Here is a 70,730-nt window from a genome sequence, read left to right on the forward strand (position 1 = left end):
CTCGGGAGCATTTCTGCTAGGGAGGGGAACCGTCTCAGACTGTCCACATATCCTGCTACGCGGGGACATAGCCCTTATCTCTGTGGAACTTGGGGCCAGTTGTGGGAAGGGACCTCAGGCCTGTCCCTTTACCAGAGCTGGCACTCATGTTTTATGGGATTCAGGGGATGTCTGCTGAGTTCTGTGGAATGGGAGACCAGCTTCTAGTTCTTGGCGTTAGATCAAGCTGCCACGTAAATCTTAATGTCCTGGATGTTGACCACAATGAATGCATCCAGAATAACCAAGGAGGCTACGATGCTGGCCTGGGATGCTGCTCCAGAGTGCCTCATAAAGACCATCTCATGGTATTTATAGGAGTCAGATACTGGTCTCTGTTCGGACAGAAGTCAGACTTGGGAACCAAGAACTGGTGTCCTGTGTTGAATGAGCAGGAGACACATATGTCCAGGGTCCTGTGGGTCTCCTCCCAGCAACAAGTAGTTGTACCTTCCATGTACCTATAGCCTGCCACTGCTGGGAAGGGCTCAGGAAAGACCCATGGTTGCAGTGATGGCCTTGTTCTTCATGGTCCTTTCAGGTTCCCTTATCAGAATTCCTCTACCAGGCTCTGTTCCCCTGGAGGACTGAGGGTCAGTTACCCTGCACACATTCAATTTGTGTATGGGCCACCAGGCAGAGTGGCCAACCTACTCACACACTCTCTGGACACCAGTGCCCCAAGGTGCTGGCCTCTGACCCCCAGTAACCTGCTCTTCACCTCTTGGTGGTCTCTAAGTTACATTCCAGACCCTCCAGCAAACTAACGCCCAAGCAAACCTCATTCCTAATTAAATCCTCTTTTTTGTTGATTTGCTTTTGCTGCTTTTTTTTTTTTTTTTTTTAGTACTCACATTTTTCCAAGGACGACTTGTTGAAAATGAACTGAAACCAGACCAATGAGATTATAGGCTCCCACTGAGAGCTCCCAGTGGGAATCCTGCCCTGCCAGCTCCTGTGGTCCCCTCCCTATCTAAGCAGCGGGAAAGTGATGGTGGCCCTCAGGCTTGCTGAGTTTGGGAGGCGCTGGACATAAGGTTCTCTGTGAGAATGTACCTGGGCCAGTGAGATGGAGCAGCGTCTGGTTGCCATGGCAATGCTGCCAGCATTCCCATCTTTTACAGAAGTGGGTCACACGCTTGCCTCCTCCACAGTTTTGAACTTCTGTAAAATAATGATGATGATATCCAAGTGCATGCTGGCCTGCTGCTGTGAACTCTTCCTCTTGGCCACTTTCTGAGCGACGTGTCGCCGTAATGAGCCACTGGCCTGAGGAAGGATGGTTTGTCAACTCAGGGTGCCAATTTATCTCCGTATTCCAAAGTCAGCCACAGTCTGCGATGAAAGATGAAATGGCTGCATATGTAGACACGGGAAGTCCTCTCGTAAGTCTGACTTTTTCTGCCTCATTAGCACATGCGATGAGTAAGGCCTACAGGCCTTGCCATGGTGAGACTCAGTCCAGGTCACTGAGGACCCATGTATGTCTAGGACCCAGACTGGTGAAGACACTACTCACACTCTACGATGGAACAACGGAGCGTTTATGAGTCCTGAGATGCCGAGATGTAGCACAGTCTTTGTAAGTGAGGAGATTACTCCCACTTTCCTGCGAATTTGGAGATGTCAGAAAACCAGCAGGGATACCACAGTTTGCTGGAGTCTGGGGCGGGGTAGAGTGGGGACACAGAAGACTTATCTCAGCCTCCAATGCAGGGGAGCCCAGCTGGTCTGCTCAGGGTGGGGCACCCGAGGAGGGAAGGACAGAGGCAGCACAGAACCCCTGCAACTAACATATAAACACCATTTCCCAGCCTACCTTGCAGTAGGGTAGGCAGGTGACTGGTATTGACCAGTGGGATTACCATGGATGTCATACCTGCCCGTGGGAACCATACCCCAAACCCAGCCAGTCAGTAGCCTATATCTCTTTTTTGTCCTAGCCTGTGTCCTGCTGCTTGGAACTGTCATGTAATGGCTGGAGCTCCTGGCCACGAGACGACAGAATGAATGGGTGCTGCGAGCTTTGAGCCTGGAAGCTGAGATGCCAGACCATGCCTGGCTTGCCCACAGAGCACTCTCTCATGGAGAGTCTCTGAGATATAACGTGGCATCTGAGAGCTGAGGCGAGAACAGCTGGGTGTCTGGAGAGGAGGCCTGAGCAAAGGCTTGGTGCTTCCAGCTGGGTATGGCTGGGATGGGGAAGAGAGTGGGGAGGGAGAGAAGTGGGGTGGTGGGTCTGTCACCTGTGCGCACTGACACCCCGCTTTTCGTTGAGCACCCATCTGCAGGCCACGTTGGGTTTTGCTTCTGCCTGCCATGTTCTCACAAGTCCAGGGATGACCCTCCCAGAACTGGCAAAGAGCCCAGTCTAGAATGGTTTGATGGGTCGCACCTGCAGCCTAGCATACACGAGACCCATTCCAGCTAGCCTGAGGAGACAGCGGGGGACAGGGAGTATTATGAGAGGGGGCCATCTTCCTGCCAAACCGAGGTCCAGTTCAGACCCTCATAGCTTCACATTAAAAGTTAGTGTGTCCCCATAGGCTCTCTGAGGTGATGGGAGGCACTCTCAGCCAAGACCATACTGTGTGAGGCTGGCTGTGGCAGGACAGCATCCAGGCACAGAGAGTCTGTGATACCTTGGCCCCCTCCTCCCACACCTCTGACTGAGGTGCCTCATCCTCAGGAGTGTGTGTGTGTGGGGGGCAGCCCAGGCCCGGAAAGAAAATAGTAAACAGAGAACCACAGAAGAAGGGGAGAGATGAAGAGAGGGTATAGGAGTCAAGCCTCCTGTACACTCGTGCCAAGGAGTCTGGAAGGATTCAGCCTCCTCTGAGCCTCCAGGGGTCAGGGTTCTGTGCTGACAAGAGAACAGAGAACCAGCCTGGCACGCAAGCCCAGGAGAGAAGACTGCAGTGCCGCCCCCAACTGTGTTTCTTGTCTGAATGTGACCCACATGCCCCAGACTTGGGCTTCTTGGGGGCTGGGATGAGCCTGGGCCACCCTTATGCCCATCCTATGAAGCTTGGTTCCAGAACAGGTGTTATAAGGCAGTGCGTTCAAATTCAAAGGCTGCAGCCTGTTCGGATGGGGCTCGGACCTTAGCTTTCCTCGCCTTCCTGCCCCAGATCCTTGAATTCAGTTCCTTCATTGGCAAGGCCACTCCACAGCTTCCAGGTTCTAAGGGAAGGAGTCTGGGATGGTGCTGGGAGCCCTGGAGGAGGAAGGCTATCAAACTGAGTCACAGACGGCAGGGCAAACCACCTCTTGGCTTCTGCCACTTCCCGGGTCGCTGCAGGGGGCCTCCTGGACCTCTGGAGTGTGAAGGGTGTCCTGTGGTCCCTAGACTCCCCGAGATAGCTCTGTGGACCAGGTTCTGTTCACGAGCTCCTCTGACTCACAGTCTCTGTGAGCCCTGAGAGAGCATCAGAGAGTTTTTTTCCACTGCCGCCTCCTGCAGAGGCCTCTCCCTCTTGGTAACTTAATTAGCTCCCTGTTTCCCAAACAGGGGAAGCGTGACTCAGCACTATTGCACCATCTATATTTGTCACTTGCCCCCACCCCAGGTGTCTTGCAGCCCAATCTTTGGGGAAATTAGATCATTAGGTTGGGAAGGGTTTTGAAGGTGGCTATAGCTTTGCCCAGGCTGCATCCAGGATGCCCTATGTGGCTCCCCATGTGGCCTGTCACAGATGACCTGAGGCCCCTCCCTCACCTATCCCTCCTCCTGCTTCCAATGGGAACCTCTGACCACACAGTTGGTGAAAGTTTAAAAAACAAAAACAAAAACAAAAAACAAACAAGCAAGCACAAGGTCACTGTCATCCTATCGATTTCCCTTAGGCACCAGAGTGAATGGTCCCACAGAGCTGCTTGCTCTAAGCTGAGTGTCAAGGGCAAACATCCTTCTTTCCTCCCAAGAGCAAAGAACAAGAGGGGCCCTACGGTCCTACCCCACATCTCAGATGGCCTGGATCTGAGCACTGACTCCTGTGCACTTCCTTCATTTCTTCCCTTCTTCTATGGTTCTCTGTTTACCATGTTCTTCCCTTTGCCCGGCCTGGACTGCCCCCCACACACACACACTTGAGGCTGTGGAAGGCACACTAAGTGCCTGTCTGCACTCCAGCTGTGTCTCGTTGAGCTCCTGGATTCATCAGGGAAGCAAAATGCTGCAGAACAGCAGGTGGTGTCCGGGTGACCAGGCACCAGGTTGTTAGAGGGCCAGACCTTTCTCTGAGAAGTCCTTGGCAGCAAGAATGCACATGCTCTCCCTTCATCTGGAGGGGAATGTGGCTCCGTTGAGACCAAGCTACTACTCCTTGGGAGGAACCCAACGCAGGTGTCTGAGCTGGAGTGTGTGTGTGTGTGTGTATGTGCGCGCGTGTGCGAATTCCTTGTCTCTGGACACAACCCATTTTATTCTTCAGCCTTGCTCTCCCTGGGAGGGATGGGGGTGTAGGTGCAGATGCTGCACCCAGGTGGGGACCTCTCCTCTGCTGCAGTTGACAGGGCCCCTATAGCCTGCTAGAAATATTCCTAATGTGAGTTCTCTGCCGACGCAAAAATCCCAATCAAACCTAATCAAAACAAGCCAAATTAAAAAATATCCAGGTTTAATGGGGAACCGGCAAGCCGCAAACGCGACCATGGGGGTGGAGTAGGAGGGGTGGGATGGACCACAAAGGGACTTTCCGGTGAGAAGTTTAAATAGTGGTCAAGATTTTGGCAGGCTGCCTTGACCTTCCTCCAGAGAGGGGTCAAGGTTTGGCGGGCACAGGGTTGGGGCCTCCAAAGACGGAGGTCAGAGACCGGGACTTGCATAGTACTGTGGCTCATGTGGGACACTTCATCCTGAAGCCAGAAGCCATCCCTGCCTCTAGGCTAGCTCAGGGCCCTCTTGCCTTTCTTTAAATCCCTCCAACCTAAAGGTCAGCACTCATCCCTCCTCCTCCCCTCTCTCTTCTTTCTCTACTCCTGTTCACCTGTAAGTCTGATCCTCTACTCTTGGCATGACTATATTAATTCAGGAGGTGGCTCAGATGACCCCATCACAATTCCAAAGTAGTAAGTGATTCATACCATCCAAGGCCCCCTCACAAGGAAGGCCCCCTGCTCGTAGTAGATTCCGGGGCAGCAGCATGGTGCTGTTCCGACCTGGCCTCTCACCATCCCTCCAGCCTTCTCCTTGATTAATTTCCTTCATGCATGGTGATGCCGCCAAACTTCACACACAACCATCACAGTGAGCCAATTCTCAGATGTCCTCTTGGCTGAACTGTGAATTCTGAAGATTAGGGACCGTGCGTGTCTCACCAGGTTTTTGCCTGGTGCATCACCCCAGCCATACTCTGGCCGAAGAACAGCTCCAAGGACCTTTGAATACCCTTACCTGGCTGGAGCTCTGGGTGGTTTATTTCTGCGCACCTGAACCAGGAGGTTGCCGTGCGGTGCTATCATCGCCGGCTGGGAAGTGTAATTATAGATGCAGGATAAATGACATGCTAACATGGACGATTACCTGCTGCCCCTCCTGCTGCCGTTAGCCACCAAATGACATGGCCAGATGCTCCTAGATGGGCTACTGAGGCAGTGATGGAGGACATACTAGCCTGGGTCCCATAAGAGGTCGGGGCTACTCAAGCCTGCTTGCCTCTCGCCAGAAGCAGCACTCCTAGCCTCCCTTCTGGTAGCTCCTGCTTGATTCAGAGTTGAGGCAGCTTCGAGTCCACTCTCTAGTCCACTCCCTAGACAGCAGCCTGCAGCGGTTCAGCTGCTGCCCACGACCCCTCAGTCCACTCAGAGCCTCCCACCCTTGGGTGAAAGAGTATTTGTTCCCTGGAAGTCCCTGAGCTGAAATGGAAGGCCATGGGGCCAGTCGGCCATGGGTGAGGATGTAGCTGCCCCACAATGGCCCACACACTGGCTTGTGTTCAAAGCACGATTTTCACTCCCTGGACAGGCATGAGGTGACTGCCGTTGCCATAGTTGATGGAGACACACACAGTTGATATCCATTCATAAAGGGATTAGAGAGGGCCTGCTGAAGATCGTGTGTTTGATCATATATGGTGAGCTCTCTGCTAGGTCCAATGTCACATACATCCATTCCTAGCAGCCCTGCAAACCTCAGGGGAGCCTCTCCATTTGGGTATTAGAGACTGCAGCTCAGAGAGGGTGAGTCATCTGCCTAAGGTCACTCAGCCTTGCAGATGGTTGGTCACTCCTCAGTCCAAACTACCATTTCCTGGTATAGTCTTGGAGTTTCAACAGCTCCCCACGAAAACTCGAAGAGGTGAGCTTTTTTTTTTTTTTTTTGCTTTTTGTTTTTAAACTGAGGGTAGCAGGGATGGAGCTTCCTCATTCCTGCCTCCAGGAAACCATGTCTGCCAGTTTCCCTTGAACTCAGGCTGGACTCACGCAATCTGCTGTGTCAGTGCGACACGTGAGGAGTCACCCTTTTCTAGGAAGATCCAGGAGGAACAGCCTGGATCCCTGCATATCACATGGAGCAGAGCGGAGGTGCCAAGAACAGAAGACCTGGGTCATTAACCTCTGACATTTACTATCGAGAATCACAGCCCGGCAGTGGTGGCTCACGCCTTTAATCTCAGCACTCGAGAGGCAGGTGGATCTCTGTGAGTTCGAGACCAGCCTGGTCTAGAAAGCAAGTTCCAGGATAGGCTCCAAAGCTACACAGAGGAACCCTATCTCGATAAACAAAAACAAACAAACAAAAAAATCAGAAAAATGCAGCTTGCCAGTCAATGGGGGTGGGTAGGCTCTTTCTAAAACAGTAAGTGATTCTTGGCTCAGCACAGGTGATCCCTGGGGATGACAGAATCCAGAGACTGGGGATCTATCTGCTCTATAGCTAGAGGGAACCCATGTCAGGCCCTGATGTTGCCCTGGAGATGAATGTGCCCCCAAAACCCGAGGGCTAGGGGGACATAATACCATCCTCTCCGGTCTTTGCTTCTTAGGAGACCCCATCTCTTCTCCTTGGCATCTCGTGTTTGTCCTCACTGCCCAGCAACCTGGGGACATTTAGGTCGGTTCCCTCTCGATTTTGAAGTCAAGCGTTTTCTATCCAGTATAGAGAAGGCATCTTCTCTGAACTCATTGCTCTGATTTATAAAGTCAGCGAATTCCACGAAGCTCACGGTGGCCAGTGTTTTATGTTGCCCTTTTATATGCACAATCCATTTTACGACTTGTTTAAGAAAGAGACAGGAAAATGCATGCCTTTCCTGTGTAGAAAATCGACAGGCCCAGCGTCTCCAATCAATAAAATCACATTCTGCTGACTTTGAGCAGGAAGCTGGAATGTCGTTGCAGGGGGCGTGCTCCAGCTGTGGGTGGGGGTGGCCTGAGGGCTCTCCGCATTGATGCTGACTTACGGGGCGGGGGTGGGGGGGGGAGGCAGAAATGATCAACTCCGCCAGTGTTGCTCTCCTGGGTAAGCTGCAACCTTGTAGGTTGCTCGGTTGGGTAGAGGCTGTGGAGTCACACAGATTTACATACATAGAGTTTGTGGTTGAAGCGGGGAGGGGCTATGACACGACAGCCAATCCTGTCCTTGGTGCAGCTCCTGTGACTTTTCTCAGCAAGCTACTGAAAGGGCTGACTCTTGAATACCAGCAGGGATGGGAAGCTCACTCCTGTTGCAATCCCCGCCCCCTTTTGGACACTGAGATGAAGACACCCCTTATATAGGCCCTTCTGTCCTTGGTGGGTTCATGTCTCAAAGCTGAGCGGCCAGTGTGCCTTTGACCTCATTTGGAAGTGGGGGCTGACACTGACCCAGATCGAGGGTAGAGAGTACCCCTCCCTGACCCAGATCGAGGGTAGAGAGTACCCCTCCAGGAAGCGCTCCAAGCCGCGGCTATCTGTCCAGACTGCTCTTGTCTCTGGCTCTCACAACTTCCTGCAGTCTGTATTTCTCTCGCTTTCTCGTCATGTGATGCCCCAAGGATAGTTTTGTGTGAGCACACTGGGTGGTATAGGCATGCATGTGTGTGTGTGTGTGTAAACATCAAATTCCTTTTTCACAGAGTCTGTGTACCTTGATTATGTGGCTTTGGAAACACAGCATGGTGTGGCTAGACTCTGAGTCCTGAGGACACTAGGCTGGACAGGTATGTCTAAGATGCAGCTCTGATTTGGACTCTGAGGACTTGAGCTAATCCTAACCAGCCCAGTACAGAGGATAGAATGAAGCAAGGGGGAGGGAGGGCCCAGGTCTGGCTGGGTCTCCTGTCTCCCTACCCTTCCTAGCAGATCATACACCTCAACAAGAGGAGTAACTTCCGTCTACAACTTGGTCCCAGAACTGGGGTCACCACTGGCCATCAGCGATGTGATTTAGGCTTTGTCTCCTTGTCTCTGGCCGAGGCAGCTCCTCTTTTCTTTCACTTTCATGGTTACTGAGCCCAGGATTAGAACTGCTGCACCCCATGCAGCTCAGAGAACCAGCTGTCTGTGACTTGGCCTACAGCCTCGAAGTCAATCAAGGGTCATGAAATTCCTGCCCCCTGAAATTGCTCCTGTCCCTGAACTTATCATCCTTCTGTGTTCTGCTGTGGAGATCCTCACAGTCTTCCTTCCCAGTGTCCTGCCCCTTCCTGCTCCCAGATCTGGCTTCCCCACTTCCCTGGCTTTCTGTGGCTCCTCCTCTCTCCACATTGTCAGACCCCCGCCCCACTGCAGAGTTCCAGCTCCTTTGAGGTTGCTTCCCTCAACCTACATCTCCTTCACGTGTGGGGCTGAGATCCCACTGTGGCCTCCAGCCCCTCAAGCTTCCTCTAAGTCCTCCTTAGGCTCCTTCCTTGCCGCTCCACAAAGCCTTTGGATTTCCTTTCAAGGTTTTGGGCTGCATTTATTCCGACCTCAGCCTATGTTTGACCCACATTCTCACCTTATGCCATATGCACTTCTCACTGTCTGCCTTCCTGTTGATCTCCATAGCTTACCCTGGATCCACTATCTTAGCTCTAGTTGGCTGCCTGGACGTTGTAACTTGTTATCTGAGAAAACTCCAGTGCTCCTGGACATGTCCCCTCCTTCCTGTCCCTCATCTGGGATTGACCTTCACTTATGGTTCAGCTGTGGCTCAGAGCATCCACTCTCTGCATATACCGTCCCTTGGGTCCCAGGCACAGCATCCTTAGGGAGACTGAGGCTGCCTTTCCTCTCTGTATCTTTGGCTGTTGTTGACCCATTCCCCTTTCTTATCGCCACATTCTTTACCACTTCTTTGGACTCAACCTCTGTACTATCGACTGAGTGAATATTTTGGGGGCCTCAGTTCTCCTGGAGTCGTGGGATCCAGCAGGTTTCGGGGAGATAGATACAGGCAACAGTTATGCTGGAAAAGCTCCCAGAGCACTGTGCAGTGAGGCTGCATGGAGACACCCAGATTATGCGTATTGTTTTTGAGACAACCAGTTGCATCTAATCAAATAACTCACAGCTACTTTGTCTCCAGAATCAGCCTCACGAGCCTGCTCCAGTTGGGATCTGTCTGCTGTCTCTCGGTGTCTGCACACGTCGCCTCAGTTCCTCATTCCATTTTGCCTGCTCTGAATAATTCACACATACCAAATTGCTTCTAGCTCCTGCTGCTGAAGCCTGGCGAGAGAGCCTCCCGGGGTGGCTTGGGGCTGAGAGCTGGCTTTCTTTTGCCTTCTTTGACCAGGAGCTTTGGACCATTTGAAGCCAGAGCAAAAGGCAAAAGGTTTAGGAGCCTTGGCCGGGCTTCCGTGCTTTTTTTTCTGTTCCCAAAGGCAGAGAACCCATCCTTGTCTGGGGGCACGTGCAAACCATCTTGGCATCTTAGGAGGGTAAGGCCGGAGGATTTGCGATTTGGGGTCAGCTTGGGTTACATATGAGTTCAAAGTCAACCTGAACAACTTAGGGAGGCCCAGTCTTGAGCTAAGTAGAAATAAGCTAGGGATGTGGCCTGTGGTACAGCATGCAGAGGCCCCAGCAGCCCCTGGTGTATATGTGGGCCTTGCAGGAGATGGCAAGACCTAGAACCTCACTATCTGCTGCCATTATCCCTAGCTCCCTTCAAACTCAGCACACAGCTCTAGAAATGACAGCTAAACTGTAATGAATAAGGGAAGACTCTGGAAGCCGAGCATGAACTCCCGCTGGATTTCAGTCTTCCCAGTGGGAAGCTGCATTCCTGTTCTTTCCTGGTACCTAGTGCCACCCATCCTCCCTTTGCCCTCATGCAGTCTTCCTCTTTATCAGAGTTTTCACTCTTCACGGTTTCAGTTTCTTGTGGTCATCTTGGGCCCCATGATATTAAAAGGATCCTTCCAGAGCTTATCCACTCCTCAACTTTCTATTGGTCATTCTGATAAGCGTGTGGGGCGGGCGGGGGCCCAGTATGTCCCGCTCGGTGTGAACAATCCTGTGTTTAGGGCACAATTCTCTGCTTCCAGAGTGACTGCCAATGTATGGTGGTACCGACCTCACTTCATTATGTCCCGAAAGCAATCAGGTGGTGAAGGACAGGTGCCAGACATCCACCCAGGAAGGACAGACTAATTCAGGTGAGTGGGAAAAACACGGTCTTTGTGGGTGTCCTTCTCACCTGTAGCTTCCGTCCTCACTGTGGGTGAGACTGTATGGAGCCCCTCCTTCAGGCCAGGTGTACAATGGGCCCCTGGGTGCACTGAGGACCAGGAGGGAATTTCTGACTCCTGTGGGGTCCACATCAACATCTGTAGGGGTGGTGGACACATCTACCCACCAACAGGTGTCTGGGTGGGAAGTTGATGGGCAGTGGTCTCTGCTCCTGAAGACTGGGTGTTCCTGTGAAGTCCGGAAGTGAGGGATCTGATGGCTGTGTTTTCCCTTCTCATCCCTAGCCCTCTGACTCCACAGCAATGCCCTGGCTTTGTCAGAGATGCAGATTCATCAGTCCAGCAGGGTAAGGCCCTGTCCACATGGAGACTTAGTCTTCTAATGCGATGAAAGGGGGAAGGGTTATTGATGGACAAGATACTGAGTGCCAGAGGCTCAGTCTAGTACAAAGCACTGGGATTCTCAGGAAAGGGCCAGCAGCTGACCAGGCCATTCTAACCAAACCCTCTACATTAGACGTTAGAATCTACCTGTGAGTTGGACCTCTGCCATCTCCACCTTGTTTCTGAGACCCCCAAAGGCATCCTGGGATAGCTCCTGAGTTATCACTTGCCAAAGGGTTGACCTAAGTACTCCTTAGGAGGGTCTCGGAGTGAGACCTTGCAAATCTCATTGAACAGAGCGAAACCTGGCACTCACGCAGGTCAGCGTGCAGCTGGGGTTCTGTCTGTGCATGGACCCTGCATGCGCCTGACACCCAAGTCAGTGCCCAGACCCGCATCCATACTATGTTCTTTTCTGCTTCCTTCACTGAAAGCGGTTCTTGGAGACTACAGTGGTGAGGTTCTAGAAGGGGGAGTGGTGTAGGAGTGTGAGAAGGGAGGGTAATGTTTCAGAATACCACCATTAGGCAAACTGGATCCTGTGTTTATAGGACTGATAAGGACCGGAAGAGGCTGCCTAGGTATCTCTCATTACATTACAGCGTTTATAGCAGCAAGCAGGCTGGGGATCAGCTGCTGGCTTCATAGCCAAGACCTGGAGACCTGGGAATGCTCTGGAACTGCTTCTCTCTCCCTCCCCAGGGAAGTCAGGGACAGTGGATTAGGGGGTGGCCCCAGCCTCCCAGAGCTGGTGCAGATGGGCGCCTTCCCAGAGGGAAGGGGTGCCGAGGAGGGGTGTCTGTACAGCAGCCCAGCTGCAGTAAGAAGAAGGTCAGTGTGAGCCGCAGGAGCCTTTAATTGAATCTCTCTCTCCTGGTCCTTCCTGAGGTAGCTCCTCCGTGTGACCCGAAGCAGCAGCCGCTGTTTGTCTTCTTTATTATGGCTTTGCCACAGCCAATTTAACAGGGATAGCGCCAGACTGGGCGAGACAAACAGCCCGGAGCTGATAGCAGACCCATCCGGCTAATTATAGGGGTGGCTTCAGGGCAGGAGGCAGTGGGAGAGGAGGTACCAGTGCCTGTCAGAGGCGTTGGACTGTACGTGTGAGGGGTCCTGCTGAACTGAACGGGTCTTAGGTGTTGCAAGCATCCTTAAGGCAGCAAGCTAAGGAAGGCCTCTGCTGGGGGTGAGGGGTAGGGTCCTCCAGGAACCACACAAAATTCAGTCCGCTGAAAAGGAAACAACCTGCAACTCATGCGAGACCTCGTTCTTGGCGACCTTATTTTCCAGGCCTTGGCGGGATGAAAGAGATCAATATGGATGGCCATTTGCTTCTCCAGTCTGCTGGGCTCTTCTGGTCCCTGTGGGCCTCACTCAGAGGAGGAAAACAGGCCTGGGGTGCGGCTGGGGAAGCAGCCTTAGTCCTTCAGGACTCCCCAAGACAGCCAATTAGAAGGCAGTTGCTGTGTGACAAAGCAGCTGGTGTCTCCAGCTTGAGCCCAAGGCTGGTGTCGGGGGACTTGGGTCCCTCCTTGAGTTTGTTCCAAACTGGTTGTTCTAACCAGAACAGGCGTTAACTGGTCTCTCTGGGCCTCTGTGTCTCTACCTGTGCAGTGGGGACAACAATGCCTCAGCAACAGAGCCAAGCACGCATGTGTTTGGGAGAGGGCACCTTCCCTGGACTAAAAAGTTAGTTTCCCAGGATGCAGGTTCTGCTGGCCATGGTGGGGTAACCATGATACATGTCTTAGTGAGAGTGAGCAGGCTCTCTGAGGACTCAACCACGATGCCTGGTGCTTCTGCCTGGTGGAGGTATCACAACTCTGTGACTGACTGTGCTAAGGAGGATGGCTACTGGCAGGGCTCTTGAGCTCCCTCAGGGTCCCCTCCCATGAGGCCAATATTGACAGCCCAGGTGTTGGATGGTGTAGGGTCAGCAGGCTGGCCAACACTTGGGTGACTTTTCCCAGCATGACACCACTTCCCCTAGCCATAACCACAGGATCAGGTTAGAGGGGGAATTTCTTGAAGCTCTGAACAAGTGGAGGGTGGCAGAGGGACCCCTTGGAAGGAGACATGTGCCTTGAGGCAGGAGGGAGGGGGTACCTACTCTGCTGCTGGGAGAGTACGGGCCTGGAGGAAGTAAAGTCAAGTTGGATGGCTCATCTCTTATGATGAATGGGTTCTGCTCCTGGCAGAGGAGAGAGAGAGAGAGAGAGAGAGAGAGAGAGAGAGAGAGAGAGAGAGAGAGAGAGAGAGGGAGAGAGAGAGAGAGAGAGAGAAAGGAGAGGTATAAAAAGGCCGCCCTCCCTGCCAAGGCAGAGGAGACAGGTGATGACCAACTCGATTCTCCATGTTCTTTGGCCAGGACCTTGACTCCTTCCAAGGTCCCTCTCAGTGCCAAGCTACAGTGACTCATAGACTCTGGGGGCTAGAGGACAAACCAGGATCCTTTTTGCACGAAGGTTCTCGCACGTTCTACTGCCTGCGGTGTGATGAGTAAGCAGCCGTGACTCACCTGCAGAGGGCTCCTGTGTCTGGGGCCCAGGGGCTGGTTGGTGGCTGTCCCTGCCACCTGTCAGCCTGGCCCTGCCTTCTGCTTTACTACCTCATACCCATTTCTCGAGGAGGAGGTGATGCAGCCACACACAGGTGAGGGAGTGCCTGAAAGTCGCGTAGAAGAGAACTCAGCTCGTCTCTGAAACCCTGTGAAGTCTCAGGAAATTGGCACCAGGCTTAAGACAAAGGTCTGTCTCAGAGAGATCTAGTATCTCAAAATCACCAGCTCTTTACAGACTCAACAAGATTAACGAAGGGAGATTTCCTGCTTGTATTTGTTAATAAGGTATCAGAACCAAGCTGGACATGGTGCTGCATGCCTTTAATCCCAGCACTGAGGAGATAATGGCAGAAAAAGCTCTGTGAGTTCAAGGCCAGCCTGATCTATATAGTGAGTTCTAGGACAGCTAGTACTGGGTCAAGGCAGTGATGTCATGGTCTCAGGGCATGACAGGGAAAGCTGCTCACCTGTAGAAGCCAGGAAGAAGAGGACAGAGGAAGGGAGGGAGGGAGGGAGGGAGGGAGGGAGAGAGAGAGAGAGAGAGAGAGAGAGAGAGAGAGAGAGAGAGCGCACAAGGACAAGATATATCCTTCAAAGGCATACCACAGTCACGTTTCTTTCTCCAGCTAGGTCCTGGATCCCAGGTTCCTGTTCAATATGGAGTCCCCTGAAGAAATGAATATTCTCATGATCTAGTCACCTTCTAATAGCACAACCAGCTGGGGGCCAGACCTTCCACATCTGAGTCTTTTGGGGGAACACTTCACATTCAAACAATAGCAGGTTCATTGGGGGAAAAAATCAGCCTGTTTAATAGTAATATGATAATAATTGGGACAAATGAGCAGCCTTTGGATGGCAGTAAGGGTGGCGCCCACGCCATTGTGGAATCCCTAAAGCACAGCACAGGAGCCTGCATGACCCCGTAGATTCCTGGGCCCAGGCCTTATGACCTGGGAGTAGGGAAAACAGGGCACAGTACCTGCAACTCAGAGGCTCAGAGCACTAAAGAGCTGATAGAACCGAGTTGCAGTAGATAAATCTGCAACCAGACCCGGGAGGATGCACTGTCAGGCGATTCTTGCACGAGCATTCTGAAGACGTAAATTCAGATCCTCCCAGAGCCAACGTGAAAGCCATGCAAAGTGGCATGCACCTGTCACCTCAGCATTGGGGACAGAGAGAGATTCTGGGATTTGAAGCCCAGCCAAACTGAATTCATGAGATCCTGTCTCAAAAATGTGTGGGACTAGTGAGGCGGCTCAGATGCCTGCCAAGCCTGATGACATGAGTTTGATCCCACAGAGTGGAAAGAGAGAATAGATTGCAGAAAGCTGTCTGGCTTCTGCCTGCAGGCTACGGCATGTGTGCACACATGCGTACACACACACACACACACACACACACACACTGAGTAAAAATTCGACTTAAAAAGGTGAAGAACGACTTAGACACTTGATGTTGGCCTCTGGCCTCACATATGCTTCTACACACAGGTGTACATGCGTACACAAATATGTACACACACAGAATACATACAGTACACACACACATGCAGGGAAAGTATCACATACGTAAAAAATCTTCAGAACAAGAATTGAGCGGGGGAAAAAAAACCAACAAGTATAAGACTTGCAACTTTGCAGTAAACAGAACCAGGCACCTGACGGCCTATTTAATTCTCACTTCTACCCTAACTGAGTGCCTCGTGTGTCCCTGTCCAAGGCTAGTGCCAGCACCAAGCTTCCCACGACCACTTACATGACCCCCAGATGGGTCACAGAAGCCAGTGGCCGCCTTCTGCAGGTTAGGGCTCGGGCATGGCTGGGGAGAAGAGTTCCTGCACACCAGACTCTGTGACTTCTGCAGGAACCAGGCCTGGGGACTCCAGCAGGGTGGGAGGGGAGCCACAGGGTACTTGATGTCGGCGACCAGACACAGGCTTGTCACAAAACAGTACCCCTGTAGAAACTGGGGAAACCCTGTGCCCAGCTGTGAACAGAACCCTGGGCTTCATGCTCTGATCTCTGAGCATCTCGAACTGCAGGATTTTGATCCCAGGCCAAACTTTTAATAAAGAAAATTCATCCACAGATGCTCTGCTATTGGCCGATATATCCAGTTATTGGAATCTGGGAGATTTAGTGTCAGGGGATGCTTTATTTGCTCTCTGGATGGAGCCATTTTTCTTACGTATTTAATCTCCTAGCAGAATATTTCCCTAGGAAGTACACTGTCTGAGACAGCAAATCCATGTGGCCCTGTCACATCCTTATTTTGTCTTCTGGTGACTCACAGGATGGGCATTTGCTCACTTATGATTCTTATTTTTACTATGTCATTAAGAAGAAATTATACAGAAATCAGCCCACAATCACCACTGTCATCGCAGAGCCGTGGGCTGATGATGTGTGTACAGGACTCCGTCAAAACGGGGAGGGGGCAGAGGCCTCACAGCTTGAATGGCGGCTTTATTGGAACTTGGGTCTTTTAGATGAATAAGCAGCTACTCTGCCTCATGGGGGTGGGGTTCTGCATGCTGTCGTACCCCGAGATAATTTGTAAGCAAGAAAGTACGAAAAATGTCTCCCACCCCCGAAAGTTCTAACTGAAGGCTCCCCCTGTGTCCCTGTGGCCCTGAGAGCTGACTAGCTCAGGAAGCCTGGCAGTTAATGGGGCTGTAATTAAGGATTAGCTTTCCCCAGACCTCTCTTCTCTCCCCTTCTTCCTCCTTGTCACCTCTTGGTGGAGCCTGCGAATTCCCAGGCAGAAGAGAAAGCAAGAGAAGAGAAGATTTCTTCTTCTTTTTTTGGTTTGCATTTGGAGACTTACCTATTTTGGATACCTAAATCACTTCTCCCAGATCCTAGAATATGTTGGTTGAGATTAGTTAAGGAAGTCTGAGAGCCTGTTGGGAGGAGATGCTCCAGCAAGTGGGGGAAAGGGGATGTCTCTAAGGTGTGTGTGTGGTGGGGGGAGGGGCTCTGAGTCCAGAGAGTAGATGGCCAGCCCCACTCCCACTCAGGGAGCAAGCTAGGACCCCATGTCTGGGGTCTGGTGAACACAGTGAGAGAGGGTCAAAGACGGTCCTGTCTCTTACAGGAAACTAAGTTTGCTCAACCTACAGGTTGAACTTGGTTACGTTTGGCCGAGGACAGCTATGAATGTGGCCAAATCAAAATCATACTTTATACTTAAAGTATTAAGAGTTTTTTTTATAACTTTTTTTGTAATTGAACTTTGTAGATAACATCATATCAAAATTTCAAAGATTGGATCGGTCACCTGTATCAACAGCCCACTTAATCACTAAGGAAGGAGCCTGAGTCCAGGTTGTAGTACCCGGAGGAGCAGTGGCTGAGAACACCATGTCAGCCCGGTCAGTCAAGATTCAGCACCCTCTGGAGGCCTCCCAGATCCCTTTCCACCATGATCCTGTTCCTCTAACTTCTGTCAAGTGCCAGGTAATAAGAATGCCTAGTATGACTAAGCTGGACACCATGCCCAAAACGTCCATAGCAACTTTCTTCCTAGGTGCTTGCCATGAAGTTCTGCCAACTTCCAGTGCGCACCAAGATCATTGTCTGTCCGTAGACATCCCTGGACTCTCAATTCCACGGCACAGCTGAACATCAGGGGCATCAGTTTGTCCAGGGTACCATCGATATCTTGCTTGGGGACCAACCAGGCTTCACGGACATACATGGGGACGTGGGAGACTAGTTTGCACACTGATTGGTGAATGAGCACCCTGAACCATGTCGTCACTGTCCACCCTGAGTGGGGTGACAGGTGTCCAACTGTGGAGGTGAGGTGAGAGGAGATAGCAATCACACCCCAACCCACACAGAACACAGGACAGCAGCCATCTTGTCAGGTGGAAGGCCAGGCGCATAACCATGTGCAGAGAGAGCTCCTCTCAAACCATCACTTCCCTGGCTGGCATTAAATTCCAGGGCATCCTACAAAGGCTCTCGGCCTGGGCTGTGATTTGTCCTGCAGGAACCTCAGGACTTCCTTAGACACATGGGTCCATCTGGGTGTCCTAGGACATTATCTGCATGTTGAGCCCCTGGGAGTTGCCATGATATGCACACCTAGGGGGCCCAGGGAGGACTAGGCACCCCTACATAGATCCGTGACAACCCTTGGGAAAAGGCTGGGCCGGAAGTGAGGTAGGTTCACCTTCACTGACTTAGCATCAGTGGGGTCTCAGCTGGTGACGACCAATGGCACTGGGGCTGTCTGGCACGGGTGCCTGCTCCAGGAGAGAACAGTAACTGAGGGGTGGGAGCCCCTGGGGCAGCTAAGGTGGGGGAAACTCCAAGCTCTTTCTGGCTTTGGGGATTGGGAGGCCGGGGTCCAGACTAGAAGGTCGCTGCAAAGATCTCTCATCACACAATAAGCAAAGCGAGGCTGTCTCCTAATATCTTTATTGTTCCTCAGATAACTGAATAGTACAAAGTTGCCCTCTTTTACTTATTTTTTCTTAAAAAATGACTTTTCCACACATGGCTACCCTTGGGGAGTTCCTTCCTATTGGAAACTGGAGTTTCCCAAGATGCGTCCTTCCCATCCAAGGTTACATGATTCAGATAACTTGACAAGAAGAGAAGAATTCCACTGGGTTATTATCAACATGAACTTGACTATGTCTCCTATAAGGGCAAACACTGATTTTTTTTTTCTTTTTAGAAACAGAAACCATCCACTTATCAATCCAAACTACGGCATCGCATGACAACATTCATTGCATAAATTGAGCACACGGAGTTACCACCTTGGGGGATAACAGACGGACACCTCACGACCTAGCTACAGGGTACGCAAGTTCAACAACGTGGGTACGGCAACTTCACTCTATGAACACCCACCATCGCTTCGGGAAAGCACTAGACACAGGTCCAGGAGCTACCGGGAGTCTCAGCACAGTTAATCTAAGAGACAACAACACAGTCAAGAAAAAGGCAGCTGCGATACGTGTGGGCTGAAGCAGCCTACACTGAGCGCCGCGGGGGGCCGGGGGAGGGGCTCCGGGAGGGGGGGAATGGCCATCACATCATCGCGCTGATCACGACCTAAGGAAATGTCCATGCAATCCTAACAGTGGGTTGTTCTTGGGTGAGAGGGGCCAACAGTCATCGCCTTGCTTCTTTGAGTTATTTGACCAGAGAGGGATGGGGAGGGATGGGGACAGCCAGGGAGCCTTGGGCTGCAGTTCCATCCGCATCCATGGTGGTTCTTCGGAAATCTGTGGCCCACCTGCCTGAATAGGAGGAACACAGAGGCGACACCATCCCTCGGCGTCAGAATCACGCTGATTTCTCAGAATCAGGGCTGTGAGTATTCTTGGAATCATTTTGGCAGCTATTTTATGGAAATGTCCCCTGGGAGAGGACTTGGACCCTGGGCTTCTGGGAAAGCAGGAGCTACAACTCATCAGAGCGGATGACGTGGAAGAGGGTGACATTGTAGAGGGTCTGATGGCCGTTGTTCCAGGCATACAGGGCGCGGTCCTTAGGGTTGTAGTCCAGCATGGAGATGTGGGAATATTTGTTCTGGAAGGGGATGTCAATGTACTCGTAGGTCGACGCATTGGTCTGGTAAGCGTAGTGGACCTTGGTGCCCCCTGAGTAGCCGTTGGTGACGTAGAGGGTCCCGCAGATGATGAAGGCCTCGCCGGCGCTGCGCTTGGGGTAGCTGGTGTTCCACGTCTGCAGGATCTGCAGCGAGACCGGATCCAGCTTGCTGATGACAATGTTGCCGGCATTCTGGTTCGTGGCATAGACGGCCCAGAGCCCATTCTCGTCCACCATGAGGTCGATGTCTGAGTGGCCACCCCAGGCGTAGTGGTACATGTTGTTGTAGCCAGCGTAGTCCAGGCTGCGTGTCTTCAGGATCGTCTCTGTCTTCAGGTCAAACCTGATGATGATGTGACTCTGGAATTTGTTGAAATAGATGGAACCGTTGTAGACCACCTGGCCCGTGCCTGACCAGGGGTGTGGGAGACGGTGCGAGGTAAAATTGTCTGTGTTCATGAAGTCCACCATGGACTTGTACTCACGGACAAAGCGGTTGTTGTGATAACCATCCATGTACCAAACCTGTGAGGAGAGCAGACTTCGTTAGTGTCCCACAGCAGAAGGGTGTGGGAACTTAAAATGGAAGAACCTGGAAGAGCCATCAAGACTGTAGAGCCTTCTGTCCTGCCTTCAAGAACACTGGATTCCTGCCCGGTCCCCACTCAGGCCTGTTTTCTAAACTCCCAGGAAGGGTAAGACACAGTGGAGGAACACGAGTGGGGACAGGCAGTCAGGCACTCCGGAGTCTCACACATAAACAGTCCATCGCCAGTCTATGCAATATACACCAGTGGTTGGTATGGGAAACCCCACCAGGACCCCAGATGGAGCCCTCTCTGGTGCCGTGTTACAGGACAATGATCACACTGTTTGCTCACTATTGGATCCTGGCCAAGGGCTTGGGAATGTCATCAAAGCAGGGACACAGTGCTGGACTCAGCCTTGTAAAGGGTACAGCCGCTAAGTAGATGCTCACACACTGGGGAGCTCTCTCTGCAATGACAACTGGCTCTCAAGGTTACGGGGAAGGAGCATCTCCCAGCGTAAGGATGGGACACTGTGAGTGAGTCCTCTCCACCAGGCTGTTACTGAATTATAGTCTGAGTCATCCTCTATGCTGGGCAGGGGTGTGTGTGTGTGTGTGTGTGTGTGTGTGTGTGTGTGCAGCGAAAGATAACTGGGGCTTTGGTTTGCTGTGGGGGGTAATAGCTCATTCCCTAATCTGGGGGAAACACTTTTCAGACCGGAACACGGGGCTCATAGCCGTGGAAATCAACCAAGTGAAAAAATGGCTGAGTTTGAAGGGTTCCAAAGGAAGTGGTTTCCTATGAATTTCCGATGACTCTGCACGCCAATTGACCCTAGAACCATCTATACTGGGAACAAAAACTTTTAGTCATTTGAAGCAATTTTGTAGCAAATGAGAAGGGGGCGGGGCTAAGAGAGGCGACCTGGCAGCGTTATCTGCCAGGCAGTAAGACAGCTGCTTTATCCACGGATAGCTGGGAAAGCTGAGCAGGGATTAGGGCTGCGGCAGCTCTCAGGCATGGCGGGACATTTTTGTTAACAAAACAAAACAACCTCCCCCCCAACACCAACAACTGTGTTCCTGAGACATCCGTTCAGATGCTCAGAAGCAGATGTGCCTTTTGTTTTTAATGAGATTAAAGACAACGACGGCAACCACGGAGTCTCGTTTGAGGCTGCTATTATCCCATCTCTCTCAGACCATCCCTCAATGATAAGGGTCACGGATTAGAATGGAGGGGAGTACTGGAGTGTCAGGACATGTCCAAAGAGCCTCTTGGTCTATGGGGGAGAGCTCCCACCCACTGTGCCCTCACCGGGCTGCCTCGTGGGATAGGGAGTTCTCTATTTCTTCGCAGTTTCTGCTTGAAGCACCTTCTGCAAGCCCTCTCTTTCTCCCTCTGGAGCAAGCCCCTTCTTGGTGCTTTGGAGTGGGCCTTCCATGGTGGGGAGCTAGGGATGGGTTTCTGTGTTTCTTGGGTCCAGTGTGTAGCAAGATGACACCAATGTCTAAGGATCTCTAAATGGTCTTGTCTCCCACACACTGGCAAATCAGACACAAGGGCCACCATTTTCTGACAACAGAGATTAGGAGGTATCAGGGGAGTGGACTCCAGAGGCTGAATATTCAACCACACGCTAGGAAGGTTGCTTGGGATATGGTTTTTTCCAACTAGACTCAAGGATGCTCAGCTGAAGGTGCAGGGCAGAGTATAGGGTGTCAGGATGTCTGCACAATTGCATGACTTTATTTGGAGAACACGAGTGTAATCATGCACTATTAACCCTTATATAAGCCCCTATAGCAGCGGAGCTGCCTTTAAGGCAAGACAGACGCTTCGTAAGTAGAGGGGACCAGTGGGAAAAAAGTCACCCCACCTTCACTCTTCTGGACCTGATGTCTGTCCCACAATAGCTAACCCCTGACAATTTTGACATAACTGACCAGACCACCTGCAAAAGAGAAACACACACTCCTATTTCTAAGTAACTTCACAAGCCAGACTGTAAATCAGCTCGTGAACCATGCCTCAAGTCCAGTCCCACCGTGACCTATGTGTGAGCAAGGATTCCTCTGATCCATGTTTTATCTTTCGTTGCTCTTATCCAGCTGCCTAGTGGATCTCTGAAAACTCTGCTCTCCAGGGAGTGAACTCGGTGGGTCAGAAAAAAAGTAATATGATGGCATATCCTAATGTCCAAACTTACAGATTTAGTAGTTTCCAAGTCCCCAAATCTGTAGCCATTGCCCAGGTGTCCTGGGATGTCCTTCTAACATCCGGGATTGATTCTGAGTGCATCTTATCTTTCTGCTTTGTCAGTTAGCCTGCTGACTTTGCATCTGTCTCACCCACTCTGCCATTCTCTCCTGGGGAGGATGTCCAGGGCCTGGGCTGCCGATGCAGAGGTCCCCGAGGCTTTGTAGAGCTCCCTGAACCATCTAGTGCATAACCAAGTTGTATCCCTGCTGCTAGCTTCATTTTCAGATGAGAAAACTGAGGCCGGGGAGGTTTGCTTAACTGTACTAGGTTTAGTTGCTTTCCAGGGAGGAGGGCAGCCAGGGTAGGGCTGCCAGGGCCTCTGGCCAGCACCTTACAATGCAGCCGAGGTGTTAGGTGATGCTATTTAAGGGCCTTTCTTAGTAACAAGACTTTAGTTAGCTCTTCTCTCTGGCTTGGTGAGCATTTGACAAATGTCCTCCTGAAACTGCTAACATCAAGGAATTCAGCCTTGGAAAAGATGTTCTAAAGGGAGCTGTTAGTGAAGGGGAGGAGAGAGCCTCGGTGGGAGGCTAGGAGGAAGTGGCAGGATGCCAGCCGCCCCAGGAATGTCCCAGTAAGTACGCCCACTGAGGAAGGATTAGAAGGGATGTCTAAGCTGCCAGCAGACAGAGCTGCAGGCACCAGCATATCTGCATAATCTAAAGCCTTCTGGATAATTCCACCCTCTGTTCTAAGGATCATCTGCTGGCTTTGATGCTGCTTAGATGAAGGGAAAGGTCCTTGAAGCACAGAGCTAAGCCAGGGTTTGAGTAAAACGCCACCTCTCTGAACATGAACCTCCTGGGGGTGCTGGGAGCATGAAACAAGTCCCCTCTCTGATGTCTTGTGTAAGTTAGACTGGACTTCTGAGGTGGGGGACCAGTACTGGAGAAGAAAGAGGGGTGGGTGGGACATGGCTCTGTCAGGGTGTCCCAGTCCAAGAAGACTGTGAGCCTTGGAATCCAGAATGGGAATCTTTGGAACTGCAGGGGTCTGGAGGTGTGGTAGTGTGGTAGTGTGGTAGGGACTTACGTAGTCTGCACAAGATGGGAACTACAGCCAGCTCCTACCAAGCCCTTCTGCTTCTAACCCTGGTGAAAAGGGCCTAGCCTCTGATGGGGACCGAGAGTCTGTGGCAAGCAAACAGGAGGCTCACTGCCGAGGGAGGTTTCTTAGCACAGCGCCTGTAGACAGCTGGCGCTTGATAGACAGAGAGAGGAAGGCCCGTGCAAAGGTATCCCAAGCTAATTTTGTTCTAACAGCTTACACAGAGGCAGTGGAGACAGAGCTAGCTCAATGCAGCCCCTCAGCACACACTAACGAGGGGCTCTGCAGCTTCCTGAGGCCTCCTCACAGGCCTGACACAATTCTTCCCTCTGCTTCACCCTGGCATTCTCACAGAACCCTCCATAGGGACCTGCTCTGAAGCCAAAAAGCCAACATCAATTTCTCTCTCTGTGTATATGTGTGTGTGTGTGTGTGTGTGTGTGTGTGTGAGCGTGCACGCGCCTACGCGTGTGGCGAGTTATTGGTCTCCTGCGAGTATGTGATCAAAAGTGAATAGGAGATTGGAAGAGAGCAAAACAAAACAAACACTGCTGGTGTTGATCAATGGTAGGACGAGGCGACATGTCACTTTAGCAGGCTGAATACATGGGCCACTGTGGAGAGCACGTGGTTCTGAATGGCTGGAGACTAAAGTGCCCAGAGCAGCACCCAATACATTATGTCTGCTCCCAGCCAGCGTCCTGCCCCTTCCCTGCTGAGGTCCCTCCTCCTTCTAGTCACGATGTCGATGTCTGCTACCAGAATCTCCCCTCCTGGAAAGCAGTCATCAAACAGAAAACAGATATGTAATTGCTACAAGCAACCATGGGTATCCCGACAGTTTTGTGAACCTCTGTCCTTGCTATGCCTTGCATTCCGGAGGCCGAGGCACACATATGTGTGATGTCAGATGGCTCCAGACTCAGGCTCCTCTCTTTGGCTAGTCAGGGTGGGGTCGATGGTGGTTTTCCTGCTCTGTGCTGTGAGGAGAGGTCCTTTGTGGGTGTCATCAGGAGCCTCAGTCCAGAATCTTATAGGTCCAGTGACAGCAGGGACCAGCCTCTGAGGACCACAGTCGGGACATGGCCCCTTTGCATGAGTGGTATGAATATTTTCTCAGAAGCCTGGAAGGAGGCTCTGGTGCTGGAAACTATATAGAGGGCATTATGTGTGCGTGTATAGGGGGTTGGGGGACACAGGGATATCATTTTCTGCAAGCCAGAGCTGGTTGGGACAGAACCTGGCATGCTGGCCATGGCTTTCTAAGCACCTCCTGTCTTGGCTCTGTCTTTCTCTCCATAAAGTCACGCCATCCACATCTGTAGTGAGGGGTTGTTCCAAACAAAACTTCGAGCGGAAGTAGGTTTTTTTTTTTTTTTCTGATGGGATGTGGGTACTAGCACAGTCTACGTGTTCTAGTTAGTTTTAATTGTCTATGTTAATTCTCAACTTGCCCCAACCTAGAATCACCCGAATAAAGAGTGTTTGTTAGGTTGATCTATGGGCATGCCTGGAAGGGACTATCTTGATTGCCTTAACTGATAGGGGGTTCATCCCATTGTGGGCAGCACTATACAGGTCCTGAGCTAGCTGAGCATACGCCATCAGTTGGCATCCTCCATGGTTCCTGTTGTAATTTCTCGGCTACGGGTGAGTTCCTTAGGCAGAAGTAACACTTTCAGAGGTAGCAAACAGGTTCCACCTTCAGGTTCCTGCTTGAGCTCCTGCCCTGGCTTTTCCTAATGATGAAAGTGTAACAGGAAACCCTCCTCCCTATGTTGCTTTTTATCACAGAGGCTGAAAACAAAGTAGAATGTTGAGAAACTATGAGACCATCATGGTCCAGAAACCAGTGTGAATGCAACTTATGCCCACACATCCCTGGCCCTATGGTATCTTCAGGGCAGCCCAGCCAGCCCTCTAGAGCTGGCTGAGGCCTTACTGGCACTGCTCTCTAGAGCTGGCACATCTAGAGGGTCTTTTGCCCACCTCCGTTGCCTCTTGTTTCCAGAACTACAATCTTGCTTGGGAGAGATGTGAGTCTCTCTTGTGATAAGATTTCAGGACCTCGGATCTCAGGCTCATTTCTCTGGGCCCAGAGAGGAGCTCCCAGTTCCCTGCTTCTGTCCACTATCCTGCAAACCTTGGAAAACAAGAGCCCTCAGGGAGGAGTGCCGGGTCCCTGGGAGGCTCATCCCGGCTGCTGCGATTGTCACTGCATGACATCAAAGGACCATGATTCACAGAAGCACCCCTTCCAGTTCCCTTAGAGCTTCCTGAAGGCTGTGGCTGCTCCTTCCAGGCAGGCCTCCTCCATCAAGGGGCCTCCCAGTCTCTGACTCCCAACGCCCAGTTCCTAAGGAGACTGAGACCACAGCCCAGTCTCCAGGAAGGAGAAGTAGGCAAAAATGGGAGGCTGGCTCATTTTTCTTTTCTGCTGTTTGCCCAGGGGGGAAACACCCAGGAAAAAGGAACCCAGCCTCTTCTCAAAATCAAAAAGAAACACAGAGCTTCTATCAGCCATGAAAGGAATGGCAAATGAGTACAAATCAGCTGTCATTAAAACAAGAAAGGCCTAATAGATTCTATCCCCGGAAGCAGAGGCAGCGATGGGAACTGCCTGGAGCGGTCAGCACAGGAGATGCCTGAGTACCTGCTCAGCCACTGGGCAGAGCCACTATAACTTCCACAACCGCCACCACCATCCTCAAATGGGCAGCCTCCCCATCCCATTGTCTGCCACTTGTGTTTGTATGGGGTTCTCTACCAGTTTTCCTGGGAAGAAGCCCTTGGGAGACTCTGGCTCTACCCAGAGTCTGAAGCTGCCTGCTCGGGAGGTAGACATGGCTGGCACTAGGGAGAGGGACAGAGACCAGGCCTTTTAAGTCCTTTAAAAGCTCCAGGGACACTTACCCTGTTATCACCTTCTGGGGCCAGTGGGTCTGTCATCCAGGACCCGAACCTTGAGCCAGAGGTCTTGACAGTCACCGGGTCACTTATACCCGTCAGCTTCCCGCAGGCTGGAACAGAGTGCGCATGGGTCAGAACAAACAGGCGACTGAGAACCTTGGACCCCTCCCCCCAAGGGCACATCTGGGCTTGGGGGGCTTCATCTTCTTCCCCTCCAGATCTGGTGCCCAACAGCCCATAATATCACTTAAACAAGTCTCACCAGTGGCCATGAGGAGCCACCACTTCCTCCAGAGGGAGCAATTAAGGCCAGCATGGGCAGGGCATAGCAGTGAATGGTTGCCCTCCTGGGTCTCATGATTCCTTGGGAACAAGAGGCCAGGGCAGCCCCAGTAACAAGAGAGAGTTGGTCACAACAAGCCTCGGTCTTCTCTGGGAAGTGGGACAAAAGAGTTCTCTCTGACTGCTGGAACTTAGGCAGCATGGCAGGCAGCAGGAGGGAATTTAGGCTTCATGGGAGACATTGCACCCAAGCAGGATTCACCAAAACAGAAAGACAATCCTAACAGCCCATAACAGCACCCCACACTATGGGAGCACCTTCCTTGTGCACGTGTCTGTCCTCCCTTGTGCATGTGTCTGTCCTAGAACCACCCCCGATGGAGGCAGGTGGAGGCTTGCTGCTGTCCTGCTATGTGTGTGCCTGTGCGGGGGGAGGGGAGTATCTGTGGGTTTTTCATGCTCTCAGGAAGAATGGCCCCTGGCAGGAGGGCTGGGAGTTGAGCATCGTGCTCTATGGGATCTTGGATGTGACCCCTGCAGCCCTACCACCTCACAGATGGCCAGAGATGACCTCAGAGCCACAACTTGGTCATTCAGGAGTGGTGGAGGCTGGGACCCAGCATTCCTGCCTTAGCCTGCAGCTCTCTTGCCCGCTCTCAGCCTCCAGGTTGAGCCTGTTGTGTAGGACTCCTCTTTTCCATCCCACCAGGTCAGGCCTGAGTGTGACCCGCCCCCCAAGTCTATAAGATACCCCCCAAGGGCCACATTAGCATACATACACAGCTTCTGCAAAGTTCAGAGAAGATCCAGGTGCTTAGGCGAGATTGTGAGAGACTTAGCCTGAGACCACAGGGAAGCAGAGATAATCCTACATGGAGTGGGGAGGGTCAAGCCCAGGGGAAGGTGCAGCTTGCCATGCTCCCGCACCCAGCAGCATCTCCCCAAGCCTGAAATGGGGGTGAAGCATGTCCACAGAGGCATTGTACAAAACCGACAAGGTGAACTGCTCGGCTCGGCTCAAGAGCCAGCACAGAGGGGACCTTGGACAGAGGAAGGCTCAGTAGGATTGAAAGCCACTCCAGGCCTGGATCCCCACCAATGCCCCAGCGCTGGCACTCCTGCCCAGACTAGGAGAAGAAGTGCCACCACTGTGCCTACTCTTCTGTCCCTTCCTCAAAGGCACCTCCCCTTCCAGGGGGAACTTGAGTTTTCCCGCACTAGCACTTGCTTTTGTGGCTCGAGGCTCCATGGAGGTCTTGGGTGCAGGGTCTGAGAGGCCCATTGCTGAGCACAAAGCATGCCCACTTGGCCTCTGTGCACACTGCTCTGCCTTACCCAAGCCCTGGGCTTGGAGGAGACACCAAGAAAAGGGAAAGGAAAAAGAAGGGTATTGTGGGAGGTCAAGGTTGCCCAGTGTTGGCAGGAGTTGGAAGTGAGGATCCTGATGGGTCTGTAGAAAAATTTCCTTCACACGTGTGCGTGCGCGCACACACACACACACACACACACACACACACACACACACACACACTTGCATAACTGCATGCTTCTGAGGTTCGAATGAGTTCATTGTGAGCTGCCTGTAGAGGCTGGGCAGGGGAAGCCAGATGCCCAAGCTGGACTCCACCCCTCACTCCTACTTTTTCTTCCTTCGCTCCTGTTGACTTGGGGTGGGTGTTGGGTTGCCAGGAGACAGAGGCTCCTTCCAAAATGGGTGGGCACTGAAAGACGCCAACAGAAGCCAACCCTTTTGCAAGTCCTCTTCCCAGAACCCATCCTACCATCCACAGAGCAGCTGGTCCCTGTAATATCTCATAGAAGGTCTCCCACTGATCCTGGAGGTATGATCTATGAACTGCCTGGAGGTTAAGGTCCAAAGAAATTGGCATGCACAGGTGGCATGGCAGAAGACCCATGTGGAAGGCATCCTTCCCACCCAGTGGCATGCTGTGCTTGAGGCCAGCACATGACTCAGCCACATATTAAAGTTTTCCGAGATGCCAACTGACTCTAGACCTGTCCCAAACCCATTGGAGGTCCCTTTGCAGTTGGATAGCTTCTCCTGAAGAAATCTACCATCTTTCTGTATATCATCTGATCATGACACAGTTTCAGGGGGATACCCAGCCCAGCTTGGATGCCTAACCCTGACCGTAGCCTTCCTTGCCTCCATAGGCAGGCCTATTCTGTTCTTACTCTAGAACAGCATCCCAACTTCCCACCAAGCTTCTAGGGCTGGGCCCAGACACATGCCTAGGCCCTAAAGATGTCATCAATCCACCCATCTTATTGACCTCAGCTGAACCACAGATTCCCTTGGGGTGCCAACAAAAGCATCGGGGGCTTGCTGTTCCAGGTAAAGGGTCTCCTCCACTCGTCCTACTTCTCCATAAACAAATGAGGGACTCAGCTCTCAGAAGAGTCTCTTCAGTACACAAATTCACCAGCTGAGAAGTGTTGGGGTCAGTAGGGTGAGCCTCTGGGGAGTGAAGGTCACCCTTCATGTTACCCACATTTGTTTCAGTTACCACTAAGCAGGCACCATATCACCAGGACCCCCAGGAAGGCAAACTAGCTTGGGCACACAACTCAGGCCTTCCAGAATATGCCTGGATGGTCCAGTTAGTCTTCTGTGAGCTTGGATGGAGAATGTGCAGGACTTTGCTCTCAGCCAGGCCAGCGGCAGCTTTGAACAATCTTACTACACTCGACACAACTGCTTTTGTGTTTTGTTTTGTTTTGCTATCTCAGGAAGTGGCAGGAGGTCTATGTCTGAGTTCTACAGGAAGTCTGCCCAGCAGATCCAGCCTGCCAGCCACACCCAGCCTCCTCTGGATTGTTTTCCTGGTGCATAGTCACCAGGGCAGTCAACCGTTCAATGCTTCAGTGCTGGCTGAGGAGGGTAGGTAGGCGTGGCCACTGTGTCTCCTGCTCTCTAAGATGCTGGGGCAGGCACAGCTCCTAGGGCCCATGGGGCTGGAGGCTGCTTGCCATCCTTAAGTCAGGGAGTTATTTTTAGTTCTCTGTCCACACTAGTTCTGCCGAGACCTCGCAAACTGACAGGATCTAAAACAGCCCATGGCAGAGGCTTGGCAGTCTCTTGGCACACCCAGTTCTAGAAAGTACCACTCTCCAGCCACACACTCAGGATACACTTGGGGGGTGGAAGAAAGCTTCAGGGACTCAGGAAGAGGCCTGCAGGAAGGATAATGCCCAGTGGGGAGGGTCTTGGACTGGAGATGCTTGGTCAAGCAAGACGACAAGCCGTGAGCCTTGCACACTTCTTGGGTGGATGCAAAGCTCAGGGCAACCCAGACCATTGCTAAGCTTAAGTCAGGATGAGTACCTCTGGGAGGCAGAGCTGGGAAAGAGGTCTGTGACCTCAAGCTTTGGCCCTGGCCTCGGTTCTCAGGGCTTAGCCCTGAAACTAGAGAAGAACTGTCTGGAAAGAAGTCTGCAGGCTGGGAGTAAGGTCCAAGATGCAGATGGAAGAGCCCTAATGCAGACCCAGGGTTGGATCCAGAGCCCACAGCAGACCCGTGAACATTATCCTAGAGCCATCCTTCCCTTCTTGCCCTGGCCAGGAAAGGCCAGGCCTCTAGTGGACAGCTCTTTAAAAGAAATGGAGGAGGCAGGCCTGGTCTAGGTTGTTGTAGGTTGCTGGAATCCTGGGCTCTGCTCCCTTAGGCTTCCACCGCTAGATTAACGTTAACTCTCTCGTCTGGGAGTGGTCACACAGCTCTGAGAGTCACTAGCCTCACTGTGAAGCCCCCACCAGGCGATTCTGGCATCTCAAGTGTTAGGAAGGTATCTTTTGACTTCCCTTGAAGAGTCCATACTGCTCCTGGCACAGCACAGCATGGCAAACCAGAGTACCCCACCAGGGCAGGAGCCTGCAATTAGAATTCCACTAGTGTGGACACTGTGTGGATGCTCACTTGTGGCCAGGTAACTCGTAAGCGGGAGGCACAAGGTTTACTAAGGCGTTTCCTCAGTAGGGCAAAAAATACACTTTCCTCCCCGGTTGGCCCTAGCTGCCTGGAGACTTCCAACCCAACTGCAGAAAGAAACAAAACAAAACAGAAAACTTCACCAAAGAGCCCTTGGCATGGACGACAGGAATACCGCTTCAGCCAGCTAGTCCTCCATGGCAATGGTGACCAAGGGAGCCTATAGCACCGGGACAACCTAAGTCTGGGGAGCGGCTGCACTGAGCAGCTGTGCTGGGGTCCCCGGTTCTAGCTTTACTCAGGTGAGCTGCTAGGATCTGACCTTGCAGCATCCTCTCGGGGGACACCAGGGTTCTGGGCAGCTAACTGCCTCTTTCCTGCCCAGGGACAAGGCTCGTTGCAGAGAATTGCACTTTGCAGAAAAGGCCCAAGACATGTTTTGTCTAAACTCGATGCTTAGCGCAGAAGGGAGATATTTCAAATTCTAAGTCCTTGCTGGGACACTTGGAAAAGCATGCTGCCTGAAGATGAACAGATGAATTACGCTTGCTTTCTGCATGTGTGCAGGGCCAGGAGTTTAGGATGGTTCTGAGGAGAGACTTTGAGAGATGCAGGCAGACACACCAAGGACCCCCCGGGCTTGAGGGTCTAAGGAGTCACACTCAGCTACTGAGCAGCCACATGTGCAGAGCCCCGCCCACTGCGCCAGCAGGGCGCGGTGCCCACCACGGAGTGCATCCTGGGCATGACCACCCTGTCAGTTGGCTGCTGGGGAGGCTGGGGGATGATGCCTCTCTCCAAGATGGATGCAAAGACTGAATTAAGAAGCCACAAGGTATTTAGTCCTTACTCTTCCAGCTGAAGGCCCGGGACAGATGCTGAACCTATCTATAGACCTATCAGTCAACCATCTGCCACCTAATTTCTGTCAGCAGCTTATAGCTTATCTACTCATCCACCACCCAGTCATTGACCCATCTATTGTCAACTGTGCTTCCCTCTGTCCCTCTGTCCTTCCATTTATTAACTCTGCCCCACCCCCACTTGCCTGCCCTTCCACCTGCTTACTGACCTATCATACCGCTGGCTGCTCCTCTGAGCCAGGCAGCGCAGAGCTGGTGAAGTGAACAATGTATGTAAATTCTCATCGTGACCCTAGGGCTTAAGGACTCTCTACCTTTGTGTTGCAAAGCAGGAGTCACTGGGATGCAAGACGGTAGGGACCCGGAAGAGGCACCTGCTGTTGAGTACTTGCTACTTTAGCCATTTTATAGCTTGGTACCCCATGACTTCCCAGACTGGGGTTCAGAACCCACTGTCCCAACCCCAGCTGCTGTTTCTCTTCAAGTACATGCTTGGTGAAGCCCCTCTTAGGAAAGAATTGCACGCTTAGGCCACCTCTCTGGTGCACCCTAGGGTGGGACTATCTGGCCTCATTCTTTCTTCATTCCCGAATCACATGTGTCTTAGCAGCCCAAGGGTAGTCACGTGAAAGCCCCAAGATCCTAGTCATAAGGTAAATTCATGCAGCTGCTAAAAATAGGCCGAGGACAGATGGGAAGTCTGGCTTGGCTGAGATAACCTGGAGAGCTGTGTGGGCTTCCCCCCTCTCCCAAAGGCCCATTAGCTTGGCGGCCTTGGTCATGTCCTACCACGGTCTCCATCCTGATTCTCTTGGTTTCTCTTAGGCATGACACCCTGCCCGGTTACTTGGCAGTGGAAATCACTTTTGCAGGGAAATAAATCCGGCCTCTGGGCTCTTCAGAGGCCAGGAAGACCTCTAAATACTTGATGGGGAAGGCTGGGAAGGAGGCCATGGAGGAAACCCAAGGGAAGACTAGAGGGGACCCATAGTACGTTCCTTAGCCCAGCACCCTAGGCACTCCTAGAGGGCATGTGCAGGCAATGGAAGAGGCTGTCATCCAGTCCCATTCATGGACGGACTAAGGCTACCAGCCCCTGCCACTATGGGTCATGGGTTTTATGAGGCACAATACTAAGAATATAAAATGGAAGATGATTTCCTGGTGTCCCTGTGAGTGTCTCTTCAAAACAGTTAGTTCCCAGGACCCATCATAGCTTCCTACCTCATCAGTACCGGGAGCTCAAAACTTTACACTCTTTTGGGGGGCAAGCCAGGAGCAGCCGCGGGGGAGTCACCTGGAAGCCAGGAGACAAGCTTTCTAGTGAATACTCCCGTCCATCACCTGACACCAGGAATCTGCACTCATGTGCCGGTCTGTGCAGGCGCACATGTGTATGTATGAGCTCTGTGAGGCCAGAAGACAGCTTCAAGCATCATTCATTTCTCAGGAGTCACCCGCCTTGACAGCATCTCTCACCATCTTCCCAAGTAAGCCACGGGGGCTGGCCAACAAGTCCTAAGAGCCACCTGTATCCCCTCCCTTGTGCTAGGATTAATTTTCCATGAGTTCTGGGTATTGAACTCAGGTCCTTGTGCTTGTTCTGGAAGCACTTAACCAACGGAACCTTTTGCTTCTCCCACACCAGGCTTTTAAAAAGTATTTGTTCTTTGGGATGTTTTAAATTTTGTAAAGCATGGATGAAGGGAGATAGAGTCAGAGCATTAGATGGAGCCAAAAAAAAAAAAATCTTTCTGGAGACAAAGTCACCCTTACAAGTACATAGTATAAAAACAAATGAGTTGGTCAGACTCTGTGGAGGAACGCTGAAGCTGGTATGGTATCAGGACATGAAATGTACCATTTAGAAATGGCTCTGAATAGCCAACACGTGCAGTTTGGCCAAAGCCACTGACTGGGTAGTCAGGCAGGCATGAGAACCTGGATGCTCCCTACCTTAGGACTGTAGGGGACATGACTCGGAGAGGAAAGCCACCTTGCTCATCAGTCCATTCCACTCGGGCCACTGAGGGCCCCCACTTCTATCCAAAACCTGCTGCTACTGTACCCCCTCTTTTTACTTCCAACTAAACCTGATGCATTGTCTCAAGGGTTTTATCAGCCCTCATCTCAGCCTGGATGGAGATGTGTTTCCAGCCCTATTAAAGTTATCCTAAAAACACATGTATGAACCACACACATGCATATTAAGCATTCATACCTGTGCACACAAACACACACCCATCTGACAGACAGTATGTGGCATCTAATATCTTTTTCTTTTCTTTCTTTTCCTTTTCTCTCTCTCTCTCTCTCTCTCTCTCTCTCTCTCTCTCTCTCTCAACAAATGATGTGAGCTTCACTGGGGTCTAGAACTGGCTTTGGCATGGGGCTTGCACATGGGTGACGCCCTGGGGTGGGTGTTGTCTGCACTCCTTGATGCTCTCTCTGGGTGGCCCTACCCAGAAGCCCGGCTGCAGCCATCACCTGCTGAGGCCAGGCAGGCACTGTGGCTTCAGCACCACTCCCTACACCTGCATGTGTGGCAGAGTCGGGCCAGGCAGTGCCACACCTGCAGGGCGCTGGGCCTACCTAGTTTTTGCATGCATGCACGGAGCCTTTCTTCAAGATTGGACACTCTGTTCTGAAGTTCATCGTAGTCATAGGCGCCAATTTCCTCTTGCAGCTCGTTAAGCACTGACGTCAGATTCTGGACCTCCTCCTTAAACTGCAATACCAATTTGGCATCGGCCTTGTACTCTTCCAACACAGGAATCAAAGGCCTAAGTTCATCCATTTTCGTTTTTATTGCCTGCAAGGTTAAAATAAGCTGGTTCAGTGCGATGCATGCAAGAACTTGAAATACCCTGCCTTGGCCTGGCTTCTCCCTATGAGAGGGAAGGTGTGCACACTCCCGCTTTAGTAATCCATCAGTTATCTGGTCCCAGTGAGTCAGGATAGCGTATTAAACAGTCCTCAGAACACCAGCATATTTGGGAAAGCTCTTTATTTGTCAGTCGAGAATGCAACATCTTAAGGTTACATGCTTTAGGTCACATACACAAAGTTTGTGGTTCTTTTTTTTTCTTTCTTTTTCAAAAAGTGCATTGACAAGGGTTCAAACTATTCATGGATGCATCTAGAATCACATGCAAAAGGAGGATCCTGGTTGGATTCAAGGTTCCTTAGTGAAATGGTGCTAGGGATTGGAAAAGAATCGTAAAAATGCATGGTGCAAAAAGCTCTCTGGCTCTCTCATGGTTACATGGGGGGACTGCATCTTCAGTCAGTGGCGCATTGAAAAAACTCTTAAGTTAGCCCTGCAAGCAAGAAAATGAAACACCGTTGAAAAGCTAGCTCACTAGCCTGCCTTAAACAGCCATTAAAAGACACGTATTTGCATGGTCATGTAAGAAAAATCACACTTTAACGACAGGAAAGCAAGCTACTCAAATGGTGAAGGGCATCCCTCAGGTTTCTGCTGGAACTCCTTCACGCAGTGACTACAGTGCCAAAGGCAAGGGCTTGCTTTTGCTGTCCCAGAGTCTCAGAGTCCCCAACTTTGGAACTCAGAGGTGCTCTGTGGACGACACTCTCCAAGGGGAGCTACCTCATGTCGCTGAAGACACCTCTGTCTTCACAGTCTGCTGAGCACAGGAGGGCAGATGCTGGCCAGGAGAGACACAACTCTTTTTGGTCTGTAAGGTCAAGAATCTCTCTCCAAGGTTAAGTCATGATGGTACATCAGAAAAAGGGGCACAGTGTTCCCCTGCCTGGGACAACAATCACTGTCTTATTCTGCCTCAATGTCATTTGTCTGCTATTATTTTATTTATATTATAGATTTACAACTTCATTAGCTTGCCATTTTGCCTACCTAATGCACTGCTTTTAAAAGGAGAATTAGTTCCTGCTTCACGTAGGGAGTGCATCAAAGGATAACATTAGCATACAAGGAAGGGAGGATGGGACAAGGGCTCAGCAGTTTCCAGCCAAGTGGCTGTGTAATTTGACCTGTTCATTTACATCTGGGCCTGATTTCTAATTAACATGCATGAACACCTTAATTAAGGTGGCAGATAATTCCCAGCCTAGTCCTAGTGGAGAGTCGTGTATATATACATACTTGTACATATGTATATATAATTTCAGGTCAAAGGAACTGAGGTTTTAAATGACCAGGGTCACCTGGAGACACAGAACACTTAACGCAGCTGCATCTACAGTGTGCCTTGTCACAGCTAAATTAGGTCAGAAGTGAAAAACTGCCCTGAGTGATCTGGGCCCAGAAATGGCTCTAATCAATTACGCTAATCCTCGGCTAATGTGATTTACCTGCAGCAGCCATGGAATGCTGAGGGCGTCTAACGATACCCTGCCTGGCTAATACGCCTCAGTCAGAGGAGCAGGGGGCCTGGGACCCCTGGAGAGAGGGGCCAGTGTATGATGAAGGGGCTGATCAAGCCCCAAACCCTCCAGTGGCCAGAGTGGGGGGGTCTCTCTCCTCCCAGAGGGGCACAGCTTTGCAGGGCAGAGGACAGACCTCACTTGTCCCCTAGGTGCCCAGTCACTACCTCTGTGGGGAAAGGGAAGCCAGAAGGGGAAGATCTGACTTAGGAAAAGGAGGAGGAGGGGAGGAGGGGTGAGGAGAAAGGGTAATAGAGGAAGAGGAGGATGAGGGGAGGAAGAGAGAAGGAGTGGGGAAGGACGGGGAAGAGGGAGGAGAGAGGAGGAGTGGGGGCGGGGGTAGAGCTCCAGGAGGGACACGCATACCTTGAACTGCCTGGCCAGGTGTTGCTTATGGCTCTCCTCCACCTGCTTGAACTTGGACTCCAGGCCTTTCATTTGGTTCTCCATCTTCTCCACGTACTGCAGATCTCTCTGAGTCCGCCTGTCCAAGACTTCTATGGATTGAGACATGTTTTGCACCTGTCAAAAGGGTAACAAGTTCAAGGCGAGAGCTGCAGCAGATGTCGGGAGGTTTCATTTGTCTGCTCATCAGCCAGGCTGACCTTTCCCACAGCACCACCCGGGGAGGCAGGAGTGGCCCAAGCCTGATTTACCAGCTAATCACCAGCATCAGATCGGTAGGACCAAGAACTCCCCAAACAAAGCAGGGCGGCTGGGTAAACATTCTCTTTACCCTCTTCCAGCAGAACTCTGACCGTGGGGTACACAGATCAGGGCAGGCATAGGGCTGGGGGCCATTTCTCTCTGTGTTTAAGGGTGGGGCCTGTTTCCATTCTACATTGGGGAGTGACTGACATCGTTAGGGAATTGCACACAGCAAGAGATGAATCCAGAACGATGCCAGGCCCGCCTAGGGTGTAAATTCCCTCCCCTAGAGTCCCCTGAAGTGTCCTTGCTGACAGTGTTGGTGTTCCAAGTGTGGAATGAAGGGGTAGGAAGCTGCTCTAGGCTCTGTGCCGAGCCTTCTCCCCACCGCATATGCCATCCATCACCCCCACAATATCATAGGCAGATGACTGCTCGGCAAACACGCACATTCAGAACGCAGAGTCAGGAATCAATCACCCAGCAAATGAAGAATCGCTGTTTTACATCCTTACGGGCATTGTTGAATGGAGTGTAGCCTCAAGATGGGACTCTATTATTCAGCACGATTCCAGAGAGCGTCAAAGAAAAACAGTTTTGGTGCGGCCAGCTGCCAGCACATTTCATTTTCAGGAAACTGGCTCCGGCTTATGTGAGAATGTATGCTCACCAGGGGCGAGGGGGGCAGGGAGCGAAGGTGCTGAGGATGCTGCCGGGGATGCCGCAGTGGGCTGGGTCATTTTCTCAGAATCTAATCCAATTACCAGCAAGGAAGGTGTGTTGTGAATGACAGGTCTCCTTGCTGAATTTTTTTTCTTTCTGAATTTGAAAAAGACTCCCTTCTAGGAACAAAAATCCTTAGGATAGAGGCTTAGCTTCACTGCTCAGGGGCCAGAGCACGAAGGTGGGGTAGCACCACAAACCCTTCAGACCCACAGGTGGAGACAAATGGGAAGAGAGGCAGGATGCCTTCTTGCTGGCCAGGTCGATACTGCCCATCTCAGCACTTAAAGCCTTATGGGATCTCAGGACTTGAAAGCAAGGTACACATTCACCTTCACATCTCAATTTATAGTACAGCTGTTTGTGGGGCTGACTGCTCCTGTCTCTTAGCGCTCTGAGGGGAATCGAGCTGCTCTTCCTGGACGGCCTCTCCTGCCTCTTGCTGCCCCTGTGAATGGCTGCCGTGCTTCTTCTGGAAAAAGATGTCACATTTGCTGTGGTCCATCCTTCGAGGCCCAGCCCAAATGCCACTGCCTTCAAGGAGGCTTCTGGAAGGAGCTCAGACAAAGGATACTGGGAACTACTTGGGAACAATACCATCTTTTTTTTTTTTTTTGGGAGGGGGGAGCGGTTCATCTACACTGAACCCAGAATACGGGCAGCCAGTGCAGGAAATCTAAGCAGCCTCCTGGCCCAGAGGAGGGGCAACATGGGCATCTCTGCTCCAAGCCTCTTTTCCCAGTCTCCTCCTTGGAGATATGACACTGACCAAAAGAACAGGGCTCAGATAGCAACCAGTCAAACGGTGGGCGGGGTTTGGGGTGGGAAGGGTTCAGTCCAACACAGACTTTGAGGCCACACAGTGCAGGCGGGAGTTTTTTGTCTTCCTTACCACGGACCAATGTTTCTAATGAATTTTAAGACGTAAAGATTAGCTGTACATTAAAAAGAAATCTTAAAGATGCCAAATAACTTGGTTGACTTAAGGTGAACCAACGGACTTGTGAGCCCACTTTCTGGACAACCCCTCAGCTACGCCTTCCACAACAAAGCATGGGTGACATCCATATTAACCCTTTGGCAATACCTGTTTCCACACACCTCTTCTAGGTCCCACAGTATCCCCAGAATCCTCCCAGCACGCTCAAGGTCACAAGGTCACAGGATGCTCTTAGCCACTGTGGCAGCAGGTGCCATGAAGTGGGGGAGGGTACATGCACAGCAGCCACACACCTGTCCCCATCTGGGAATGACTAATTGCTAATGTTTATTGCCCACGTAGGCACGGGCCTGAACCAGCTATGTTATTTATCTCATTTGAGCTTCATAAAACCCTGGCGCGGGGGGAGCAAACCGTTCTGTGTCCCACATGTTAACACAGGTAAGTCAGGTAAGAAACTTGGTCCCATCACATAGCCAGCTCCAGGTCGGGGACTCCAAAGCCTCTGCTCTCAGACTCAGACTGTGTCTTCAGAGGACACAATGCCTTCCTTATGCTCACCTTAGCCCCTCCTCTGGCATCAGACCCTGGAGGAATTGCCCAGGCATACTGATACCTAGTCCTCAGCAAGGACTCAAACTGGACAAACCAGAGTCTCTAGGCCTAGGTCCCAGGACCTGACTTGCTGTGTTACTAAGTGGGTCTAACACAGACCCAGATGGTACCAACACCGAACCAGCTCTAGAGTCCTCAGCTACGACCAGCTGCAGGGGACCCAAGGAATCCAGAGCTTCCTCTGTTGCCACCCAAGATGGCAGGTGCTGTCTGTGCCAGGCCTGGTCCCGCCCTACAGGCAGAGAAGAAACAAAGTAGCCGTGTTGACCAGGCCCAGCCCTAGAGCACAAAGACGAGCAGGCTTGTCTCAGCAATGCTGGCAGGCACAGCAAATAAAGGCCCCTCTCTTCCAGCCAGTGCTCAGGCCCTCCCGAAATAGAGTCTACGTGGCGTGAGATGGGGCTTTAAATTTTTTAAGCAGCAAGACTGTGGCCTGCACAGGCAGAGAGGGAAGCTGAGCGGCCTCATTCTCAGGGGGCCCCAGAGCTTTCTGGAACCATTTTCCAGCTCTGCCCTTTTCCCAGGGCCCCGCGGCTTGGACCTCAGGCCCCTCCAAGCCCCTCCCCTTCGCTACAATTCTGAATAATTAAAGGCTCAATTAGGCTCCTGTCTAGTTTGGTGTAAATAAATGTCTGTGGGAGCTGTTAAATGTATTTTTACTTGCGCTCTCTTCAAATGATTTACTCTGGTGGCTATAGGTGGCAAAACAGGCCAAGAAACCAACACACTCTACCCCTTTAGGGTGAGCCATCCCCACAGACACCATGATGGAAATAAGGTTCTATGTCTCTTCCACATGGGGACTGGCAGCAACTCAGGAATCATTCTAATCCCCAGGCTGCCCCCTGCCTCGGCAGCTGAGTCCAGAAAAAGGAGCTGCTCTGCCCACGGAGGTGCAAGTCCTGCAGCCATGCCAGCTCCAGCTGGGGAGGCCAGGTCCTGGCAGGGGTTAAGCTGGGCTCCAAAGCCATTCTGTCTTCCCCAGAGGGAAGCTGTCCTCAGCACCTGTGTGTGTTCAAGTTACAGAGCTGCCCTCAGCCCACAGATCTCATACAGGTGAGGGCTTGGAAATTCCAAGTCCAATCAGTAGGGAAAGTCCCAGCTTTCCTGGTGCACATGTGCATTTTGCGTGCGTGCGTGTGTGCGTGTGTGTGTGATGTGACTTTCTGGGAAGGGTACATCCCCTGGAGGCATCTTTTCTTGGGGGAGTGAGATGGGCAGGATGGAAAGGCCCCTCGCCTTCCCTTCTCTCCTCATGGAAGCCCTCCAGGGACTCATAGTAGTGAGGTTAGAGTTTGCAGAGTCTGGGGTCTCTGGGGGCAGCCTATAGCCACTCTTGTTGAGAAACAGAAGCCAAACAGGAAGATAGCTGGTCCAGTTACCCATACAAGCTCCCTTTCTAACTAGCTCTGTGGCCCGGGGACATCAATCTGAGGAGTGACTAATGCCACCAACTCTACTTATGATAAACAAAATAAGATTCCAGGTGTATGCATGGACTACACACTGCTGTCCTTGTGTTAGAAGCATCCACGGTGGGAATGAATTGCCTGGTGGGACCACTCATCAGTGGAGCAGAGGCATCCCCATGGAAAGCCTGTGGGCCAGGCACTTGTCTACTGTTTCCCTGGCAGCATTGCTGAGCCCTTCGGATCAGACCCTGAGCATTGCTCAGAGGAGAAATGGCAGAGGAAGAAGAAGCCATGCTTCTGGCCTTACCAACGAGCTCTTTCATGGAGCCCCCGGAGCCCAGGAAGCAGGTGTATTCATCTCCCCAGCAGGGTCACCATATTCTTTTCCATCTTCCTATCCAGGCAGTCGTCTGCCCACTCATCCATTCACAAATACTGAGATGGGGCCACGCAGGCTGGGCGACCCTCAGGCTGACACGCAGCACTCTGCCTGTGCGAGCTCACACACACCCCCTGCACGGACTCACTCACCTTCTCCAGTAGCTGCCTCAGCTGTTTTGTGCGGGCATCCCGTGAACACATGGTCTGCTGGGGGGCGACCACCGTGCAGATACACCTGCCCTCACTGTCCTGGGCAGAGCTGTACACCTGCCAGCTCTCCTCGGGGTTGGTGGGCAACACCTGGAGCGGGGCAGGTGGGGAAGGGAGTGGGGAGAGAACAAGAGAACGAGGGTGAGAATGAGGGAGGCTGGCGCCTGGGTGCCAGGGGCTGAAGTAGATCAGGGAGACACGATGCCCAAAAATCCAGGTTCAGCCCTGGATGCTCAGAGTTTGGGCATCTAACCATATTAATGCCTGGGGAGGTGGGATCAGCTGCGGATGCACTAGGCTGGCTGAGGGGTCATATAAGAAAGTGGCTAACAGCCCAGGGAACCAGAATTCTCTTTCCCCAGTAGTCTTGATCTGCTGTTCCCTAACACTTGGAGACAAGCACCATTGTTAGCCATTCCTGTCAGTGCCTACGAACTGAGAGCAGCAACGGCTTTAGAGCGGTGTTGTCTCTCTGAAAGCCGCCTGGCTAAGATGTTGGCCTTCCAACTCCATGCAGCTCCCACCCACAAGCCATTTGGTGGATGTCAATAAACATGTTGTATAAGGGTCACTCCCCCAAACTCAGTCCTGAGGATTTGCCTGGCAAAGACCACCAAGGACCCAGAGCTGTGAGTGGCTTGCAGGCCCTCTATACCACCCATGACCCTGACCTTCAGAGACACAGCAGGGACAGTAGACACCAATGCTCCTGTACACACCCCCATGGCCTCCTGCTCGCCTGCCCTCCTGCTACTGCAGCCTGCCCACTGTCTCCAAACCTTTCCCTGGCATCCTGTACGTCCCTGCTATTTTTAGATAGTGATGGGGAGACAGGCAGAGAAGCTATGGTAGTGATGCACTTCATCTCATTCACCCAACCTCAGCACACGGACCGTGTAAAGTCCTCATCACGGAAACTCATTCTGATTTTTGTTTGTTTGTTTGCTTGGTTTTTGGGAACCCACTATGTAGACCATGATGGCCTTGAACTCACAGAGATCCACCTGTCTCTGCCTCTTGGGTGCTGGGATTAAAGGTTTTACTCGCCATGCCCGGCACTAGGGAAACTCGAAACACAGGAGAGGTATAGCCAACAAGAGTCATAGGTGGGGGGGGGGCGGGTTACACCACTGAGACCTTGGGAGCAGAATTGGAGGAAAAAGGAGACTCGTCCTTCACCTCTCCTTTCCACTTAGAAGGTTAGGTTGGGGCCCCTTTCAAGGGGCTCCTCACGGAAGGGTGGTCTCAGCTCAGTCTGCTACAGCCACTATGAAAGTCAGCCCTACCCAGACCTTCCACCCCAACCCTTAGCCAACGCTCCCCTCCCCAGGCTGCTGATGGCACAGAGATGCGATTTCCATTTCAGAGGCCGATAGAGAGGGGTGGGTGAAGCCGCGCGCGCGGGAGGTGGGGGGTCCGGTCCCGCCCAGTTCCTCTTAACCTCTGGAGAGGACCATTAGATCTTTGAATGGGAATGGGAAGAGTAGGGTGCCTCGGGATTTGGGGGACTCAGATGAGACCACCGAGCTTTTGTCTTTTGCCTGGGGTTCCACTCCGGCACCATCCAGTCCGCCTTTAAAGTAGGGCGAGCTGAGTCCTGACTGGACCTAGCCCACAAAAGGCTTTAAGCAGCATCTCCACCCCTTACTTGCTGAGTGACCTTGGCTAAGTCCCCAAGTCCCTAGTTTCAATTTCCTAAGCTTTGCAAGGAAAGACTTCCTAATATTGGTGAACGAGAACTCTGGACTTTTGAACCCCTCCCACCAGCACCGGAGCAGGTGTCCTCAAGCCCCTCAAGGGGACCGGGCGCAGAAAGCATCGCCTCGAGATGCCAGAGTGCGGGTGGCGGCCGCAACTGGAGGCGCTGCTTAGCTGCTGCACAGAGGGTGGGTTCGTGACCCTCGCCCCTGCATCTCTTCCTCTCCAGGTGACCCCATCCTGTACCGCACCGCCGGACCAGTCCGGGGCTCCGACCCAAGAGGAGGCAGGAGGCAGGAGGGAGGAGGGGCCGGGAGGGCGCAAGGCGGGCTCACTTACGCCGGTGCTGCGGTCCAGCGTCCCGCCGCTGGCGGCCGAGAGCCGGGTGGTGTTGAGGCCCACCAGTGAGGGCAGAGTCTGGGACATCCAATTGGTGATCATGGCCATGGTGCTTAGCACGACCCCGATCTTCAGCAGCGGCACCGACATCGCGCCTCAAGTGGCCTCCTGCGCCCGCGCCGCGCTGGCGCTGGCTCCTGCGCCCCGGGCAGCCTCAGGCGGCGGGCACCAAGGCGGGCAGGGGCGCCCGGCCGCGTCCCCGCGCCCCCTTCGCCCGCCGCCGCCCGTCCGTCTCCGCCGCCCTGTGCGCTCTGGCCATCGCCGCGCCGCCCCGGCGCTGGGAGGTGACCAGGCGGCCCTGCCCGGCGCGTGCTGCCCGCCCGCGCTGCCCGCCGCTGCCGCGTCCCTGCGCGCTCCGCTGCCGAGAAGGGCCACCGGGTTCTGAGCGCGGCGCGGGCTGTGCGCGGGGGCCGCGGCCAGGAGGCGGGGACACGGCCGGGCGGCGGCCGACGCAATCTGCCCAGGAAATGGGTGGATTTTTTTTCCTCCGAGCTCCGGCTCCCCGCCGCCCCCTGGCTGCAGGCGGCGAGGTCTGCAAACTCGTTGGCCGAAGAGTTAGGGTCACCCAGGAGGACAGACAAAAACCTGCCTCAAACCGTAAAAATAAAATAAAATAAAATCCTCAAAATCTCGCATGGCACCCATTCACTGTCCTCCTCCCTCCTCAGGTCTCTCGGTCATACTCATGACCCTGTCTCGCTGAAGCCCCAGCTCCACTCATGCCTGCTTGTGGCAAGGGTTCCCGGAAGGATGAACCACACCACCCTCACTGCTGGGATTCGTCTTCCCAGGCGGATTGAGTCTCAGTCAGTTTGGAGCTTCTCCTGAGCCCCATAGGGGAAGAAAAGCTCTTCTGGGGTCTCCAGTGCCCGCACAGGAGTAAGGATGTGGCTACAAAGTGAAAGACACTGCCGGGAACCTATCTCTGAAGGAATACCTAGGGGTATCATCCTGGGTTTCTGAAGCAGGTTTAAACAGAGAAGGGGCTGGTGCCTGGTATGCACAGTAGGGGGTGCAGAAGAGTGTGCCCACATACCATCAGGAGCTGCTGGCAGCTTGGGGCTCAGGAGGCACTAGAGAGACCACACCCCATGATCAGGCGGACTCTGGTGTGTGCATTGGTGGATAGGGCGACAGGCATCTGTGCTGTGAGCCTAGACATGCAGTGGTCTCTCTCTCTCAGGGATTCAGTTCAGGGGCAGGGCAAGCTTCAGCAGTATCTGTGCCAAGACCTGTAAGTCTCAGTACAACAGCACAGCCGGCAAAACACCTTAATAGTGCTTTTGACTTTGCAGCAGCCTTCTAAGCTGAGGAAAGCCAGGTCCTGTAGGCATTCCTCCAAGTTGTCCCAGCCCTGGGTAAAAAAAAAAAAAAAAAAAGACATCCTATCTCCTAACCGCCACTGCAGTCTTTCCTACCTGGTCAATTAGAGACTCCCTGGAAGGGTTTGGAAGAGATGTCAGGACAAAGGGAGACTTCCTGATAGCTGCCAAGAGGGGATGTGACACATTCCTAGGACTTGACTGTCCCCATTTGCAGAGTAAACTTCAACGACAGCCAAGATGATCCTGGCCTGAGTGCTGGGTGTGAGGCCGGCTGGCTCAAGAAATCAACTGAAGTTATTTCTCTGGCTAATGCACAGCATTCATTGGTGCCTCTGGTTTGGGTCTAATGCCAGCAAATTACAACTGTTGGGGAAGGGCACCATCTCTCAGTGAAAGCTGGTACTGCAGGCTAGTCACACCCAGTGGTCTTGCTAGATTAGACCAGCACAGAGATGCTGCCCTGCCATGCGTATTTTACACACATTCAGGGCCACATCTGTGTCTGCCCAAGCCATACATACTTGCTCTCCACTACACAAAAATAAGGGGCACTTAATGCTTATCAACAATTCAAATCTAACCAGTCCACAAAAGTCGCCTCCATCTCAGAAGTCACAGACTTTTATTAAATATCCAACTTTGTGCAAGATACAAAGGGCAGCATGCTCCAGACTCCTTGTCAGATGCAACATGACTTTGTTAGGAACACTCCATGGCCAAGCACTGTTGAACCTTTCCTGCTGTCTGTCTGACGGTCAGATGTTCCCACTGGAGGGAAGCTTCAAGTGACCTGCTATAGATGCCGACCCTGGGGTCAAACTGAGCACTGCCATGAACTTCCAAGAGATGGCGACCCAGCTAATTAGGCTTTCTGTGACTCAGCTCTCTCACCTGCAAAATGGGCTCAACAGCAATAGCTTTCCTCTGTGAGGTGTCCTTGGGATAAAGGGTCAGTGCAGGGACAAGCCCAGCATGCTGTGGTGACAGCTATTGTCACCTTTTCAAATGGGCTCAGCCAGCAACCTCTGCTGGGCAGGCTGCGGAGCTGGGCTTTGATGCAAGGTGTGATACCCCTGAGCCCTCTGACATTTCTCTGGTGCCTGCTGTCAATCAAATGCCACGGAGAAGTGAAAGTAGCTCCCCATAAGCAGAGATACCTTCTGGGTGGGGGACCTATGGTAGGCATATAGCCATAATGGTTTTGAAGAGCTCCTGACTCTGCCTTAGGTGAGTAATGTTCCAGGGTTCACAATTGCTGCCCTGAATTGGAGGAGCTTAACTTAGCTGGGCTTTTGAAAGGAAATGGAATCCAGGGCGTTCGCAACAATGAAGCCTGGGTCTGTTTAAGTAGTTCCAGAAATAAGTAGGAAGCCTTCAGTACCACTGACCAGGGACTCTCTCCCACCCTCACCAGGACAGGCAATGCGCCATGACTTGGAGATTTAACTCCCAGCTCATATTTCTTATGAGCCTGTGTAAGGAGTCAGGGCTGAGGAGTACTAAATGTAGTTAATGAAACTCCCATAGAACTTGCCAGAGAGGAACTGGCCCAAAATTCCCAAGATTCCTAGGAACTAAGCTGACATCAAATGGCACGCATTCGCCCTGGTGGAAAGAAATACTGACACTGGTGCTTGTCAAAACCAGTCATCATTTCAGAATCTGTCTAAAGTCGCAAGAGAACTAAAGAAATACACATCTGATCATCTCATAGAGAGTGTGATTGGAACAGAGGTGTACAATGAAGACAGAACTTCCAGCTCCAGCCCACATCTGATATGCACTCACCAGAACACCAGCCATTCCATCTGGACCTGAACCTCTACATCTGCAGCCACAGCTGAACCTCTCTCACCTGCATCTGAGTCTCTTCACCTGCACCTGAGCCTCTCTTACATGTATCTGAGTCTCTTGGCTTGCACCCGAGTCTCTCCACCAGCATCTGAGCCTCTTCACCTGTACCTGAGCCTCTCCACCTGCACCTGAGCCTCTCTCACATGTATCTGAGTCTCTCGGCTTACACCTGAGTCTCTCCATCAGTATCTGAGCCTCTCCACCTGCACCTGAACCTCTCTTACCTGTATCTAAGTCTCTCGGCTTACACCTGAGTCTCTCCATCAGTATCTGAGCCTCTCCACCTGCACCTGAACCTCTCTTACCTGTATCCAAGTCTCTCGGCTTGCACCTGAGTCTCTTCACCAGTATCTGAGCCTCTCCACCTGCACCCCAGCCTCTCCACCTGCACCCAAGTCTCTTTTACATGTACCTGAGCCTCTCCATCTGTACCCAAGTCTCTCCACTTGCACTTGAGCCTCTCCACCTGCACCTGAGCGAGTCTCTCCACCTGCACCCAAGTACCTCTTACATGCACCTGAGTCTCTCCACATGCACCTTTATTTCCACCCTACACCTCTGCTTCTCCACCTGGATCTCTCTACCTGCACCCGAGTCTCTACACCTGGACTTGAACCTCTCCACCAGCATCTGAGCCTCTTTGCCTGCACCTGAACCTCTCTTACCTGTACCCAAGTCTCTCCACCTGCACCTGCACCTCTCCACCTCCATCTAAGCTTCTATACCTCCACCTCAGTCTCTCCACCTGCACCTGAGTCTGTTCACCTGCACCTGAGCCTCTTCACCTTCACCTGAGCTTCTCTATCTTCACCTGAGCTTCTCCACCTCCACCTGAGTCTCTCCACCTGCACCTGAGTCTCTCCACCTGCACCTGAGTCTCTCCACCTGCACCTGAGCCTCTCCACCTGCACCTGAGCCTCTCCACCTGCACTCGAGCCTCTCCACCTGCACCCGAGTCTCTTCATTTGCACCTCAGCCTCTCCACCTGTACCCAAGTCTCTCTACCTGCACCTGAGTCTCTTCACTTGCACCTCAGCCTCTCCACCTGTACCCAAGTCTCTCCACCTGCACCCGAGTCTTTCCACCTGAATCTCAGCCTCTCCACTTGCACCCAAGTCTCTCCACCTGCACCTCAACCTCTCCACCTGCACCTGAGTCTCTCCACCTGCACCTGAGTCTCTTCACCTTCACCTGAGCTTCTCTATCTTCACCTGAGCCTCTCCACCTGCACCTGAGCCTCTCCACCTGCACCTGAGTCTCTCCACCTGCACCTGAGCCTCTCCACCTGCACCTGAGCTTCTCCACCTGCACTCGAGCCTCTCCACCTGCACCCGAGTCTCTTCATTTGCACCTCAGCCTCTCCACCTGTACCCAAGTCTCTCCACCTGCACCCGAGTCTTTCCACCTGAATCTCAGCCTCTCCACTTGCACCCAAGTCTCTCCACCTGCACCTCAACCTCTCCACCTGCACCTGAGTCTCTCCACCTGCACCTGAGTCTCTCCATCTGCACCTGAGCCTCTTGATTTGCACCTGAGTCTCTCGACCTGCACCTGAGCCTCTCCACCTGCACCTGAGCCTCTCCACTTGCACCTGAGCCTCTCCACCTGCACCTGAGTCTCTCCACGTGCACCAAAGTCTCTTTACCTGCACCCAAGCCTCTCCACTCACCTGATTCTCTTCACCTGTACTCGAGTCTCTTCATCTGTACCTGAGTCTCTCTCACACAAGTTGCCCCACCTTCACCTAAGCTGATCTGAGGAGCTGAGAGGTTCAAGTTAATCCATCCCAACCCTTCCATGTCTAAAGCAATGTCCTGCTCAGTATCTTTTTCCAGATTTGGCATGAGGTCAACTGTCCCTAAGGCAAATGTGAGGGACATCAGGAAGAGCTAGAGCGAATGTCATTGGATGTAGTGTGTCACACAGTATTTCCAGAAGTGATCCTTGGATTGTTGAAGAACATAGGCATTTACATTAAAGCATCCATGGTGCCAGTCAACAGTCAGTGTTCCTAAAGAGAAACTCAAACCCAATTTTCACACGATTTCCCTTGAAACGAGGGCTCGCCCACATTTGTCACTGAATAATCATCACACTGACAGAGCAGGTGCTGTGCCCAGACAATCCTGGGGATTTGCCATACAGGACGTCACTGGGTCTTCACAGAATGCTACAGAGGAGTGCTACCCCGAGATCCAATGTGCATATGAGCTGCTTGGCTTTGGAAGTAAACCAGATATGGCCCAGGCAGTGTGCTGAGACAACCCATTCTCGCGACAAAGTCCAAAATTGTGATAGTGCCTTTGCCCTTTGGATGTCTTGGCGACATCCTGGGTTCTGGGAGTGTGTAACATATACAACTCTCAATCCTGATGACCTTTGGAAATCATCTGGAGTTCTCTGCAGTTCTTGTTCTTGAAGCTGGTAAGATCTCAAAGGCCTGTGTTTTTGTCACTGTGGTAACACTGTCTCAGGTCCCTATCCTTATGTCCTTCCCGATAGGCCTTGGCTTGGAATTTACACAATTGGATAATCAATTGTTGATTGATTGTCAACAATCAGGAAACAAGAATGTGGACCTCCCTCTGTGGCCCAAGTTCTTCAGTTCTGAAAATGAGGACTGAGTCTACAAGTTGGATCAGGACACTTGCCCAGACAGCCCTCCTGCCGGAGACTAGCACATGGTAGACAGGCGGTGAGGGATCTAAGGAATTGCCTGGCAATGACGGGACACAAGGGCTAGGAATGCACAGTACACCAGCACCACCTCACCCACTGCCAGAGAGCTGAGGCCATAGGGCAGAAACTTGCCCAGGCATCAGGGCCAGCAGTGACCACTTGTTGGGACGCAGGTCTCCCGTTCACTTCTTGATGCACTCTAGCAAGGGACAGTTCCGTAGGACAAACTCTGGATGACACACTGAATAATAACAATGTCTATGTGGCCTGTTTTCAAATAGTTTGAGAGGAACAGGAGAGGGGAAAGGAAGAGGGGAAGAACAAGCTAGAAAGGAAGGAGGAAGAGGAAAGGGGGTGGAAGAGAGGAAGGAAAGAGAAAAAAGAACAACAGAGACAAGGAGAGACTGAAACAGAGGGACCGAGATAGAGAGATTGAGGCAGACATTGAGAAACACAGAGACACAACAAAGACAGACGGGGATATAGACATTGAGACACAGAGAAAAGGAGATCCAGGCATACAGAGAGGGGTAGAAAGGCAGAAGGACAGAGAGAGGCAGTGGCAGAGAGACAAACGGAAGCATTCCCACATGGATCTACCTTCTTTCCCCTTCCCTGCCCTTTTGATCTTTCTCTGAGGCAGACAGAACATTTTGGGAACAGGAAAATGATTGCTTTTAGCCCGGGACATTCTTCCAGCAGCCACAAGAGGCCCCACGGGCAGCCAGGCTGTAAATCCCCCACATAAGCCCATATGGGTCCTCCAGGAGGACAGATGGGTAGTGTGCTCTCCACCCCCACCTCAGCCTGACTCCTCGTACTCTGGACTACCGCCCGCAGGCCAAGGGTGTCGGACCTGCCATTTTAGCATATCTGAGTAGCTCTGGGGAATGCGGCTGTCTTGCTGCCCTTGCTCTCTGCCTGTATCATAGGAAGTGAGAGTGAGAGGGGTTGTCCTTCCCTGTGGCCCTGGTAGGAAGGCAGAGCTGCCAGGGCCAGCCCAGTCATGGAAGAGAAAATGCCCTCAGCCACCAGGAGCTACTGCATTTGGGGTTTGTTAGCAGAGCTAGCAAGAGAGCTAATCCAGGGAGCTGAGGTCCTCTCTCGTCTGCTCTTCTACTCCAGTTCCAGCCACTCAAGTCTCCCAGTGACCAAGTGCCACACCCTCCTAGCAGAAGACTCCATGACCCTCAGTTGTCCCTGAGACAGTGCCCCCACTAAGGCTGGATCTTCCGCGTTTCTGGCTCATGTGTCTGCATTGCTCCCTGTTCATCCGGAGAGCTGTCTGCCATGCTGCCTCCTCCGGCCTAGCTTCTTTCATTAATGTCTGTAGGAAGTCTTAGCCCCAGTGCCCTCAGCTTTCCTGTAGAACTGGGGCCAAACCATGGAAGTGGCACCTCTCCATGGACACATTCCCCTAGGGGCTAAACTGCGGTTTCCAGGAGCTATAAACACTCCATTTTCTCCGTCCCAGGAGAGAAGTCTCCATAGCGGAGGACAGGCTGACTTCTCTGGCAGCTGCACCTGACCTAGATGTGAATTAAACTATGCATGATTAGAGACTTTGCATTCACAAGGGGCATCCAGCAGGGAATGGAGGAGCACCAAGGAGGCCATACCTGCTCAGCCTGGGGACTCTAATGCTGTCAGGTTCAGTAAACCCTGCTCTTGAAGACACTGGCTCTCCAGGATGGACTTTCCCTAAACCCTGTCCCCTCTGCTGCTCGGAGGTCTCTCACTGCAGAGCCAAAGCTCAACTGTGAAGATTCTCAGCTACTGCTAACAAGGAGTCTGCTATCTTTGGAAAAACTCCTGCCTGAGAGTCCCTAGTGCCTCTGATAGGCACAGGACAGTAATCAGGTCCTCTCCCTGACTGCCATACACACAGCCGAATCAAGAGTCTAGACTCAGGGGCCAGGCAGTCCCGTGTAACAGAGCAGGGGTAGCTATGTATTGGTTGGGCGCCAGGGTGCAGGACTCATATTCTAAAGGCACATTGCTGGAAAAAGCCTCTTCCCACCTGAGTTCCGCTGTGTTCTCTAAATGTAACCAGCACCCTGAGATGCACTGAAAATGCACTGTGTTCTCACTCAGACCCTCAGACACCGGGCCCTTCTCAGAGCCTGCCGGAGAGCCATTCTGTGTAGTGGGGGGCAGCTCTGAGCAGGAACACAGTTCTTCTGGGGCGAGATGAGCAGCCACTCAGACCACTGGATTGGATAGAATTGTTTTAGGTAAGTAAGGTCAACCAATCAGAGATGCTGAGGGGGCAGCATCCTCCCATCTCTCCCTGGGATTCTTCAGTCTTAATTCTCTTAATTCTCTCTCTCTCTCTTCTTTCTTCCTCCTTCTTTTTTACTTGGTTATACAATATTTTGTCTTGTTTAAATAAAGGTCTTACTCTGTAGCCCAGGATAGCCTCAAACTCAAGGCAATCTTTCTGCCTCAGCCTTCTGAATGCTGGGATTATAGGCATGAGCCACCACACCTGGCTTCAGATTTTATTTTGAGATGAAGTCCTGGGTATCCCAGACTGACCTCAGACTCACCGTGTAGCTGACACTGAATTTTGGAGCCTCTAGCCCCTACTCCTGGGATGACAGGAGTTCTCCAGCAAGCCGGTTTTATATGGTTATACAGAACTCAGAAGGCCTTGTGTGCATGCTGGGCAAGCACTCCACCAACTGCGCTATATTTTGGGGTGCCAGTTTTTAAATCTCACCTATCTGTACCCAGGGAGCATCCTGGTCAGAACTGGAATCAGGACAAAGCAATAGCTCGGCAGAGCAAGAGATAGAGCCATGTTCATATCTGTAAAGAAACCATTCTTTCCAACTGTCACCCGAGCAGTGGCCATGAGCTTTAATCTAGATGCAGAGACTAGCAGATGGTGTAGGCAGAAAACCTGTTGGTGAGAAACCCCAAACAAGGGCGGATCACATGTAGATAGTGCCGGTCCCTTTGAGGAGGCCTAGGTCATCCCTGCACTGTGCAAACTACACAGATCTTGCAAGTGATGGAGCCACACCCACACAGAGATTGGGTGATATAAAGACCTGGAAGTAGGTGGCATTCGTTCCACATGGTTAGGTTCTACTTGTGACTTCTGGGATCTCAAATCACCTGAGCAAATACACGCTGGAATGCCAAGGAGGTGCTAGACTCCTCTGTAACCCCTAACATTGCTTTTAGACTGGACCCAGGCACTTTGGCATGCATTACTAGATGCCCCTGGATCTCTGAAGGTGAAGGGGCCCACGTGAGGCCTGAGCCTTAGTGGGAGGGCAGAAACTCCTACCATGGGGTTCAGATCCTATGACTGCCCCTTCCTCCCTTCCCTGCTTCCACTTGAATGCCAAGTGTCCAGGTCAGCATCTTGTCCCACAGTGAGATAGCCACCCACAGCTCTGTACCACAGAGGCTGGTATAACCTGGGGACACACCAGGCGTCTCCTCTTTCAGGTGCTTCATGACACAGAGCTGTTCATTTTTCTATTTTAGCAGGCACCTGAATTTTAGGTGTTAGACAGAGCTGGAGCTCCCACAAAGGTTACCCCCTCTCCATGAGGCTTAGTGTCCTCATTTTAAAAAGGAGGGCCACCCCAGGTCATAGGGACATTATGGTATGAAAAGTTAGTCCTCCTACATATTTCCTGGCGAGAGGATGTCACAGACGGCTAACTGACCTCCCAGCACCCTGAGCCTCGGTAGAGCTTTTCTATGTGCAACAATCTGAAAAAGAGAAAGGGGGGAAGGGAGGCTTTACTTTCCACCTCCCACCCTCCATTAGACTGCAGTGGTGACCTACGTCACCCGGAAGTGGGACTAACTGTGCTGGCTTGTACAGAGACAGCATCCACACCCTCTCCCAAGGCCGAAAGCTGCCTCCCCTCCTCACCAGGCCAGCTCAGGCTCATAGACCCTCCCCCCATCTCATTCAGCATAGCTGGTAATTAGTTTTGTATTACCTTACACGGTGATGTTAATACTGATTACAGGGCCTGATAATTTTAGCAATAAATACTACCCAAAGCAGACAGGCACTAGCTCTTGATTGGGGAATGGCTGAGGTGGGAATGAGGAGCAAAGGCTGTGTGTGAGGGATTTAAAGTACTCTGTCCCCATGGGCTTTGTGAGACTCCCTATCAGCAAGGTAGGCAGACCCAGGTAGCAGAGTGATGTGTCTCAGGGGCCTCGCACTTGTGTTCAGAGGTTGTCACCAGCCCCTGAGGTGACATATCAGTCCCAGTGCGTATGTTCTGTGTGTTCTGAAGTGACATGTGCAGAGAAAGAGGCCAGTCCTGCCTGACTTCTTGCCACCCTCCTCATCACAGATGCTGTGTGGTCAAGGCAGATGAGGGGCTGGAATGAGCGGAAGAACTGTGCAGATGCACGAGGTGTCCATGGCATCCCTGACTCAGGCTTACCAGGATTCTGAGAGATGAAGTTAACATCATCTGCCCTGTCTCTACCCTTCCTATTCGCAGAACTACCCATGGGTAGCCAGGTGCCTGGTGCAGGCCAAGGCTTATTATCACTGCAAGCACCTCCAGTGATGAACACCATCAGAATCCAGGACCAAGAGCCAGCAGTCACTCAGTGGAGACAGAAATGGAGCAGCAATCACAGCCACAGTTGGCACGAGGGAAGTTCTATAAGCATGGGCAGCTTTGGCCGCACTAGGCTGTCAGTGACGCTGCTCTGTTAGGGAAAGCCATGCGGGTCTGGGTGTGATGGCTAATGAGGCACAGACCCCAGCACAGTTGCAGAGCATGGGGCCCAGGAGGGAAGGTTTCTGAGTCCTTTGTCAACAGCAGCCTGTGCAGCTCCCCTTTCTTCCTGCATCCTCCTCCCTATCTGCCTGCTAGTGGTCACTTGGAAACAATCCTAGCACCCATCTGGGGAGTCACCCATCTCCCTAGCTTCTTCCGTTCTCAGCTAGAGCAGTTGACACAGACAATACTTGGGCTAAATGACAGGGCAGAGCCTGGCATCCTCTCACAAAGTGTATTGCCCCAGATGACAATGACGAGGACTTGAATTGGTGTGTGACCATAAGCCCATATCTGAAGGAGTTAAATCCAACCAGCTGGTGGCCAAGAAAGACTTGTTACAGAATAGGGCTACCGAGTAGAGCAGATGCAAGAATGGGACAAGGGGTTTGTGAGACAGAGAATCCATGAAATCATTCCATTTAATTATCCTTGTCCTAAAGAGATGGAAGGTCAGACTCAGAGAGGTTGAGAGCTGACTCAAGGTCACCTGGTCACTGTTTAGTGTGACTCGAGTATGAACAAAACCCTCTAGTTCAAGGTCATGGCTGCAGAACTTTCCAACCCTTCTTACTCAACTCCCACAGACCACGCTTCTATTAAACAGAAGCTCGGGGCGAGCTGTGCATGGGCCTGGAGACCAGGAGCCCCAGTTATGCCTCCAACCCAGGACTTAAAAAAAAAACAAAAACAACCCAGTGCCCCCACTGGGAGGCTCAAGATGATGTCATTGACACTGCCCTCAAAGAGCATGAATGTCAGCCTTTTATTGAAAACCACAGAACAAAGCCACACCACGCGCTTTCTGTCTGAGAACAAAGTTCACGAGGGCCACGGCTTTGCATGGAGCAAGCTGTCAATCAGCACTTGGCATTTGATTGAGCGGATGGCTCCTGAGTCAGCTGCTGGGAGAACAGATGGCCCAGCACGTGCTCCATGCCCCACCTGCCTGCCTAGATCCCGAAGGCAGTCCTCGTTATGGGTTGGATTGGCCCCTCTATCTCTGGCTGGTTCTCTTCCCCACCTGTACCAGTTCACACTTACTCCCCTGGGATCTTGGTCTTCAGTGTTTGAAAAGCTGAAAGCAAGTGAGGCTGTGGGGAGTAGTTCCCCTGCCACGGAGGGAGGCATACAAATTCTTTCCGAGGCCCAAAGGTGTTTGAGTAGTGTGTCTTGTCACAGTAGAACTGAAAAAGCAGATTTCCAGGCAGGGATATCCTAAGGGACCAACTGACTCAGTGAAGCCTACACTCACGTCTCAGGTTGTCACCACTGACTACAAGAGCCACCTGTCCCCATCCCAAAGGGGCTTCTGACCACAGAACCTAGGCAGAGGCATCTGAGCCTTCCTAGACTCAACATGGTTGGGTGGTTTCAGAGATCTTTGTTCATAAGTCTTGGTGCTAAAATCCCATCACCTTCAGGGATAATGGGTTTGCCAGGCAATATTCTACAAAGGAGACTCCAGAGGCTTGTCCAAGGAGGGTAGGGCTAGCAGTAGAAGTGAGGACGGAGTGCTTCTGGCTGTCCTCAGAGGAACCTCAAGGCTCAACCTCTAAGAGAAAACCTAGGCAATCAGTTTCGTTGTCTTTCAAGCACTGTGAATGAAGGCTCGGTACTGAGGGAGCTGACCAGGGTCCTGAAGGCAGCCTTCAGGGAGGGAACCTCTTATGGGGTCCAGAGATGCTGGTATTGAGTGTGTAGGGGTTTGCTGAGGACTCTTGCTGGAGAGCAGGCTCTGTTAGCACAGATGGACAGACACAACCATAGAGACAAAGTTTCTAACTGAAGTTGATTTAAAAGTTTCTCCCGTTAACAGTGAATGTTTGAAAAGACAGGTAGAGAATTTAGGGAGGAAAAGCTTGTAGCCAGAGGGGGGAAAATTATTAAGGTCAGAGGGTCTATGGGAACAGTCACTTTCAACACCACCCAGTACCAATAACCAACAACCATCTCTATGCCAAGATATGTCAGTAAGGCATTGCTCTTTGTAAGGTTAACCCACTGAGAAGAAAGATTGGCACATGGATTTGTGTGTGTGTGTGTGTGTGTGGTGTATGAGTGTGTGGTGTGTGTATATGTGTGTGTGGTATGTATGTGTGGTGTGTGTTTATGGTGTGTGTATGTGTTTGTGGTATGTGTGTGTGGTGTGTGTATGTGTGTGTGCTATGTATGTGTGTGTTTGTGGTATGTATGTGTGTATGTGTGGTGTGTGTATATGGTGTGTGTGTGTGTGTGTGTGTGTGTGTGTGTGTGTGTGTGTGTGTGTTCAGTCATCCATCCACACACCATGCCCGGGCAGCACCCCCCTGCAGGCTTTCTTCAGAGTGGTCAAAGAAACTCCTTCCCCAGAGTTCCAAGAAGACCCTCTCTATGTGTAACTGTCTGTCTGTCCAGGAAGCTCCAAGTTAAAGGTATTGAGGGGACGTGGGAACATCAAATCCCACTGTCATGTCAAGTTTGAACTGTGTGTCCTGGACAAAGGCAACCAAGCCGGCAAGGGCTTCCAGGTGAACAAGGGACGCTTGTTCCGTCTTGCTCCTGCTCTCTGGCCTCTCCTCTCTCCTTTGTTTCCTCTTTCTTTCTGATGGATAGACGGTCCAGGCAGCTGGGGTTGGGACCAAAAGGTGGGCTGTCATCCACATCCTGAACTTCTGACTGCCAAGGGTGGGGGGCTCCACTCAGATCTAGGCACAGTGGCACTGCACAAAGGGCATTTTAATGTCACTCCTGAGCAGCCCCAAAGCTGGCAGGCTCTTTCCTGGGAGCACAAGCACCCTAGTAGCAAAACAGCCTCCCAGCTGGGAGCTCACAGCCTCCCAAGCTGCAGTTTTAAAATGGAGAAAACCCCCGCAGAGACACACTCCGGTCGGTACATTGTTCTGGACAGATGAGCGCTGGGCATCTCCAGCCGTCCCACATGCACACAGCGCATCACTCAAGCTTCTAGCCGCGTGTGGCCACAGCCCCCAAATCCTCCACAATCAGCCAACAATGCACCCCAGCGCCTCGCAGCTGCCCTTCCAGGGCTTAGTGGCACCATGCCCACCGTATAGAGAGTAGCGTTGTTCCCAAAGGGACAGACGGGCCACCGAGGGGGGTGTGTTGGGAGGCAGGAGTACCTCCGCTGGCAAGAATGCCTGAGGGCTTGGCTGTCGCCTCTGTCTTCCCTACCAGATGACAAACCCAGGAAACGAAGCCCCCAGGTTGCCCTCTGAACTTCTCAGCAGGAGTGGGGAGGTGGTCTTGGGATAGGGGCTGCTGTGCCCCGCAGAACCAGCGCTGCAGTAACCCAGTCTAGATCAGCCCGCACCCTTCCCTCAAGCCCGGCCGGATGGCACTCCGGTCCCCTCCTCAGCCCCAGCCCCGGGGACAGCTCCCCGACTTTGCCCGGCTCTCGGTGGCCCTGGCAGAGGAAAATGGCGTTGGTCACACGTACTTGGGTGAGTTCGGTGCCCATCACCAGGAGGACCAGGAGGCTGAGGAGCTTCCGGGCCGGTTGCATGTCTCGCGGTTGCTCCGATGTCCTAGCGTGTGGGGCCTGGGTGCTGGCGGCTGGCGGCTGCGGGGACGTGGACGCGCTCCCGGCTGGGGCTGGGGCTCCGGCCGCGGCTCGGGCTCCGGCGGCGCCTGCTCAGCAGCCGGGGCGGGCGGCGCGCGGGTTGTGCTGCGCCGAGCCTCCGCTCTGCATATTTATGGTCCCGGTTCCGGAGCGACTGCCTCTCGGGCAGGGCTGGGCCGGCGGGGCGGGGGCTGCGCCTGCTTCTCCCCGCGCGCCAGGCGGGTCCCCGCGCTCCCAAGCTCGGCAAAGAGGCGCGCCCTGCGGAGCTCGGCGGCGCGCCCGGGCTGCAGCGATGCCAAAAGTTTGCTCGGTGAGGGGCGCGGGCGGGGGTGGCGCCGAGGGACCGGCGCGCCTCGCTTGGGCTGGGAAGGGAGGAGGGAGGGCGGCGGCCAGCGGGGAGGCAGGCTGGGACAGGATGTGACATCAAAAAGGCGGGGGAAATTGAACTGGGCTAGACAACTCCATCCCGGCGGCCTTAGGCTAAGGGGAGCTCTGAAGTCTGGTGTTGGGAACTCAAGTCAGGGACCACTGAGTGATGAGAGGATGGTGAAGGGAAGCGTCGGGGATGGGTGGAGCGGCATCCTCAAAGGCCGAGCCCACAAGTTGCACAGGTGGTCCCTTCTAGGAGACCCTTAAGGAGCAGAGTAGCAAGGATATTTCCAGAAACAGTGGGGAGTCAGGTCACCCGAAACCGGGAGAGGCCATTCCCTGGCCCTGTAGGGTAGTCAGGAAGGGGCTGAAGTGTGAGTAGTGAGAGGTGCGGTGTTCCATACCCGGGTGGGGGCTGGGATAGGGGGTCTGATCTTGTGTTTGTGAGTGTGGCATGCACATACACGCTCTAGGGGTCTGTTCTTTCTTTACTCCCAGATATCTTGCTAGAGCCATAGGTCAGGAAAGGAGCACCCTCGAGGGTCCAAAAGAGAGTCCTTCACTTTGGCTGGAGCTTCTAGACACTCTGGGCCCAACCTGTCCTTGTCCCTTCTCTTGGCCCCAAAATCCCCCAGCTAGGGTGAAAATGCCCTTTTCTCGTATTCTGGTACTCAAATAGAAGACTGTAAGGAGCTTGTCTTGGAGTCAGGCTTGTCCTCCACTTAAATGGTGCACATTGGGGGCGAAGTCCTCAAGGAGACCTCTGTTTGCCCAGATGCTCTGGCTGCTGAAGGCTAGGAAGCCACTCAGCCCGTTTGTTCACTGTTTCGTTTTCAGTCTTTGGAAAGTGAACTCTATTAAGAAAATCCCCGCTAGCAAATAGCGGGCGGAGAAGGGATGTAGTCTCGTGCTTTCATACTACAGGTGAGGACATGGGGGTTCTGGGGTGGGACCTACCTAGGTAGTTCCAAGCAAAGTGGGCATTAGTTCACTCCTGTGTGGGCCTCAGGAGGGCTTTGGTAGGGCCACTCCGAGTTCCTGAAAGCAAACTCTAGCAGGGAAGCAGGCCATATCTGTGCTTTGGATTATGAATAGGCCACAAGATGGCCCCTTTTAGATCCAGTGGCACAAGAATAGTGTCATTTGATATCAGTTGTTCAGTGGCTGGGTGGGGTCCATCCCCCTGGTAACATCTGCCACATGCTCTTCCTTCTCAGTGTTGAACAGTGTTTCATGGGTGTGGCTCTGGGGGTGAACGTTGTTTCTCTGTCTGTCTGCTTGTTTGAGCGTAACTCACATGTTTGGATATTTCCCTTCCCAGCTACTGCAGGAAGCTGCTGTGAAGTTGGATCTAAACACTCAGCTCAGGTGCTGCCTTCAGTTCCTAGAAATGGAGTGGCTGGGCCAGATGGCTGTATCATTTGAAAAGTAAACATGGGCCGAGGAGATGGTTCAGTTGGCAAAGCACTTGCTGCTGGAGCATGAGGACCTGAGTTTGGATCCCCAGCATGCTTGTAAAAAGTTCCGGCAAGCCGGCATTTCAGTGCTGGGGAGGCAGAGGCAGGCACATGTGCATTGGAAGGGAGATGAGAAGTTCCCAAGGCTGAAGGGGAGGGGAGTAAGGAATGGTCACTGAGAACAAGTCATGTTTGGGGCCATGAGAAAGGTTTTGAAGATGGAGGCAATGATGCTTCAAATGTTATATATTGGATATATTCTTACCCCGATAGAATATAATAAAGTCATAGGCCCCAAACCCTTGACTTGCACACTTCAGATTTATTTATTTATTTTTATGTATTTATTTGTGTGTGTGTGCCCGCACGCGCATGCATGTGTATGTGTGCGTGTGTGTACCATGTATGAGAATCCCTGCAGAAGCCAGAAGAGGGCATTGGTTTCTGGGAGCTGTAATTACAGATGGTCATATTCCTCCTGATGTGGATACTGAGAACCGAACTTGGGTCTTCTTGAAGAACATCAAGAACTCTAAATGGAAGAATTGTGTGGAATGGGTGTTAGTGTTGATAAAACTTGTTTTTAAAAGTTACTTATACAGTCTAGGGATATAGGTCAATGACAGAGCATTCACAGGGCCGTGGGTTCCATCCCCAGCAACACACACACACACACACACACACACACACACACACACACACACAGAGGGAGAGAGAGAGAGAGAGAGAGAGAGAGAGAGAGAGAGAGAGAGAGCACTTGGTTCTTACATGTCTATTCTTTCATGCACATGAACAGAAGACAAGCAACTAATTAGGCGTTGTGGTCTTTAAGCCACACAGCCTAGGTTCTGATCCAGATCTGCCTCTAGGGAGCTGCTGTGATCCTGGTCATTTCTGGGTGCCCCACACATCCTTGCCAGTGAAGTGGGTGATCAGTGCCTCACTCTTTGTCCACCCAGTGGAGCAAGAACACTAGTGAGAGTCAAACCCAGCCTGCCTGGCGTGAAACAGGAATGGCTGGAAATGGGAAGAGTCCCTTGAATGTTCAACCTGGAAACTCTGTGTCCCTCAGCACAAGGGTGTGAGGCTTTACTATATCTTGTACACACTTCCTGCATGTTTCATCTCCTTGCTTACTTTAGTCAATGTTTTCAGTTTTATTTTTTCTAATTTTTAAGATCTGTTTGTATTAGTTTTAATTGCGCGACTGTGCAGGTGAGCGCAGGTATCCATGGAGGACAGAGAGAGAGAGAGTGGCAGATCTCCTAGAGCTGGAGTTACTGTAGGTTGCGAGTCACCTGAAGCCGTCGTTGGGACCTAACTCCAGACCTCTGGGAGAGCAGCAGCAAGCAGCAGCGACTCTTAACAGCTGAGTCTTTCTAGTCCCCTCTTTCAATTTTTGAAATTTTGTATTTTTAATTGCTGCATAGTCCCTATATTTCCCCCCACATACTGCCAGTCACCTTTAGATTGTTGCTAATACTCGGTGCAATGCAAAACGATATAAACAGTGATTACAATGTATCATTTAGACCGCTTCTGTAACCTCCCATTCCTGGGGATTATCTTCCATCTGCAGACTTGGGAACCCACAGACACAGAGGCCAACAGAATAACACTGTAGCTGAATTTAAAGCAAGGGGAGAATAAAGCAGAGCCAAAGCTGCTGGCTTTCCTCGAGTTCATCATCCTGGGGAAAGACATCTGTGAAGATCGACACTGTATGGGGGCCCGTGCATCTCCACTCCACATCTTCACTTGGACTCTGCCAGTCTTGTGTTGAAGGATAGCAGCTCCCATGCTCAGTTTCCCCTTCCTTTGGTGCGTAGTGATCCACGCCTGGTCCTTCTCTGAATTTGCGCTGTCAGGGTTGAAACCTGTGTTGGTTGTCCCTACTTCTATATTAGGGTGGATGCAGTAGTCACCCTTCCTGTCCCACTGCCCACTGACTTCTTTTGGACCCACCTTATCTCAGGACAGCCCAATCCTCCAAGCTGCCATACCTCATGCAACTCTCCAGACACAAGGATTTCCTGCTAAGGTTCAAGGTCTCCCACTTGGAGCAGTCCCAGTCTCTCCATGCCTGCCTTGAATCCCACTGGTCTCATTCACGACTCAGTGGGTGCCCAGCCACCAGGGCTGCCGAGTACTGGGCCAACTTGATCTGCCCCACTTCCTAGCTCCCTAACTATCTCACCCGCTGTCTTCCTGATGGACCAGCCAGCTTGCCTGGTGTGCCTCCTCAGGACACCAGCAAATCGATACGCTTTGTACTCCTTTAAGCTAGGCTTCCTGCTACCACTGAGCCTCATTATAATGTGACAGAGTGTTGCCAAGGTAACGGCACTAACTCCCTGTCCTCTCTTCGAATTTCCTAGCAAATGGGCCCTGAAACCTTCCCAGCTGTCCAGCTTCAATGGACTTTGCCACCAGAACCAAGACCAGAGTCTTCAGATGGCCAGCTTCATGTTGTCATGGTTCAATTGAGCTAGGTACCAGAAGCAGTCTGCTATCCCCAGGTCTCTGCTCTGCCTCCTCTGACCGAGCTTGTTAAGCTGGGTCTTGTGAATGACATTTATTTATTGGAAAAGTATTATTTGACAGGTACTATACCTAGGGCAGGCTGGAGAAACGGTTAATGGCAGATAGGCTCATACCAAGGACAACAGACGTGGGTATTATGACCAGGTGTTTCTATCTGGAAGCCATTGGGGAATTATGGGGTCTCTGCTTTCACCTTGTATGTCATGTGCTGTTTCTGTAGGATTGATAGCTATGGTCATGAAGGCGCAACCCATCACTCCAATTATTTGCAATTTTCAGCCCCTCTTCTGGGCTGATCACGAGACAGAAAGACACATGTTCCTATTGAATCCTTGGCCTGAGGAAGGTCTAGGATGCTTCTATCATCTGGATGATTCTTGCTCTACCTAGCACCATGATGCAGCAACTCCTGCCCAATCACTACCTTTCTTGTCCTCCTGGCCACACTGGCTGTGCTAAGCCCAGCTGCCTGTCCCCCATCCCTTGATGTCCTACCCTCCCAGCGCAAGGAACTGTTTGATTCCCTTTCCCACTCAAGCTCACTCCCTCCAGCCCCCAACTCAATGTTCTTGTTACTGTGGGGAAATTAACTGGGAGCCCTCTGGGGAGACTACTGCCTCACCCCCATCTCCACTCTATGACCCCAAGTTGGGGTTCTTAGATAGATAAACTGTGGCCCAGGAGACCAGCCTCTCGTCTCCACCTGTTCATTCCTGTCAGCAACAACACATAGCTGGTTGTGCACCTTCAGCAAAGATTCACCCCCACTCCTGCCAGCATCAACCATGCTCCCCTCTTAGACCCCTGTGCAGAACTACAAGTCATTGCTGACTGAGTCTGTTGCTGCTCCTCCCAGCCTCCTTGGTGGCAAGTCTTGCTCCTCAGGACCACTCTGGGGGAGTTTACCAGCAATGTCTACAGTCTGGTAATGGCACTGTCTCCACAATAGCCATCACCCCCTCCATGAATCCATGACTGCCTCTGGACCGGGCACAGCTTTCTTTTCTATGCCCTCAGGCCCTCTTAGCCTTCCTCGGCTCTTTGTGGTCTTACCAAGCTGCCATCATTAAAGACTGAGGTGGCGGAGTTCATGCCTCAGCTCTCCGTGCCGGGTACTCGGCCCTCGCCTCAGTGCTCTCACCCTTTCATGCCTCTCTCCCCTGAATTATCGACTCACACCTGGCCTGCAGCCGACAGCTCTCTTAGACTGAATAACTCCCAAGCCTGCAGGTCCACTCCCACCAACTCAGCTCTGCCCGGCTGTTTCTCATTCCCACCAGCCAGGAGTTTGTTCTTCCATTGCTGTAACTGAGCACACAGGAGCTCAGCCTGGCTCTCAGAGACCCAGGGTCTCTCAGTCCTCGCAACCAGCCCAGCGGCAGATCCTGTGGCTCTCAACCATCAGTGTTCCTAGCCAAAGTCACCTGCTTTCTGGTCTTCATATCTTCCCATCATTTTAAAATGTTTTTTCTGTTTGTTTGTTTGTTAGTTTACTTATTTATATTTTGTTTACCCAGACAGGGTTTCTCTGTGTAGCCCCAGCTCTTCTGGGACTCTCTCTGTAAACTAGGCTGAACTCCAACTCAGAGATATATCTGCCTCTGCCTCCTAAATTCTGGGATTATGGCGTGAGCCACCATTCTTGACATATTTATATATATGTATATATGTGCATATGCATATACAAAGATATAATTTTACATATATACACATATATTTTTATATATAATTTTACACACATATATAAAATTTGATTTTCTCATCTTATAGCCACCTTTGTCACGTGCCAGGAACCTTTGGTTTCAGATACTCAGGCGTTTCCTCCATGCTTGTGGCCACGTCACTCCAGACCAGGGACAGCCAACACCCTCAGCCTCTCCCTCTGCCAGGCCACCTAGATAGGTCTCTGAAAGTCGAATGGCCCCTGCCTCCTCATCTCAATCAGGTTTGCATTTCCATTTGGGCTCATTTTCCCACACAGCAGATCGGCGGGGGTACCTGTAAGGCTTGGTGGTTTTACAGGTGGGAGGGGGGAAAGCAGGAGTAGAGATACAGACACAGTGACACAGAGAGACATAGAGATAGAGACACAAAGAGAGACACACAAAGGCCGATGGTGGAGAAACAGAAAATCACAGATATAGACGGAGAGAGGTAGGGACAGAGAGACAGAGAGAGGCACAATGGAGGCAGGAGGATGGCGTGAGGTGAAGATGGATGGATATGAGGCCAGAGTGTACGACCTGTGGATTCTGTTCTATGAGAAGGCAGACTTGTGTGTGTGTGTGTGTGGCGGGGGGTGTTAAGTAGGCAGGGAAGGGGTCTGTCTGGCTTCCATTTTGGGACTCTTATTCTCAGTAGAGAGTGGAGAGTTTAAGTGGGGCCCTCTGAGGGCAGGACATCATCCTGGGAACATCAAGTTGGTCCACGTGAGGTGTGACCACTCTTGGGGCCAGAAGAGCTACAGAAGAGTATTGGAGTGTGTTGTTCTGATGAAGGCCGAGGCTGGGGTGCTGGGGTTGAGGTGGGTTAAGGGAAGGAAGGGAAACTAGGTAGTTTACACACACTGGCTTGAGGCTCTGGATGGACAATGGGCAGAGACAGCAAGAGAAACAGGGTAGGGAGGAGGTCCAAGTCCATTCCACTGGCCTTAGAGCCAGAAAGAGGCTCTGAGCAGTTTGCCTGTGGGATGTTGGATGAAGCTGAAGCCCCAGACAAGCTCGACCCAGGGAACCCAAGGGACTCCCTTTGCGAGGACATCCATCAAGACCAGGAAGTTCCATAGGACAGGCAACGTAGACCAGCTGTGAACCACTCGTCCTCTGAGAAAAGACTGGGCATTTCCAACAGAGGGGCCTTCATGGACCCCACCAACTCCAGGGCCATGGGGCAGCCCAGACCAGAAGAAGAGACACAGGGTGTGCTTGATGCTGTCACTGTATACGCTCCATGGGCTCCTGGAGCTGGCTTCACGCCCAACAGGCTTGGCAAAAGGCTCAAGATCCCCAGCAGTGGCTCAGAACCCCATTATCTAGTGACAGGTCTCTACCTCTCCGCACCAAATCAGAACCTGACCCTTCGATGTCACCCTTGCAGCGGGTCTTCGCTTGGTGACCCTGTTCCTGCGTGGGAGCACAGACTCACAGCAGGAAGCAGGCAGGTTCTGAGTAGTTCCCATAGTATCCCGCAGGATAGCAGGTTCTTCCGGGTGAGGGGAGCAGGAAGAAGACAAGGCTGTGCTGATCCTGTCACGAATCCCAGCCTCAGGACTATGTGTGTATTTGGCATATTTGCGGGACACGCATCCTCACTTCTATATTTGAGCTCCCCTGCCTCCACCTTCTTAAGCTGAGGAAGCAGAAGCTCAGGAGTGTGAAGACTCTGCCTCAGGTGTGGCAGAGCCTGGTTCTGCAGGCTTCCAGGGTGCACGCTTTCCTCCATACCACACGGCTTCTCTTAGATTTGGCCATTCCCCTAACAGGACTGGACAGCTGGATGCTGCTTCGGGATTTCACTCTTGCAGTTGTGAGTTTTCAGGGTACAGGAAGAGAAGGGAGCAAGTTGCCCTACTAAACACAAGCTTGTGCCAGGCACTGAGCTCCCTCACCATCTGAGCTAGGCACTCAGGGGGAAACTGAGGTAGACATGAGGGGAAGTACCGGCTCAAGGTTTCAGGACTGGGAAGAAGCAGAGGCTTCCCTAACTCCAGGACCCGTAAAATCCAGCCCAGGCAGGATTCCCTCACCTACAGCTCCTTTGCTTTCATGGGGCTCTTACCTCAAAGGTACACAGGGTACATCTGCAGATAGGGTGCGCAATGAGCCTGGAACCTCATCTGCTACCTTCCTGGGGCTTTGGGTTAAGGACAAAGGCTATTTGTTCACAAGCTATTAAATGCACTAGTGATGGCCACTGGCGTAGAAAAACACAAAAGGAGATAAGACCCAGTCATTCCCATTGTCTTTATTGCTGTGTTCCATTTTCCATCAGAATTAATCATGGGGGAGTGGGAAGAGAGGGGAGAGGTAAGGAGAGGGGAGAGCCAGAGACACAGGAATTAGAATGGAGAGACAGAGCTGAGAAAGGAGACAGAGATAGAGGAGAGAGGGGGAAGGAGATAGAAACAAGAAAGACAAACGGGGGAAAGAGAGGAGAGAGTCAGAAGAGTGGAGAAGGGAGAGAGAGAAAGAAGGGGAGAGAGCAGAGGTGTGGAAGAGACAAGAGGGGTATCTGTATCAAACCCACTTCCAGGAGCAAGCTCACAGGACACCTTGGTGTGGCCAGTGGACAGGAATGAAGCTGGCCATTGCCTGACCTTCTTACTCGTTTCCAGGTTTCTAAGATTGAGAAGTGAGAGCTATACCAAAGGATCAAGTAAGGACCCTCCTGTGGGCTTTGGCTCCCCAAGTGGCTAGCCAGAACCAGAACCATGTTTACTTACAATGCTCAGAGGGTACAGATTCATGAGAAGTGAGGACAGCTGTGACAGACAGCAAAGGTCTCTGCCTTCTTGGCAATATGGTGACATCATCTCCGGCCGTGGAAAGGGCTGTGGTAACATCCTGGGACCAGATTGGCTTGGCACTATCATATAATCATGCACAGAAGAAACCCCCACCCCAGTCCTCTAGGTGAGGGCTTGATGGCTATGCCGGATCTGGGACAATTTATCAGCCATTGTCACCAGCATCTCAGGCTCCCTTCCCCAGAGCCTTTCCAGGTGCCCACCCTGGTCAGGAGGGGTGGTCAGTCTGCTGGGGTCTACCCTTGTCTTTGTACCTCAGGCTTCATTCTTCCAGCTAGACCTGCCTACACCTCTTGGAGGGCTGTCTGGGATGGCCAAGGGCATCCTGCTGCTAACTGGAGTTTTAGGATCGGAGCCCAGGCTAGCAAGACAAACTCAGTCAGTCGCAACAGGCCAGTTAAAGAGACAAAGCGAAAAACAAGAAGCAGAGGGGGTTTATTCAGCATGGTCACATTGGAAGACAGATAAAGTAGTTCAATGATTTCCCCCTGCCCCACTCTGCCCAAGTTCATCTCCAGAGTCCTGGTACAAGGTTCAGGTTTAAATAGAGGGTAAGTTCTGGTAAAGGTGTGGTCTTCATCACCAACCTGCCATTATCTCTCCTACAAAGTTCTCCCAACTGTAATGACTCTCCTCCCAGAGACATCCCCCCCTCACCCCCCAACTCCCTGCTGTAAATGTCACCAGGCTTCAGCCTTTTCCTTTTTCAGCATGAGATACCTGGAGGAATTCCAGATCCTGGGACCTGTTGTTTACATAGCCTGGGCTGAATGTCATTTCTGGCTGGTCAACCATGCTGCAGGCACCAGGAGACAGAGGCGGCAGAAGTATCCACACGGGACTCCATCTCCCTGTCTGAGTGCCTCCTTCCTGGATGAAATCTGACTTTGTTTTCTATGTGAATCATGTTTCGCATGTTTCCTGGCTGTTCCTCCTTCCCGTGAGGCTGAGGCATGCCCCTTATCTCTCTAAAGTGACTCAGGACTATTGCATCTGTCACACATCTGTGGCTTTGACTGGATCGGTTGGAACCATCTTGGGCCATAGCCTGACCGCCCCAGCAGCCTCCTGCCCTCCTCCCTGGCTCATGCTTGTCCTGTGACAGTGTTTTAGGTAGTTACTCTTTTCTTTGTCTTCTTTGTGAGTATCCAAATGTCCTCACCCGAGGAGGAGGCAGGGAAGGGTCATCTTGCTACCGGGAGCCTACAAGAGACAACCGCTCAGACACAGTTTATAGCCGACTGGAAGTCTTTGTTCCAGCCAGCTGGGACTACACATATTTGAGAACCCAAATGTAGCCCCGAGCTTTTAGACTAAGATGCTTTTAAAGACAAAACCCACATTCTGGTATCTCACTCAGCAGTGCAGCACGAATAATAAAAACCCAGAGACAGAAATTGGGGTTCAGCTTGAAAACCAGAAAAACAAAGCAACCAAGTCACTAGAGAAGTCTTCTACCAAGGCTGGACGACCACAAACTAAGCAGCCTAAGCCCCTCTCTCCCCCCATTTTATATTCCCTTTAGTTCTGGGATTAAAGGCGTGACTCCCTAGGACTGGGATTAAAGGTGAACCCCCACCACTTGGATTTGTTTCAGCATTGACCTTGTGTAGCCCAGGGTGGCCTTGAACTCCCAGAGACCCATCTGACTTTGGCACCCAAATCCTGGGATTAAAGGTGTGTGTCACCATTGCCTGACCTCTAGTGACTTTAGCTTTGCTTCTGGTCTTCAAGCAAGATTTGTTTATCAAAACACAAATAATATCCTGCTGCACAGCAGTTGCAGGGGGAGTTTTGTGCAAGCAGTCAGTGTAACAGAAGCTATGAGAATCAGTTAGCTGGGGCATCTTGGTCCTTGGGTAATTTCTCACAGATTCTCCATCAAGGAGATTAAATTCTACTTAAACCTGAAATGGCCTCGGTCAGAATGCAGGAAGGAAGCACCTCTGCACTCTCTCGCCCTTTGCTTCAGGGGGGTCCTAATCTTAGTGAGTTCTAAGGTTTGGGGTATTTTGGGTAGACAAATCTTTTGTCAAACACAGATTTTGAATATTCCTCCCACTCTGTCCTTTACTTTGTTATTATTTTAGTTAACTATTAATTAACTGGGTCTGCATATGTCTGTGTGTGCTCCCGCATGTGTGAAGGTCAGAGGACAGCTTTTGGGAATCCTTCCTCTCCTTCCACCAGTAGATCCCAGAGATCAGACTCAGGTTGCTTGTCTTGGTGGAGAGCACCTTCGCTCACTGAGCCAGCTCTCTGTCCCGACTTCGTTTTCTTAGTGGTATTTCCAAAGTCCAAAGGTTTTAACTTTCCAGCCAGTCCAATGTATCTATTTCTATTTTGAGACTTGTGCTTTGTGATCAAAATAGGACATTCTTGCCCCTAAGATGGGAAGATTTTCTCCTGAGCTTTTGTGGGTCTGGTCTTTGTATATGAGGTAGATCTGCCTCCGTTTTGGGCTTGGAAACCATTTTATAGCAAAATCAAACGAGGTCTGTTCCCGATTATGATTAACACTCTGTTTTTCAGGAGCTATGCTCCTCTTCTAACCTTGAATACAAATGCTTCTGTCCTGCCTGTTTTAGGCAACGGCACCCGTGCCTTTGTCTCAGGAGGTTGTTATGACCGACTTGTTCTGCTTATGCTCCACCTCTTAACCCCACGTATCTGCCTGCCAAATTCCCTGTTTGGAAACCCCCCTATTCCTGAGCTATAAAAGCCTTATCTTTCCCACGTCCAAAGCTGGTCTCGCCTTAGGCAGAGACAGCTTATGTACATGAACAAAACTGGCTTTAATTTGGTCATGTTTTGGGTCAGTAGCATTTCTCCTTGCATTTGTGAAATTAATAATACCTAGTTCCTCTCACATTCTCTCCTACTGGTGCAGGAGTATTTGCCCAAGTGGCCTTCCTCCTAGTTGGAGACATAGTTGTGCCCCATGGAACTTTGGCTTAACATCACCTGTAGGGGTGTTACTGGACTCGGCTCAGTTTTAAGTGTTTATATGGGGTACCGTTTTCCAAAGGTCTATATTTTAAAAAATTCTTTGTGTGTGTGCTCTTTCCTGTGTGCATGCATGAGTGTGGGTCCACACATACCATTGTGTAGGTACAGGGGTCAGAGGACAACCTAATGTTGGTCCCACCTTGCATCTTGTTGAGGAAGACTCTCTTGTTTACTTCTGCCTCCCCCACCAATTTTCCAAGTAATCTCTCATCTTCACCTCCCATCACACGATAGGAACACTGGGATCATAGGCCTATGCTACTGCACCCAGGTTTACACGGGGCCTGGGGATTTGAACTCAGGTCTTGGAGTTTGTGTGGCAAGTGCTTTATTCACTAAGTCAACCCTAGCCTCTTGACTACTGTTGTTATTATTGAGACAGGTTATCACTACATAGCCCAAGGCAGCCTGGAACTTTCTAAGTAGTCTGGGCTATCCTTGAACATACAGAAATCCTCTACCCTAGCCTCCCTAGTGTTGGGATTATGGGTGCATACTGAAAGGGTTGGGATGAGGAGGTTCCAAGACACAGACAGATCACTGGGGAGAAAGCTTATTAGAAGCCTTCTTCTATCATGGACAAACAGGTATGGGGGCAACAGCATGGTGGGGACTCCAAGGTGACTCAGGCCCCAGTGCCGGAGACAGACGCAATGCTGGGGGCTCTGAGGAGAGAAATCAGAGTCAATAGGGCAGAGTAGACTCTCTTCTTCCACCTCTCTGAGGATGGGGAGGTTCCCTGCCTGTAGCCAGGCTCTCTGATTCCCAGGCAGGAGGCAGGGAACGGGTGAGGAGTGGCATATGCAACCACCAGTAACCTCTTTGGTACAAACTCACTTCCCAGCTGAGAGACCCTGGCACCAGTGAGTCTGTGATCTGGGGACTCACAGAGGTCAACTCAGGGTGCCTGCGGGGTGTGTGTGGAAAGAGAATGGTTGCTGTGGGCATTGTTGCCCCAGCAGCTGGATTCTGACATTATGTTCTTACCTGTACCACCATACCCGACTCTCTGCCCTTGTTACTATATGCTCATGGTGAGTCTTGATGCCCAGTGGTTTACGTACTTCAATTTTGTCTGGAAAAACATGGCTTTGGCTAGAAGTCGTTTCCGTTTGAATTTCACCCCCCTGCCTGTCAGCTCCTCTAGAAGGGTTGCTGGGGTTTCACCGACTCACACTGACTTCTCCCCTCTGGAGAATCAGCTTGCCCAGGGCTCTGGAGTCTCAGGACACAGACGGGATCTTAGTTCTGCTTTCTGGAGGTACCGTCATCTTCTCTCAGCAATGCCCGTGACTGTCTGGAGCCCGAATCACCTGCTTTGTTAAATTTATCCTTCTGTGCTCTTGGGTGGTATTCTCACAGGAGGCTTTAAAACCTCCTTTCTAATTGTTGGCTAATAGATGCAGCTGGGGCTTGTAGCACGAGTCTCTGCTGCTTTACTTGGTTCTGGCAGGGGCTTCTACACAAGCAGTTCCTCACTTATTAATAAAGGCTGGCTGAAATATTTGCAGATCTGTGTTGTTTTTTCTTGGTGTCCTTTTGCAATCTCTAAATCATCCAATAAATACCAAGGGGAAGTGGTGAGAGGAGGGGCCCTTGATCTCACAAGAAGAACATGGAATATGCACTAGCCTCCGTCTGCACGGTTCTCTCCACCCTTCCCGCCTCCTCTAGACTCTGTGAGTGTTGTATTGGGCTTATTCTATTCTATTTAATCATGCCAAATGGCACTTTGTACCTGTTGAAATGATTGGATGGCTTCCCTCCTTTCTGCAGTTTAATATGGTGAATTAATTGGTCAATTTTCAAATGTCAGGACCACCTGCATTCTGGTATAAACCCCACCTAGCCGAAACACATCATCTTTTTATATGTTGCTGGATCTCATGAGTCACTGACATTTTGTTGAGGGCGTTTTTAAGTGTGTTCATGATGGAGAACACTCGGGGAGGATTCGAAGGTTTTCTAATGAATTTTTCCATCTGGCATAGAGGTTCTGCCAGGCTCACAAATGAGTAGTGAAGTTTCCTTCCCCCTCTGTTTTCTGAAAGAGTTTGTGTAGATTTGTGTTAATTTTCTTGGGACGCATGACTTCATCAGTGAAGCCCACTGGGTCTGAGATTTTTCTTGTTGGGGATGCTTATTTGTTTTTGTTTTTTTAAACTTTCTTTTTCATTTATTTTACATGCCTACTACA

General features: G+C 51.7%; 1 protein-coding gene across 2 annotated transcripts; it reads right to left on the reverse strand.

Annotated features, from left to right (window-relative positions):
- Nucleotides 1-17,998: 17,998 nt before the first annotated feature.
- Nucleotides 17,999-56,730, reverse strand: Olfm1 (olfactomedin 1). 2 transcript variants are annotated; one of them, XM_048431855.3, is made up of 6 exons: nucleotides 56,507-56,730; nucleotides 40,281-40,430; nucleotides 35,778-35,933; nucleotides 33,597-33,816; nucleotides 25,913-26,019; nucleotides 17,999-19,685 (listed from the first exon to the last, which is right to left on the reverse strand). In XM_048431855.3, exons 1-6 carry the CDS (start codon nucleotides 56,570-56,572, stop codon nucleotides 19,011-19,013), a joined length of 1,374 nt encoding a protein of 457 aa, XP_048287812.1. In that variant the 5' UTR covers nucleotides 56,573-56,730; the 3' UTR covers nucleotides 17,999-19,010. The 2 variants fall into 2 exon arrangements, with proteins under 2 accessions (XP_048287812.1, XP_087755944.1); XM_087899818.1 differs by lacking the exon at nucleotides 56,507-56,730 and adding an exon at nucleotides 42,378-42,634.
- Nucleotides 56,731-70,730: the final 14,000 nt, after the last annotated feature.

This window comes from Myodes glareolus, chromosome 21 (assembly GCF_982192425.1).
Source record: "Myodes glareolus chromosome 21, mMyoGla1.1, whole genome shotgun sequence".
Classification (NCBI taxonomy): domain Eukaryota; kingdom Metazoa; phylum Chordata; class Mammalia; order Rodentia; family Cricetidae; genus Myodes; species Myodes glareolus.

Excerpts from the sequence above, each read along its gene's own strand:
- Olfm1 (XM_087899818.1), bottom strand. The coding sequence starts at position 42,527 with ATGTCGGTGCCGCTGCTGAAGATCGGGGTCGTGCTAAGCACCATGGCC. Across the intron at positions 40,431-42,377 it reads CGCTGGACCGCAGCACCGGC|GTGTTGCCCACCAACCCCGA; the intron begins GTAAGTGAGCCC and ends GCCCCGCTCCAG. Across the intron at positions 33,817-35,777 it reads ACCTGGCCAGGCAGTTCAAG|GCAATAAAAACGAAAATGGA; the intron begins GTATGCGTGTCC and ends TTAACCTTGCAG.